This window comes from Eumetopias jubatus, unplaced genomic scaffold (assembly GCF_037043125.1).
Source record: "Eumetopias jubatus isolate StellerSeaLion01/CBP00866 unplaced genomic scaffold, mEumJub1_p1.0 scaffold_12, whole genome shotgun sequence".
Taxonomy (NCBI): Eukaryota; Metazoa; Chordata; class Mammalia; order Carnivora; family Otariidae; genus Eumetopias; species Eumetopias jubatus.
This window is the reverse complement of record NW_028274818.1, coordinates 53,523,759-53,595,847: the sequence shown is the minus strand read 5'-3', so window position 1 is coordinate 53,595,847 and position 72,089 is coordinate 53,523,759. Positions and strand designations below refer to the sequence as shown.

The 72,089-nt window shown below is 38.3% G+C and overlaps 1 protein-coding gene across 1 annotated transcript; it reads right to left on the bottom strand.

Annotated features, from left to right (window-relative positions):
* Window positions 1-36,427: 36,427 nt before the first annotated feature.
* Window positions 36,428-62,489, bottom strand: TNFSF4 (TNF superfamily member 4). Its single transcript, XM_028122938.2, has 3 exons — window positions 62,337-62,489; window positions 38,310-38,358; window positions 36,428-36,777 (listed from the first exon to the last, which is right to left on the bottom strand). The coding sequence occupies exons 1-3, from the start codon at window positions 62,487-62,489 to the stop codon at window positions 36,428-36,430; spliced, it is 552 nt and encodes a 183-aa protein (XP_027978739.1).
* Between the last annotated feature and the right edge of the window lie 9,600 nt (window positions 62,490-72,089).

Below are 72,089 nucleotides of genomic sequence, written 5' to 3'. Positions count from 1 at the left end.
TCCTGATCTGAAAACTTAATATAAAATATAGTCATCAAAACTGTGTGGTACTGGCATAAGGACAGAAATATAGACAAATGGAACAGAATAGAGAATCCAAAATAATGCTTGAATATAGTCTTTTGATTTTTAACAAGGATGGCAACATCATTCAAAAGGGAAAGGACAGTTTTTTTTTTTTTATGAATGGTGCTGGGAAAACTGGATATCCACATGCAAAACAGTGAAATTGGATGCTTCCTTATGCCATACACAAAAATTAACTCAATTAGATCAAACATTTAAACCTAAGAAATAAAACTCTTAGAAGGAAACATAGGGAGAAAATCTTTATAATACTGGATTTGGCAATGATTTTTGGGTATGACACCAAAGGCCCAGGCAAGAAAAGAAAAAATAGATAAATCAGACTTCATCAAAATTATAAACTGTTGTATATCAAAGGATGCTATCAACAGAATGAAGAGGTAACCCATGGAATAGGAGAAAATATTTGCAAAGCATATATCTAATAAGGGACTAATCTTCAGAATATATAAAGAACTCCTACTACCTAACAACAAAAAACAAACAGCCCAATGCAAACATGGGAAAAAGACTTGAACAGACATTTCTCCAAAGAAGATATACAAATGGCCAATAAGACACATGAAAAGATGTTCAACATCACTAGCCATAGGGAAATGTAAATCAAAACAAAAATGAAATACTACTCCACACCTATTAGGATAGCTATTATCAAGAAAAAAAGGAAAAAATAAAAAGTATTGGTAGAGATGTGGAGAAATTGAAACATTGTGCATTGCTGGTGGGGATGTAAAATGGCACAGCTGCTGTAGGAAACATTTTCGCATTTTCTCAAGAAGTTAAACGTAGAATTACCATATGATCCAGCAATTCCACTCCTTGATGTATACTCAAAAGATTTGAAAGCAGGTATTCAAACAGATACTTGTGTACCAGTTTTCATGGCATCAGTATTCACAACAACCAGAAAGTAGAAACAACCCAAATGTTCGTCAACAGGTGAATGGATAAACAAAATGTGGTAATGCAATGGATATTATCCAGCCTTAAAAAGGAATGAAATTCTAATATATGCTAAAATGTGAATGAACCTTGAAACATCATGCTAAGTAAGAAATAAACCAGATAAAGAAATAAACCAGATAAAGAAGGCCACATATTGTATAGTTCCACTTATATGAAACTGGGCTTTATTAGAGAAAATTATGTGGGTGTAAAGAGAATTTTTTTTCATAGAAATTAGTGGAAAAGTCATGACCTTTAATAATGTCTTTGAAGATAATTTGTATATTTTAAAACTTGCTCTAGCTTTAGTTTTATCCAGCTCAAACTACTGGTGTGCCTAAATTCCTAGTTGTTTATTGTCACTTGAATACATTTTTTAAAGAGGGGATTTATACTTCCTTTAAAATTCCCTAATAGTCAAAAGAGGGAATTTCCAATTCCTTACACTCAAATATCTAAGATGGTATCTTAATTTAGTACATATGTCCTGTATAGCACCATAATTAATTGCATTTGACTTTTGTCAACTCGTACATAATTGCAGAGATCTGGAAAACTGGGTCATCTAACATATGTTCACAAATATTTTGACTGTTCACATCATATGTTTTCTTTCCAATCCTCACTTTTAATAAAACCATCACATCCTATTCCTTAAAAGTTCAATTCCCAAAGTGCCTTTTGACAACAGCAAAGACTAAAAATACAGTTTGTGTATGATTCAGGATGTTTGCATATGCTGCTTCCCCCTCCCAAACCCCGACTGTCTTTTAGCAGTTCCATTAGAATGTGGATACATAGAAAGATATATCCTTATTGACAAAGTGTATTCTCCGAATGTTAATGGAAAAAGTTATTCTGTGATCAAATAAGTTGAGAAATAATTAATATAGTGTTATTATTATTAATATAGTGTTATTATTAATATAGTATTATTATAGTGTTCTCTGTGCAATATTAGAACGCAAGCTCCATTAAACGTAGGGCAGTGCCTGACACTAAGGAATTCACAGAATGAATATTTGCTGAGTAAGTAAATACCTTTTCAGAGCCTTTAATAGCCTCATATCCATTGTCAATTTCCAAGAAAGGAATGTTGTACACACTTTCTAAACATTTTTGACTGTGAAACTTTCTTTTTTCCTCCCAAAAACACGTTAGCAAAGTTGATGATTCTTTAGACATATTTAAGAAAATATTGTTGAAAGAACTCCTAAATCCATTTCTGCCTCTTGTTATAATTCTTATAAAATATTTTGATGGAGAAGAAATTAAAAATTTCTTGAACCATTAATAATATTTGTCTTTCTGGCCAAATAAAATGACATGTATAAAAATACTTTGACATGCGTAAGATATCACTCATAGGTCATATAATTGAGCTTAATAGTTTAACATTAGTGCTTAGAAATATGGAGATCTTGGGGTGCCTGGATGGCTCAGTCGTTAAGCGTCTGCCTTTGGCTCATGTCATGACCCCAGGGTCCTGGGATCACGCCCTGCATTGGGCTCCCTGTTCCGCAGGAAGCCTGCTTCTCCCTCTCCCTGCTTGTGTTCCCTCTCTTGCTTTGTCTCTCTCTGTCAAATAAATAAATACAACCTTAAAAAAAAAAAGAAATATAGAGATCTGGCCAAATCTGGACTTCTAAAAAGAAGTGACTTTCCAAAAGTGCAGAGCCATGCTCTCTGAGATTTCATGCCTCTCTTTATCTACCTGTCATATCTTTTTCCCTTTCACTCATTTAAAGTATGCAGCTCAGTAGTTTTTAGTATATTTAGGCTTATCATCTAGTATATTTAGGCTTATCATCTGAGTTCATTTTATATACAATGTGAAGTAGGGGTCCAATTTCATACTAATCCAAATGAAAATTCAGATGTCCCAGTACCAATTGTTTAAAAGACTATTCTTTCCCACTGAATTATCTTGACACACTTTTTTGAAAACCAGTTGACCATAAATATAAGAGCTAGTATCTGGACTCTCCATTATATATACCACTATCTATATTTTTATCCTTATGCCGGTAACACACTGTCTTGATTACTGTAACTTTGTAGTAAGTTTTGAAATAGAGAAGTATGAATTTTCCAACTTTGTTCTTGTTTTTTCCCTAAGGTTCTTTTGGAAATTCTGTATCCCTTTCATTTCCATAAAGTGTTAGGGTCAGTTTGTCAATTTCTGCAAAAGGGAATTTGGGATGTTGATAGGGATTGCAATGAATCTGTAGATCAATATGGAGAGTAATGCTTCCGATGCATGAACAAAGATTGTCTCTATTTATTTAAATCTTTATTTTATTTCAACAGTGTTTTGTAGTTTTTTGGTGTACAAGTCTTGTATTTCTTTCGTTAAATTTATTCCTAAGTATTTTATTCTTTTTGATGCTAGTATAAATGGAATTTATTTTCCTTAATTTCAGTTTTAGATTATTAATTGCCAACATATGGAAATAAATTGATTTGTGCATATTGATCTTGTATTCTGTAACTTTGTTGAACTCATTCATTAGTTCTAATAGGTGATTATGTGTGTATGTGTGTGTGTGTGTGCTGTTTAGGATTTTCTGTATTTAAGATCATTTAATCTTTGAGTAGAGATCATTTTACTTCTTCTTTTCTAATCTCATACCTTTAATTCCTTTCTCTTGCCTAACTCTCCTGGCTAGAGTCTTTAGCAGAAATTCTAGAATTGAATAGAGTTGGTGTAAGAGTCTTTTTCCTGATTTTAGGGAGAAAACATTTAGTCTTTTACCATTAAATTTGAAATTAGAAGTGGGATTTCTGTAGCTTCTCTTTGTCAGGTTGAGGAAGTTTCCTTCTGTTTCTAGTGTATGGAGTGTTTTTATCATGGAAAGGTGTTGGATTTTGTCTAATTTTTTTTTGTATTTATTGAGATGATCATGTGCTTTGTCCTTTATTCTATTAATATAGTATATTAAATTTCTTGATTTTCACATGTTAATATAACTTTGCATTCCTGGGATAAATTTATCTTGGTCATGGTGTATAATCCTTCTTGTGTGTTGCTAGATTCATTTTGCTAGTATTTTGTTGACGATTTTTACATTTACATCCATTAGGGATATTGGTCTGTCATTTCCTTTGTGATATCCTTGTCTGATTTTCAAAACAAGGTAATGCTGGCCTTATAGAATGACTGGAAAGTGTTTCTTTCTCTCCTTCCTCTCCTGCTGTTTCTACTGCTGCCACTTCAAATAGTCTAGTGAGTGAAAGATTGGTATTAATTCTTTTTTAAATGTTTGGTAGAATTCACCAATGAAGCCATCTAGACTTGGATTTTTATTTATGAAAAGTTTTTAATTATTAATTCAGTCTTTTAATATGTATGGGTCTATTCAGATTTCTTATTTCTGCTTGAGTCCATTTTGGTAGTTTGTGTCCTAGGGATTTGTCCATTTCACCTAAGTTACAAGACTTGTCATACAGTTTTCCATGTTCCATTATAATCTTCTATAAGTTTGCTAGTGATATTCCCTCTTTTATTCCTTATGTTAGTCTAGTAATCTGAGTCTTCTCTCTTTTTTTCTTGGTATATGGCTAAAGACTTATTAATTTTGTTGAACTTTTCAAAAAACCAACTTTAGGACTTTTTCCTATTATTTTCTGTTCTCTATTTCATTTATTTCTGCTCTAATCTTTATTATTTCATTCATTCTGCTTGCTTTAGGTTTGGTTTTTGGTTTTTTTCTGAATTTATTAAGATAAAAGATTAAATTATTGATTTGAGATCTTTCTCCTTTTTAAATATAAGCATTTATTTACAGCTATAAATTTCCTTTTGGGAACTACTTTAGCTGCATTCCATAAGTTTTAGTATATTTTTTTTTTATTTGAATACTTGCCATTGTATTTTCTAATTTCTCTCATGATTTCTTCTTTGGTCTATTGGTTATTAATTTCTACATATTTGTGAATTTCCCAAATTTCCTTCTCATTTTTTATATCTAATATAATTCCAGTGGTGTCAAAGAAAATAATTTGTATGGATTCAAGACACTGAAATTTATTGATGCCTATTTTATGGTTTAGCATATAATTTATCCTGGCAAATTTTTATATGCACTTAAGAATAATGTATATTTTTTTAATGTTGAGTGAAACATTTTATAGATGTCAGATTTAGTTGACTAGTTTTTTTTGGTCTTACATTTCAGGTCTTATATTTCCTTGTTGAATTTTTTGGGATTGAACCCTCCAATACTATTTAGTTTTCTAATTATCCCTTTAATTCTGTTAGTTTTTGCTTGATTAATTTGGGGACTCTGTTGTTAGGTGAGTATACATATATAATTATGTGTCTTCCTGAAGGACTGGTTATCATATAAAATGTTCTACTTTTTTTAGTATCAATTTTGTCTTAAAATTTTATTTGTCTAATATTGGATAGCCATTCCAGCTTTCTTTTTGTCACTCTGTTTTATATTTTGTTTTCCATTCTTTTACTTTCAACCTATTTGTGTCTTTGAATCTTAAGTGTGTTTCTTGTAGACAAAATATAAGTGGATCATATTTTATTTTCATATATTCTTCCAATCAATGCCTTTTGATTGGAGTGTTTGCTTCACTTATCTTTATTGTAATTGTTGAAAACGTAAGATTTATATCTGGCATTTTGCTATTTGTTTTTTATATGTAGCTTATGTCTTTTTGTTCCTCTATTTTTCTGTTACTGTATTTTTTGTGTTAAATACATATTTTCTTCTGTACCAATTTGATTTCCTTGTTGTTTCTGTTGTTATATATTTTTAGTTATTTTAATAGTGGTTGCCTTAGAGATTCAGTTAGCATTTTAACTTAAAACAATCTAATTCAGGTTAATACTAACTTTACTCAATAGTACATAAAACCTTTGCTTTGATATACTTCTGGTCCCTCCCCTTTTTGTGTTACTATTTTCATACAGATTATATAGTTATACATTCCAAGTACAACAGTTTTATACTTATTGCCTAATATAGTTGTCTTTTAAATCAGATAAAAGAATAAAAGTGAAACAAAAATGTTTATACTGTCTTATATTTATATATGTACTTACCTTTTCTAATGCTTATTTATTAATGTGGGTTTGAGTTACCATCTGGTGTCTTTTCTTTTTACCCTGAAGGGCTTCCTTTAGTATTTCTTATTGGACAACTCTGCTAATGACAAATTGTCTCAGAGTTTGTTTCTCTGGGAATATCTTAATTTCTCCTTCATTTGTGAAGGATAACTTTACTGGATATAGCATTCTTGGTTGACAGTCTCTTTCTTTTAGTACTTTGAATATGTCTTCCCACTTCCCTTTGGTCTCTGTGGTTTCTGATGAGGATCCTTTGTATGTGATGAGTTACTTCTTTTGTTGATTTCAAGATTCTGTCTTTGTCTTTCTAGTATTTGTTTATGAAGTGTCTTTGTGTAGATCTCTTTGAGTTTATCTTAGTTTATAAAGGTTTTAGGATATGTAGATTAATGCCTTTCATCAAATTTTAGCAGTTCGGGATTATTCTTTCTTCAAGTACTCTTTCTGCTCCTTTCTCTTTTCTTTCCTTCCTAGAGACTCATTTTACATATGTTTATATGCTTAATTATGTCCACAGGCTCTGAGGTGCTGTTCACTTTTTTTCCATCCTTTTTTCTTTCTATTCCTAGGACTAGACAATCTTAATTGACCTATCATCAAATTCACTGATTCTTTCTTCTGCCAGCTCAATTTTTTTAGCACCTCTAGTGAACTTTTTAACTTCAATTTTGTACTTTTCAACCCTAGAATGTCTACTGAGGTTTTTTTTTTAATATTTATTTGTTTTTATTGATATCCTTCAATTGGTAAGTTATTGTTGTTGTAATTTCCTTTAATTATATTGTTACCTTAATATATTTATAACTGACTCAAAGCCTTTGTCTACTAAGTCCATGATCGGTTTCATCTCAGGAGCATTTTCCCTTGGCTCTCCTTTTTTCCTGTGCATGTGTCATATTTTCATTTTTTTGTGTGTGTCTCATAATTTTTGTTGAAACTGGATACTTTAGATAATATATTTTATATTTTAACAACTATGGTATCAGATCTCTATGCCCTCCAAAGTTTGTTACTGTTGCTGATATTCTGTAATATGTAGCCACTGAGTTCTCTGCTAGGTTTTTTGTTTTTTTTTAAGTTCTTGTTTTTATTTTTAAGCCAGGTTCCTAAGGGTCATTGAGCCAGTATTATTTAGTGGCAACCAACAATCTTCCAGAAGATTTCCTTAAATGGTTTACCTGTATGTCACCCTTTGCCATTGAGATCTGTGTGTGAAGACATGCCTTCAAACCTCAGGCAATTTATCAAACAGTCTTAGCTTTCATTTCCTGCCTATGCAGGACCTCATTGTCAGCCAAACATGGACTGGTATGACTAGAGCCTTCTTTTTTCCAAGGTCAAGTCTTGCATACGCACTGTCTTCTAGATCTCCAGCAATGTGTCAGGGCTTTTTTAAGTTCTCCAGTTCTAGTTGTGGAAGGGATTCAGTGGAAACATCCAGATGCACATACTTGGAAATCCTGAGGGATAGTGCTCAGAAAGGATCCTGAAGCATCTTTCCTTGTTCCCCAAAGCCTGTGCTGGTACTCAAACATGTGGCCAAATGTTGAGGTGCTGATAGGAGCAGCAGACTGGTTAAGATCCAGGATCTGAATGAAGTGGTTGCCACATTTAAAATTTCATATAAATGCCATAGACTGTGGATTCTAGTCACAGATGCTTACACATCCTCCAAAAGGTCAAGTGAAGCCAGCTGCACCTGAAAGATCACCAGCTCAAGGAATATATCTGAATGGCTGTCCACTGAGAATGAGAATAAGGTTCTAGAGAATGCCACATGCATTCCAATCATTTGTCTTACCTGTTGCCATGAGGTTCACTTGGAAAAGTGAGGGAAGCAGGAGTAGAGATGGGGAGAGGAAATCTGGAAAGCATTTACCCAAAAGAGACTAAGTCATTCAAAAATACATTATTCAAACTAGAAAAGCCTGTGATGCAAGAAATAGAGAATCTCTGTGTAAGGAGAAACATGACTATGCTTTCATTAAGATAGAAGACTTTCACTGCTTCTGTTTCCTCAGTCTTGAATGCCCCCCCACCTCTACCCCTTCTCCTCCTGACTGGCTATCTGTCCTTAATGAATTAACTTGAACATCTGTCTCTCATTCCCCAGTCGGAGCTGAAGACCAGTCCTCTGGTTCCCACAGTACCTTACCCATCTCCATCTTCCTCCCACCAACAATATTGCATGTATTCATTTCTGTTTCCCCCACTGAACTGTGAACTTCTGGATGCCTTTTGTTAGTGTCTAATCTAGTAAATGGAAAAAAGAAGTTATTCATTCCAGTATTAGCTGTTCATTGTTTTTTATTCTGTTTCTTAAATTTCACTACTTTGTATTTTTTATTCACTCAAATTATTAAGCATCTATCATAGGTTTAGTACTAAATAAAACCCAATCCTTAAAGCTGAGGAACTTATAATTCTTTGGGGGCAGATAAATGCACCTTCAAAATCCAATGTATTAAATACTTTAAGAAAAAAAGTGGGATCAGAACAAACAAAGCCCCAACTTTCATGAGGGATCAAGATAGACTTCATATAGAAGTATATGTTTTATTTGAACCTCAAATAATAAGTCAAATTCCACAAAAAAGTATTAGTAAGGTGGGAAGAATCACTGAACAGTATGTGAAGAGCAAGGAAAGATTATTCAACTTTACATGTTTAACATTTGTTATTCCATCCAGGACTTGAAAAGATGGATATAGATTGACTAAAAGCCTCAACTGTATTTACTGAGTGAAATCTAGGAGATATTTGAATTATAACTTAATGTCATAGACCTGAGTTTTCAGCATCAACTTAATTTCCAAATAAAACTGCAGGCTTAATCATTATATTCAGATTGCCAATGGTTTTCATTTACCCTTGCCATCATAAAGTGGGAAAGGATTTTCAGTGTAATCTCTTCCAATTTCCCTTACAATGTAGAATTCTTCCTGAAGTATGCATGTCAGGAGTTCATCCCATAGTCTGGCCCATATTCTGGCCATGTTTTCTTTAGAGTGAAATGCTGAAGAGAGACATGTACTACTTGAGCCTAAATGCCCCCTATAATCAAAACCAGAGACATTAAAATGCATGAAGATTAAATCAGATGCAAATCTGGAATTCCTAACATTTGTTATGATGTGAAGAAGTGAATAAGGAAGGAAATTGAGATTCTCAGTGTGTGAAACTCTTGAATATTCATGTGCATTATCTCAGAACAACATCTTTCTTCTCTCTCTCCCTTTCTCTATTTGTAGATTATATTCTGCTATTTCTCTTTCTCTGGCTGAGTAAATTTCTGCCTATTACATGCTCTAATATGTTTGCCTTTCACCCAGCCACAGTTACCCAATCAATAAATATTCATTGAGCAATTAAAATGAGATTTTAAGTATAAAAGTAAAACATACACAGTAACAATATAGAGAATAGATAGCATACTACAGTGAAATTGAATCACAATGTTGCACACCAGAAACTAATATAACATTGTGTGTCAACTATACTCAAATAAAAATTTTTTTAAATGAAATAAGAAAGAATAAACATAGAAAATCAATTTAAACATGAAAATACCTACAGTGAAGGCAAAATAATATAAAAACTACAAGAAGAATATCATAAATATAAATGTATAAAACACATAATACTTTGAGATGCTGTGGCTTACTAGAAGCTAAATGAATGCTAAAGAAATAGGTGTTTAAAAGATCAGAGAATGAAACAGGGCTATATGAGGTCAGAAGAAAGATCACAGAGGTGAGGTGGAGTGTGGGGATTGTGGCTTAAACTGAGAACAGATGAAAAGATGAGGTGAGTGTTTACCTTTGAGGAGGAGACAAAAGGATATGCTTAAGGGAATGCAGAGGGCTTCTGAGGAGCCAGCAAAGTTCTAGTTTTTTAATTAGGTGATAAAAACATGAATGCTCTTTTCACAATATCTCATTAGGCCATTCATTTGTTTTATGAAATGTTCTGTATGTGTTAAATTTATAATAAAATAGTTTAAAAAAGAGATTGGTGGGTGGGAAAAGGCTGCGTTAATTAAAAATAAAGTGTCCTTAAAGCCTCTACTCTAACACTGGGAAGTCAAAGCTGAGTAAGACAAAGCTGAGAGTTTCATGGCTATCCACAGGCTCCCATTCTATAAACAGGAAGGAGGGATGGTAACTGCAGATGAGTCTGGAAAGGTGGACCTGGACAAGATCACAAACACTGTACACACAATTCTAAGGCACTTTACTTTCTTCCAATAAGTAATAGAGAACCACTAACGGGCTTTAAGCAGATTTATGTGATGAGATTTTCATTATAGAGAGAGAACTCTGGTCATAACATAGAATATGGATTGGGGAAATGAGGTAAAACTGAGAGTAGAATATCTACAAAAGACAAAGACTTACATTGTTTTAACTTTCTCAAATACATGTTTTCCTTCCCCAGTAGTTTTGTGACCCATTGTATCACAATTTTATATTGTCCAGAATAGGGTACACAATCCTTGTGAATGAACACCATAGTTGAATTTAGCTGCTTGAATCCTTTTTGTTAGAGTAGGAAAAAAGGAAACAAATTTATTAGTTGAATGAATGAATGGACTGATGAATTATCTTAATGTCTTGATACTTTTAAAACCTGTTGAGTTGTGCCCAAAATTATCAACATTATTTGGTTACTTTCTAAATTTTGATATGCTCCTGGTTGCATTTATCCCATCTCTATCTCCTTCAATCCCCTTCACCATATAAGGAAAATTTAAAGAGCTATTTATAGAACATAAGAAAGACCCCATGAGTATATATGTATATAAAAATACAAATGCAAGTTTAAAGGGGGCAATAGCTCTAGGATTTTCTTGTAGGTATCTTGGAGTGATTGCTTATAAGGTTGCATTCAAGAGTCACTGACCAGAACCCAGGCTTGAGAAAACATTGATGGGAAAGAAGAAGAGCAAAGGACCAGAAATCATGTTATTGGTGTCAGCAGTTCCTTAACTGGATAATGCTTGCATCATGTCTGTAGGAAAATATGAGAATATGAGTTATTTTTGAATTTTGTTTTCCATGTTCTGACAAGAACCCTTCCCTTTTCTCTTGTCTTAAGGGTGTTTTTATTTCTTTGTTTTCTTTTAAGTCAATAGCGTTGAGGGGAAAATGCCCTAGAGCAGTAACAGGTGGAAGGAAGCTCCAGAAAACATCAGCGATTTTTTTTTCTAATTTTTTTCCAGTTTTTACAGGAATCTTGTGGCTCTGTACATGTGTGTGCATGTGTTTTGGAGGTTGGAGTGAGAAAAAAATGGGTGGAATGCAGAGGACTTTGTCCTTTTCTGCTAATTCTCAACACACCCAGGATAGGGGGAAACTTCAGGAAGGACCTAAGAAAACACAGAACCAATACAAGCTGAGGCCCATTTTGAAAAGCTATATAGGACCCCCTTACCTTAAACCAGGAAGGTAGTAAACATCAGCCAGTGGTCAGGCTTGAAAGTCTCTGCCTACCTCAGATAGTAGACTTTAGGATGAAAACTTCACCAGGCCTTTTCCAAGAAGAGGAGAAGCATATCCTATGGGGGAAACATCCTAATATTCTCAGGTCCGGGTGTGGGAAAATAAATGAAAAGCCACGTACCAGATTCTAAATATTTGAAAGTTCTAAGTCAAACTAAGAAACTGTTAAATTAAATATGTTTTATCATCTTATACATATTATAATAGTTTGGAAGACCAAATTCAAATTCAGAATTTTTAGAATCTTCTCAGAGTTCTGTGCTTGAATGTGATAGGATGGGAGAGCTCATCCTCAGACCCCCAACACAAAGCCTGCTCCCTGTTTCCATCTCTAGCTCTGTTCCATAATATGATGAGCTACGAAGACATGCAGATACTCCAGCCTACCTATCCAAGCTCTGTCGGTATCCCCTGGGCCTACCCTCGGGTCATCTTTTGGATGAGTTTTAGAGAGAAAGAGAGTGAGTTCATGGGCCACAGCATAAGTTATTGGTGCTTGAGAAGAGAAGAGACAGGGGAGGCTGAGGGCCCAAAACAAACTGTACTTTAACTTAACTGAGGATGAGCATAATTTCTCTGATTCAGCCTTATATTTCACACTTGACTAGCAGGGTAAAACTGGAAGAAATCTAAGAGAAGCAGTTGTTTTTAGTAAGGGTGAGCTGAGCTTGTTAAAAGAGTTGAAGGAAGCGTGGCACCTGGGTGGCTCAGTCAATTCAACAACCAACTCTTGGTTTCAGCTCAGGTCATGATTTCAGGGATGTGAGACTGAGCCCCATGTCAGGCGCTGTGCTGGGCATGGAGCCTGCTTAAGATTCTCTCTCACCCTCTCCCTCTGCAGCTCCCCCCTCAAAAAGAAAAAAATAAAAGTTGAAAGAACTTTGGCACAGAAGCCCAGAGTACTGAATTTTGGTCCCAGATCTGTCACTCACCAACAGGCCCACCCCCAAAATCTGTGGAGCCATAGACAGAGCTCTGTTCTGCCCTCTTACTTTGACAAATATGCCCTCATAATGATCTGGAAATCCTGTTACAAATTTGGAATTCTTGGCCCCTTCAAAGTTCATATGGAAAATGATGGTGCCAAAAGCCTGCTTTTGTCCCTTACTCCCATCCCTGCTCTTCCAGCCCTTGGCTCCTTCTACATATCTCATATGACTGTGTGTCAACACCTTAACTTACATATCCGAGCAATATTCACAGCCCTCCCCACTCCCAATCTTTCCTATCCTTGAGGCAAACTGCTGCCCTGACCACTCTGAAGCCTACGGTTGTGCACACCACAAGTGTGGTTCACTCTCTGGATGATGGACATAGGGAAAAAACCCAAACAGGTAAGCCTAGAAGCAGGTAAATAAGGTAGTCCACATACTTCAGGTAGGCATATCCACTTGGCCCTGTAAACGCATCACCAGGGAAGAGTGCAGCCAAGGAAAGGCTAGCATGTGGCTCATATGCTACAAGTACTACCTGCACATGAACCTGGCCCCCAGGAACAACCTGTCCCTGGAGGCCATCATCAAGCATGTGGGCCCCATCTTTGACCCCAAAGAGAAGAATCATATTGAGATGTTGCTTTGAGAGCCACTCTGATTTAGGCTGCATGGCCTCCTCACCCTGAAGACGAGTCCAATGGGGACAGGAAACTGGGAGCCGAAAAGCCTGACCAGTTCAGACTACCTGCTGAGGCAGTAGCCATCAGCCACTGGGGAGACAATGTTCTTCTAGATCTCAAGGCCAGAGGTCTCTGAGGCTTGATCCTTGGGCAAGAAGTTACAGCTGTGGCATTTAATAACAAATAGTGAAGTGTTTTTTTTTTTAATTTCCCAGCTGTTGTTAATAAAAAACAAATTCTGTGTTGGTGAAAGACTAGACAAATAGATCAATGGAACAAAATAGAGAACTCAGGGATAGACCCACATAAATATGGTCAAGTAATCTTTGACAAAGGGACAAAGGCAATACAATGGAATAAAGATGGGCTTTTCAAAAAGTGGTGCTGGAACAACTGTATATCCTCATGTAAAAACCAAAAATCTAAACATAAACATTACGTGTTTCACAAAAATTAACTCAAAATGAGCCACAGACCTAAATGTAAAAGGCAAAAGTATAAAATTCCTAGAAGATAACATAGGAGAAAATCTGGATGAACTTGGATTTGGTGATGACTTTTTTTTTAATTTTATTTATTTATTTATTTATTATTTGAGAGGGAGAGAGAGAGTGGGGGGGGAGGGCAGAAAGAGAGAGGGAGAGAGAATCTCAAGCAGATGCTGTGCTGAGCATGGAGCCTGACACAGGGCTCAATCCCATGACCCTGAGATCACAACCTAAGCTGAAACCGAGAATCGGATGCTTAATCAACTGCACCACCCAGGTGTCCCTTGTTTTTTTATTTTTATTTTTATTTGAGAGAGAGAGAGAGCTCGCATGAGCGGGAAGAGGAGGGGCAGAGGGAGAAGGAGAGAGAGAATCTTAAGCAGTCTCCATGTCCAGTGCAGAGCCCGATGCGGGGCTCGATCCCACAATCCTAAGATCATGACCCACACTGCAATCGAGAGTCAGACCCTTAACTGACCCAGCCACCCAGGTGCCCCTGAATTTTATTTTTAAAAATATATTGCTGTAGATTGATTTGTGTCCCCTCAAAATCCATATGTTGAAATCCTAATCACTAATGTAATGGTAATAGGAGGTGGAGTTTTGGGGAGATTATTAGGTAATGAGAGGAGAGTCCTCCTGAATGGAATTAATGCCCTTATAAACCCCACTCCCCCCCCCCCAACACACAAAACAGAGCTTCCCTCATCCCTTTCACCATGTGAGAACACAGTGAGAATATGGCTATCTGTGAATCAGGAAGTCCTCACCAGACACAAATCTGCCAGTGCCTTGATCTTGAATTTCCCAGACTCCAAAACTGTGAGAAATTAATTTCTGTTGTTTATAAGCCACACTGTCTATGATATTCTGTTACAGCAGCCTGAACAGACTAAGACAGAAATCTAGGAAGAAAAAAAACAAAAACGCAAACACAACACAACACAGTTGGGGCCCCACCCACTCCCACCAGTTTCTGTATAATAATTAATAGTTTTTGAGCATCCGGTATGTTCTAGATACTAGTGTACTTGTTTTATATAGCTTACTTCATGTAATCTACATTATCCCCATTTCAGGGATGGGGCATAAAGAGGTTAAAGAATGTGCCAGAAAGCACACAGATAGATAGTACCTGGTGGGACCAGGACTTGAACCCTTGTGCGGTTCTCTAGAACATACTCTTAAGCACTGAGCCTCACTATCTTATGGACATGGAAAGACAAAGCTGAATCCTAGTCCCAGCCACTAGTCTTGCCATCTTGGGCTGATATATTTAAACTTTCTGTATTCTTTTGTAAAAGAGAGAAAATTAGATCGCTCTCCTAGGACTGTTCTAGGACTGGAGGATTTAAGCTGTGAAAAGTGACTGTGAAAGCAGAATGCTAGGTATTCCATAAGTGTTGGTTCCTCCCTTCCCTCTTTCCTTCCTTCTTTCTTTGGCTGGTTGGCTATTTTCTCTGACTGCTTTCTTTTGACTCCCTGAGTGTGCAATTCCCAGGAATAATATCGATGTGCCTTTGGACATATTTATTAACCAAACACTTCCCTCTACCTGTCTTAGGTCTTCCGGTTTCGACTGTGATCACGTTGCTGCTCATTTTGTTTGTTTTTGTAATAGGTCACCGCAAGTCTTTTTTTTCCTCTGGGGAGAAGACAGGGTGTAATTTACAAATTAAGTCAATGAAAGGAGGCCCTGTGGGCCCTCATAACTGTCATCACTCCTGGAAATGATCTTGTAAAGCACACACCCTTTCACTGAAGTCAGCAGTTCTATTTTGATGCAGAGGGACACAGTAACCTCCTGAGGAAGTCTGTCCTTCAGTTCCTGCACATACAATTTAGGCTGGCATTTATTCAGCTTGGGTTGCCTTCTACTTTCTGTAAGTATGAGTCTCTTGAGAAATGCAGCCTCCTGATTTTACGGGTGAGTCAAAAATACGGCATGTAAAATTAAGGTGCTGGCACAGATCTGGAGGATCAATTCCTTTCCCGAGGAGAACACACTATTTTAGTCTTTGCTTAAAGTGATCAAAAGCAAGACCCTTCCATAAAGGAAACAAAAATCGACTTAAAATCAGAGGAGCTGAGTGATCAGGAGCCCAGACTTCATCCACGCAGCTGTGTCTCCATTCATTGCGCAGATTCCAGAAAGCAAAAGCCTGAGTTGCTTGCTCCTCCCACTGTGCAGGGATGCCAATTTTTATCTTAACTGGAAGAAAATCCCCCCTGACTGTTCCACCCACCAGAGATTCCTGCTGGGCTAGCCCAAGCCGTTTGCATCACCCCTTTGCTTTGCAAAGGGCCAGTTGCGTCACTGAGAAGCGGAAGCCCTGGAGGGATCTCTCTCTGCCAGTTTCTCTAAGTTGTTATTACTTATAAAAGTGAAACCAACCATCTGCTTCCTCCGTTTAGCACATTCCTGAGGAGCTGCAGCCACATGCTAGATTAGCCAGGCAAGGGAGGGGGCCTGGGCTCAGAAGTGAAGGCCCAGCTTCTTCTTTTCATGATTTAGAGCCCGGGTACAGCTCAAACCTCTGTTAATCTGCTTTTAATTCCCCCCAACTCTCAGGTTCTTTAAGTGGTCCGAAGAGGTCCTGCCATCCTAATACCCAAATAAGGAGATCCAGGCTGGGTCCTGCTCTCAGAGAGACTGAAGGGCTTGGAGGAGACTGGGCCCAGTGTTCATTGCCATGATGACCCTGACACCTGAGAATTTGGAATAATGAAATCATGCAAATAGGCACATGAGGCACTGACTAGTGCCTAATTCAGGCAGCTTTGCAGGTACCAAGAGTTTATTCCCTTCCCTGTTTTGAGCTCCTTGTTATGTAAAGCCTAAGAAGGTTTTTTGGGGTTTGGTTTTTTGAATAAAGAAAGGCGAGGGAGGAAAACCCAGCATGTTCTCCTTCATCTTTAGTGTACCTATAGGTTGAGGGGGATTCCAGCTTGAAGTCCCAGCTATAAACATCCTATTATACTCATCAGGTGCCCCGGCTCCTTGCCTCTACCTTTACCCACTTCTCTGTCTGAATTTGCTAAACTAGTGGCACCCCTTTCAGCTGCAGTCTGTGGAGCTACATCATGCGCTTCCTCTGTTCACTGGCATCGTGCAGACTGCTCAGTCACTGCTTGCCCAGACGTGGAGAGAGCTGAGCCAGCTTCTTACGAATGAAAAGGAAGGAATCATCACAGGCACACCCCACTGCACCTTTTCCCAAGCAGCTTCCCAGGTATTAACTTGTGCTAACAATCAAAGGGAAATTTCTTAGATATAAATTTCCACACCTCAACGTCAATCAGCACAAACTTGCTCCATGTTGAAGCTTAAAAGGAATGTTTTGCAGATAATCAGTATGTTCTAACTTAATTCTTTGGATTCTTTCTTGCATTCCAAATATCGCTGGCCTGGATGTACCTAAGAGGCAGTTTGCAGAAGGAAAACTATTTAATAAGGCATATTTTTTCCATTGAAACCTCTAAACACATTACCTTTATAAAGGGTATAAAATTTTTATTTTTATACTTTTATAAAATTCAGATTATCAGATATTTTCACAAAGCTCAGGATATCATCTTAATTGTTGAGAATTAGTCCCAAAAAATGTTTTTATAAATAAAAGCCTTGGGCACTTTCTTTAAGGACAAAGCTAGAAATAACTGGATGTCACCCGTCTTTCCCAGTCATACGCTATTCCAAGCAGACAAACTAAAGGGAGTGCTCTGGATGGTAGGTATGCTCTATATGGCACTTTCACTGGAGACCAGAAACTCATTCCCTTATTTTTGTGTACTGTCTCACATGCAACTCTTAAGGATAAGGAGGAGTTAGCCAGGTTAGCAATATAATAAAGTTGGAACTGGAGACTCAATGCTGCCAAGACTCTCAGTCTTTTTCTCACTTATCTCCATGTGGGTCTCATCCTCTCTACACATTTGGACAAAACATGGTCACCAACAACTCTTGAGTTTGACCTTTTGCCACTTCTACCAGCTGAGATGGTATCTCTCCCCCTACCCTCAATTTCTCTCTCTCTTCTCAAGTCCAAAAGTCCTTTGGCAGAGAATTCATTCACTCAGTTTGGGAGACCCAGAGAATGGCTGACTCTGACCAGAGATTTGGAACAATGAGATATGTTCATAGAAAACCAAAATGTTTTGAATGGCTCAAGTGGGGAAGTCACTAGTGGCTAAGATCATGAATGGTCTTCTATCACATATTTGAGTTTTACTTTGAAGGTAATGAAGGAGTCATTGGAGGATTTTAAATAGGGTAGAGGCAGGATAAGAGTATATTTTATAAGCACACTGTAATGTGGAAGAGAAGACTAGAAGGGTATTGGGTGGGTGCAGCCATGCATCAGCGCCTGTGAACTACAAGTGTCTCCTTTCTGCACATCTATGACTCATGCGAGATTCAGTCCCAGAGTGGCAATGACCTGGGTCCCACCTTTAGCCTTTAGCCAGACTAACAGCCAAGATGCCTTGCCCCTTTTAATTGTATTGGCAGAATCTAGTAGAACACACTTAGTCCTGACCCAGGGTAAAGAGAGAATATTCGTGGGTTCTGCTCCCCAGGAAGCTTTTTTACCACACTCTCTCTGCCCCTGCTTGCTGTGAGAGAATGCATCTGAGGGATTATGGTAATAGGAAACAGCTTTCATTGCTCTTCCCAGAGTCATCATGGCCCTCAAGTAAAGGAAGAAAGTTATTTTTAATTGCATGTTTGGGAACTACATTAGAAGCATCCCTACTTAAGTGTAGGAGAGGAAAAAAATTTTCTCAACCCTCTTAGGGTTCCTGGCCTGAAAATTAAACTGACAAAGACAGTACAAAAATAGATATATAGATAAATGGAAAAGAAAAAAGAACCCAAAAACAAATTCACAATTATATGGTCAATTAATCTATGACAAAAGAGGCAAAAATATGCAATGAGAAAAAGACAGTCCTCTCTCACAAATGGTGCTGGGAAAACTGGACAACTACAAGCAAAAGAATGAAACCGGATGACTTCTTTACTCTATACACAAAAATAAACTCAAAATGGATGAAAGATCTACATGTGAGACCTGAAACCATAAAAGAGAACAGGCGAGAATCAATGGAGAGAAAGAAAATAATAATGAATCTTCAGAGGCCAAAAACCAAGAGAAAGTAGGAACCCAAAGAAGACAGGCAACATTTGAGTACATAATGGCTGAGAATTTTCCAGAATTGCTAAAAATTTACTCTCAGGTTCAAGACACCCCAAACAAGGTAAGTGAAAGGAAACTTACAACCAGTTGAATTGTGCTGAATATGCTCATCTGCACTTGACATCATTTTCCAATCCCCTTCTGTGGGTTTGGTTTGCTTTGGATCCATTCCGTTCTGTTGTTCATCGGGAATGCTACAGACTACATTTCCCAGATTCCATAGCTGAAGTCCTGGATGTGACTTAGCTTCTGCCCATGCTCTCCTGTACAACTTGGAAGACAAAAGGGAAGCAAGGCCATCTCCCTGCTACAGCTCTGTCTGGTGAGTACGGTCCTGAGATATGAGTGTTTCAAGGCAATGGTGACACCTGTACTCAGCGATCCAGCGCCTGACAGGCACAAGCATGGCAAGTCCACAGGCATTTGAGGCATTTAAGCTGCTGGGCACAGCATTTCTCTGTTGGGTCACTCACTTCATGGAGCTTCCTGACTTCTAAACTGCAGCTGCATCAGTAAGTTCTGGACCCAGGAGTGAGGACAGACTCCGCCTCCCCTCCCCCATGTTAAATCTCACGTGTTCCCTGTGTTAAATCTCACTCTCCTTACTCCTAACCCTGAGGAGGACTGTGTGGGTCTCCCATTAGCAGAGAAGAAATAAAAAGGATATAGAAAATCATCACTCCCAAATGTTCTGGGTTCACTCTGAGGAGCAGCTTCCATTCCTCTGCCTCTGTCTCCGTCTCTGTATCAGATGAAGCTCCTTATTCCAAGTGCCTGCCCAAGAAGGGTCCCTGATTGGCAAGAGAGCAAGAAGCTTTGCTTCAGCCGCTGCCATCTGATTACCTGGATCATCTGCTGCAATGTTGCACCTCTGCCATCATGCTCTCTAACAGGTTTCCGCTCTCTTGTTTCAGAGAACCCTTGCTAACAGTTTCTTCTGTGGCGTTTTTCCTCCTTTTCATTTTCATTTTTTCTTCCTTGTTAAAGCTGCAGCCCTATAAGAGTAATGATAGCTCTTGGGTTTGTTAGTTCTGCTGTAACATTTTTTGCTTACCAATTTATTTTTTTCAGGTTTTGTTTTATTTCATTTCTGCTAATATCCTTAGGACTTTTAATGTGTCTTTTCCCCCTATATAATCAAATTAAGTGCTTTATTTATTTATTTTCTCATTATTTTTAACAGTAAAAGCATTTAAGACTGAGAATTGACCTCTGAGTATTTCTGTGACTTCATCCTAAAGGCTTTCTGTATTATGAGGAGCTCTAATTTTTGTTATTTTATCTAAAGTCTGTTATTAAGTCATTGGCTTGTGTCTTTTTTAGTGATTATACTGGAGAGTTTTAAAACATTTTTCATATAATTTTTGTCATTATTGATTTGAGTTCTTGCTTTAATAATAATAATAAGATGTTACTGATAACTATTTTTCATTTTATCGCACTGTGACGAAAGAGCACAATTGGAGAATTTCTTCTGTTGCTCATTTATTTGGATCCAAGGAAAATAATTCTACTCATTAGAAATTCCTGATACTTGTCTTATTGATATTAGCTGATGTTCTCAAACAACTTATGTAGGTACCCAAAGCCAAACAAAGTATGCAGATTCTGAAGCCAGGAGCCTCCCAGATGTCACTTGAGGTGCATCCACAAGATAAGACATCAAGATCTAAAACTGCTCTGTAGCAAATTGAAAGGAAACTCCCCCCTCAATGAGCCAAATTCCTAGCCTAATCTCTCTCAGTTTCGAAATTTCTCATATTTTCCTTTCCATCTCATATATCCAGACATTTTCCATTGAGTTAGTGTGGTTTGCTTCCTCTTAAAAATATTACTCGTTTTTTAGATATCCACTCCTCTGATCACATCATTTCAGCAGACTGGTTGCATACCATCATTTCTCCCTGAGACATGCCATTCTGCAATTATTTGTTTGCAATTATAAATCTGCCACACAGGGAGCAAGTACCATTTTTTTATTTTTGCATCTCCAGAGTGACTCACTTCCCACTGCATATATGTTTGCTGAGTTCAGTTTATCAAATTTTGAAAGCATTTTGTTTAAAACAAAACAAAGCAAAACAAAACACATACCTGTCTTTTATTTCTAGAACAAAATGTTAGGAAGAGATGCTTGCCCCTTCATCTCACTCATAGGAGTGTGGCTTTCCATTGGGCTACTGAAAAAAGCTTAATTTGTGATCACTATATGTCATAAAGATTTGAGGTTTAATGTTCACCCAAAGATGGGATGCCTGGGTGCCTCAGTCAGTTAAGCTTCTGACTGTTAATTTCAGCTCAGGTCATGATCTCCCAGTTATTGGATTGAGCCCTGCTTCAGCCTCTGTGCTCAGTATGGAGGCTGCTTCAGATTCTCTCTCTCTCCCCTGCTCTCTTCCCCACCTAACTCTCACTCTCACATGCACTCTTTCTCTCTAAAATAAAATTAATTAATTAAAATAAAATAAAATAAAATAAATAATGTTCACCCAAAGAATCTCAATTCGAATATGAGCTAACTGCTCTGATGGCAAGGAAACAGAACATGATATTATATTGAGATTGACCAACACTACCAGAGGTTGTCAAGGCAAAGATGTTGATGGGAACCAGGTGTAAGGACTCACCTTGGGTGTTTGTCCTATACAGCCACGTAAAGAGGCAGTGGAGGGGCGCCTGGGTGGCTCAGTTGGTTAAGCGACTGCCTTCGGCTCAGGTCATGATCCTGGAGTCCCGGGATCGAGTCCCGCATCGGGCTCCCTGCTCAGCAGGGAGTCTGCTTCTCCCTCTGACTCTCTCCCCTCTCGTGCTCTCTATCTCTCATTCTCTCTCTCTCAAATAAATAAATAAAAAATCTTTAAAAAAAAAAAAAAGAGGCAGTGGAACCCCAGCAGAAAAAACCTGGAAATAAATGCCTACAGAAAGCACAGTAACTAAAGAAAGCTCAAGTGGCCATCTAGATTAGAGAAGTATCTGCTCAAAATAAGGGAACTGAAGTCTAAGAGACTTGATCTTAGCTTCCAAAGAGCCAACAAAGTGCTTCATGAAAGACTCTGGTTTAAACACCTGCCATGTTTAAGCTGACTTTATTTGGTCAGTTCAATTGATGCTTTTTCTAGTCCTTTGCATTCCCACACCAGCAAGGTAAGAAAGGGTAAAAAGACCGAGAGTTAGGGAAGAAGTTAACCATGACTCTTTCCCACTAGAAGCTTCCAGGCTGAAACAGGCTGATCCATAAGTAGGAGGAGATGAGCCAATAAATCACATTTTGAGATCTCTTTAATATCTTCTCCTAGATATTGTAATTATTGAACACATGACTCTGTTCTTTACTTAAGGTGACCATACATTCTGAATAGAAAAGTCCTGGGGTCTACCAGAGTTTTCAGAGTAGGGAAAGATTACTTCTTCTGAATGAACATTAAAGGGATGGAGGGAGACAATGGACTTGTACTCTTCTTATATTATGAGTTACACAAGGTCACTCCACTGCTTAGACTTCATGTGATCCAACTCCAGTGAAAGATGTAGGGCAGTCTAAAGCCAAGAGTTACAAAGGCTACCTAGAACCAATGGAATGTCAGCTAAGCCTCTTAATCCCAAAAAGAGAACTTACTCTGGCAACTTTAAGCAGAAAAGGAATTTATTATGGGATATTAAGTAGCTCAAGGGGCTGGAGAAATAAACTTATGGCTGGGTTTCCAGAAACTCCTCCCAGAAACTCACCACAGAACAGTGTTTCTACCACTGACGCCCGACACCAGAACCAAGCCACAGCCACCTACACATAGCATTTTTCCTCATATAACTCACTCTGAAGTCACATGTCTACTTGGTAGAACCTAGATGACCCGCCAGCACCACTCTACCCAACAAAGGTGGAAATCATAATAGGAGAACAATCAAAGTATAGAGTCTGTTCAAAAGACATTGGAGGGGCTCCTGGGTGGCTCAGTCGGTTAAGCATCTGCCTCTTGGTTTCCACTCAGATCATGATCTCAGGTTCCTGACATCGAGCCCTGCATTGAGCTCCACACTCAGTGCAGAGTCTGCTTGTCCCTCTCCCTCTGCTCCTCCCCCTGCCTTCTCTCTCTCTCTCTCTCTCTCATAAATAAATAAAATCTTAAAAAAGAAAAAAGATATTGGATAGCCACACATGACAGATGTCTTTAATTCATGGCATAAGTACTTAGTGCCCTTTATTCTGGTTTCTTATGCTGTTCATTGCACTGTGGAGTATTTCTTGACTTTTTCCAAAGCCTGGAGAAATATCTAGGTTTCATAGCTCTTTTTGGTAATAGGAGGTTTGTGCCTGTCTAGGATCTACAAAGATTACAAGTTACCACGCTAACTGCCTAACATTTTTACTTTTTTTGCTACCCAACCTTAACATTCAGCTATGGACCATCATGTCCATGCAAACTTCTCAGGGAGCTCCAGCTCACAAGGACTTCTTTTTTCCAGTACAATAGCAATCCATATCTGCCCCATTCATCTGCACTTGTAACATCTTTCACTGTGTTGTTGTTTAACTATTATCTTGTATCTTGTTTGTAAAGGCTGCTGGAAAGGAGTGAAGAGAACTTAGTGGTTATTTCTTATTGACATTCATACATGATACATGACAAGTGTTCAGCAAGTATTTGTATAATTGTCACATTCAGAAGTCAGGACACCAATGGATAGTAAGCTTCTGAAAAACAATCCAAAGTGATGTAATCAACATTTTGCCATTTTCTCAGTGCGTACCCACCTTTACCTATGGCTTATGGGGAGACTGCCCCCACAATGTACCTAACTCAGTGCTTGTTTTCCACCCCCATTCAGTGTCCCTGTCCACTTCAGTGTCAATCCCAAAAGCATGGCTGGCTTCCAAGTTATTCTTCACAATTCTCTGAAGAAAGTTTCTTCACCAGTGTGAGTAATGAGGACATGTTGTAAGTAAGCTGTGTGACTTGTGATGTATGGTGTAGGTCAGTGGCTCTTGAAGAGCTTCTGTGGCATAGGTGAGCTCTTGCAAACAACTTGGTCTGGACTAGCATCAATGACCCCCTCCTGTGAAAACCATTCCCTTCCTCCTCATATGAGTTTCTTCTAACACTGTTTTTTTAACCAGAGGGAATAGTTCTGTTTGTTAAGTTTGGCGCCTCGTTTTCATGGTACAGGTTTTCTATCAGTGTTTGTGCATTTTTGTACTGAGGAACCTGGTTTTGGACCAGCCTATTCTGGTTATGTGCCTTTGGTCATTGTGGGAGGGGAGAAGGGCATGAAGTTGGGCCTTAGTCTTAACTCTCTGCTTTTAGCATGCACATATACCACTGCCCACTGCATAGCACAACAGCCAAATTACTCCAGATATACTGCATCCTGATGAAGGTTCCAGGGTCCCCTCCCACTTCTTGTTATCTGTGGACTCTAGACTTGAAAGCCCCTCAATCACTTCTACCTCCACTATTATTTTCTCCTGCTTGTGATTCGGTTTTTCATTCTGGAGGATTTATTTCTCTGTAGATTGGCTCTAGTGTGATTTTATCCATTCATTATTCTCAAAATTTCACATTCACTGAGGTAGTAACTATCTAGGGTCTACCTGGCTAGTGTTTATTACAAATCAATAGTCCCTTAATAGTAGGTTTTCATAACACTTCATAATTTACAAAACTCTAATGATTATGATTATCTCATTTAATTCTTACAATTTTATCTTGAAATTTTACAAATAAAGACAGCAATTTGAGAGTTTAGTGACTTGTTCAAAGTCATACAACCATAAGTGAAGGAAATGAGATCTATGTACTCTGTGCCATATAAGTAGGTCATAGGATGCTCAGTTTTCCTACAAAGTGTTCAAAGTTTCCTCCACATCCTCCCTCCCCATTGGAATAGCTTTCTTACCTGTAGGACTCACATCCCAACTCAATCTCTTACTTATGTTGACTAGAACTCATGATTTAGGCCCATCTCCATGGTTAGTTTTTCAAGTTTTAAGTACATCCAGTACTTAAATTTTTAATACTTTAGTTACAAAGAACCCTTCTTTATCTTACTAATGCCAATTAATTTTAGCATCTACCTGGAACACCAGGTTAACAAAAATAATGAAGCTAACTTAGGCATGACAGAAGAGAATGTCTAGATTAATGAGTGATGTCTGCCATGCAGTGGAGGGGATGGTGACAGCCTCTGAGACATTTAAACCTACAATTTCCCCACTTATCCCTTAGTGGCCAAGGGAACCTGTTAAGAAGATGTTAAATAAAACCAGGCAATAGGTGATGGTATCTAAAAAGTGTCGTTTGATAAGGACAGAAGGTGAGACAGGAGGAAACCAGGAGCATAGAGGAGTAAAGACAAGAATCCTGTTGACATCAAAGACAAATCTCACCCACTTACCATTGTATCTGATTTGACTTATCCTCACTCATGTAACCTCATTCTTCTGAGCAAAGCAAGCCAACTTAGCTCTTTGGGATGTTATGCTACAACTGGTATAATCAGAGTGCTTGTCCTATTATTTTTTAAATATTAAAAATTCATTCTTTTTTTCTATTTGAAATCATTTTATGAATTTTAATCATAGCAAATGTGTTTTTAACAGTAGTCATAAAATCAACATTACCATATATACAAAGGACAAGATATCAGTTTGGCATACAAAAATACCATATATTAAAACTGGGTTCATTGGAAAACTCAGGACTTGTGGAGCACCTGGCTGGCTCAATTGGTAAAGCAGGCAACTCTTGATCTCGGGCTCATAAGTTCAAGCCCCACATTGTGTATGGAGCCTACTTAATTAAAAAAAAAAAAAGTAGGGACTCCTGGTGGCTCAGCCAGTTAAGCATCTGCCTTCAGCTCAGGTCATGATCCCAGGGTCCTGGAATTGAGTCTCGCATTGGGCTCCTTGCTCAACAAGGAGACTGCTTCTCCCTCAGCCTGCCATTCCCCCTGCTTGTGCTCTCTCTCTCTCTCTCTTTCTGAAAAATAAATAAATAAATAAAATCTTTAAAGAAAAAAAGTAAAAAAAATTAAAAGTATTGAAAAGTTGATTCTTATTACATTTTCAATCTATTTATATAATTTTCCATAAATTCATAAGTAAGACTCCACAAATCCTGTTTTTGATGAAATATTTGATGCATGTAATATAGTATAAATGTATGTGAACCTTATGGAAGACAATAATAAAATGAATACTCATTATCCACTATACCACTTAAGAATCAGAAGGTTAGCCCTACTTCCTCATGTTTAAAAGCCATCACCCCCAAAAAATAAATAAATAAATAAATAAATAAATAAATAAATAAATAAATGCCATCACCCACATGAGAGTCAAAATAGCCATGCTTTCCAGCTACCTATGACCATGCTCTTTGTAGATAAGGAAAGGTGAAAACAATATGAGGTCTCAATGGCCTCATATTTTCCCCAGTGTCTTGACTTATCCTAAAACCATAACAATAATAGCTCCTACATAATTAGTGCTTATTACGTGCCGGGCACTCTTCTAAATACTTTACACATATGAAATAACAATACCATCAGTGATTCAGTGAAATAAATATTAATATCCTCATTCCTATTTTATGGATAAATAAACTGAGGCATGGAATAGTTTAGTATCTTGCCCAAGGTCACACAACTAGTGAATGGTAAACCAGGGTTCACACAAGTCATCTGGCTCCATAGCCTGTCCCTAGCCACTGCACATACTATTGCCTGTAGAATCATGACAATGATGATGATAGCGGTACTGGTGGCAGTGTTGATGATATCTCTTCCCCTTAAATATGGCTGCTTCTCTACTAGAATGTGAGTATAGTCTCTAGAACTTCACCTGTCTCTAACATTCTCAACTGATTCCTTGATGCTCTGAGGTTTTAAACTTGGCTTTGTGAGTGGTTCTATATATAATCAATTTCTTATTTTCTCGAAGTGTTTTAGTTGAGCAATCCTGCTTACTGTAAAAGAAAACCCCCCAAATCTCAATGACATAAAATACTGGAAATTTCTTGCCATTCATCTACAAAGATGAAATAGGTGTTTTCTGATTTACCAATCAAAACAAGAGAGGGAAAACAGGCTTTATTCCATGCAGTTGGCTGCAGACACAGGTTGCAGGAGGCTTCAAAGTTGCCCTGGAGGTTAATATCCACCAACAGATAAGAGAAGAGCATGGAGGGTTGCAAGCCGGAGGGGCGATGACTCACATTTCATTGGGTAGAATTCAGTCACATGACCACTATTAACTGCAAGGGAGGCTGGGGGTCCCAGGAAGAAGAGGAAACAATTTTGTTGATTAGCTAGTAGTCTCTGCTATTGCAAACCTTACATTTCTTACCTGTAAAATGGTAAGGCTGACTTTTTAAAAAAAGTCTGTTAAGCCTGTAGAATTTTTGGTAATAAAACAAAAACCTACAGGCTTACCACTTCACACAGATCAAAAAGTCTTCACCATTTGCTAATCGTCCAAAATATTCCATTTATCTTATTCATCCTTCTTGCAAGCCCATATAAACTTTTATATTTCTCTACTTCTTTTAGAGGCTTTTGTTTCTGTGAATTATTTTCCTATAGGACAGGAGCTGTGCTTTCTACAGGTGGCAACTAAAGGTTATTAAACATCTTGAAAATGTCATGAACTGCTTCATTTAATCCTCTCAACAATCCAATGGAATAGGTTTCATTATCCTATCTGTATGATGGCGGAGCAAGGAAGGCAATAAGTAGGGGACCTACAAGTAAGTAATCAGCCAAAGAACACAGCGGACAAGTGATGGTAAAGTCTCAACTTGAACTCAAGCCTCCTTTGATTACAAGTATTGGGTTTTTACCAATCATATTATTTCTCAGAACACCTAGCACAGTGTCGGGCACCTGGTGAAAAAAAAACTGAACAAATACTTGTTCAAATAAATTGAATGAATTTTAAATATCCTCAAGTTTAATAAACCTATAGTGTAAACCTGTGCTCTTAAAGGAAACATATTGTCCCTTCCTTGAGTTCTTGTCCTCTCCATGCCTGCTTTATTTTTCTTTTTCCCTCACTTGCACTTCATCATTCCTTTTGTTGATGCTCCTAAGGTCTATCTCAGCACCTCAAAGTCCCAAGAAGGAAGCTTTTATTTAGGAAGTTATGGCACAGATAACCACAATTAGCCACTTGAGAATTTCTGGCAAAAGTCTCATGAAGAGCATAACTTTCTGTAATCTGAAAAATGTTCCTGTATTATTTAACTATATGGAAAAAACAACTAAGACCTTCTTGTGGAATGTGAATCTAGACACATCTGTCTGCATATTTGTGCTTAGCTTGGGACACTATTTTTTCTCCAGGCTCCTCAGCTAGATTTTATTCCTCTTCGAGGAAAACTCCTATTGGATGGTATCTGAGTTATGTTTTCAATTGACACTAAATTAACAGACAATCTGCCAAGCTAGAAGAAAGTCATGTGGGGTGTTTTTTGTTTTGTTTTGTTTTGGTTTGGTTTTGGTCTAAGACCAGCTGGCTAAAGCCTCCTCTTACAAACATCTTCTGCTTGTAAGCACATGGCTGGGCTAGAGACTCAGAATGAATACTACAGTATCCTTATATCTTGTACAAGGTATCTTGTTCTGTGTACAAGGAAGCTGTGAGTAGGTAATTAGTAATAGTGTAATTGCTTTTTTGTGGGTAGGTAATTATGGTTTATCATGTTTATCGAATAAATTATACCCATGGAGAGTAACTACCTTCAGAAAACAGTAAAATTATGGGTCCCTGGGGAACTATTTTCATACTACCAATCTAGACCAAGCAAAAAAAAAGCAAAAAAACATTTACCGGGGGCAGGACATGGATTTGTAGAAGGAACTTTTCACTATTTAATGAGGAGACATTATTAATGAAGATACTTTATCTTTCAGATATAGCGTCACTTTGGGAAAAAAGAAATGTGGACCCAGTATAAGAATTTTATTAGCAATATCAATGTTTTACCTCTGTACCTAATAAATTTCTTATTGGGAATCCTGACCCTGAATAACTGAATTTTAAAAATTCCTGAACTTAAAAAAAAGATAAAGAATTCAGTTATTGTCTTGGCAAAAATATTATCACCAGACTAACACTCTATTATTTTCCCATCTGCTATAACAAATTGCCACAAACTAATCAGCTTAAAACAATGAAATTTATTTTCTTATAGTTTTAGGGGCCAGAAGTCTGTAAAAAGTCTTACAGGGCTAAAATAAAAATGTATAATGGCCAACTTTATATGCTTATCATGTGCCAAGTACAGAAACTCATCATCATGAAAATAATAAGGTCATCAAAGAATTATATAATGAGAATTCAGAGAGAAGAAAAGCTTTCTTCTGCCTAGTAGAATTTAAAAAGGCCTTATGTGGGAATTTTCTTCAAGCTGAGCCTTGAGTGATTATTATACATTTACTTTACTCCACTTCATACACAACAGTTTCAGAATAGCAATCTAATATATAACTACAATTAATACAATTAGTAAGAACAACTTAAAACATATTTTTAATATATCATCCTCATTCTCCCCTTCCCATTTTGAAGTTATAATATACCTACACTATCAGAGGATATAGCCATTACACACTATAATCTCCTCCTTTTAAGCCTTATTTTTATAAAAACCAGGTGTTTCATGATCACCACAAGTCCTTAGGCCAATGTCTGTGTAGTTATTTTAGTTGTCTGGAGCTCATTTTCTAATAGATTCTTCATGAAGGGCTCATGGGAACAAGATTTTCTGAGTTCTTAAAAGTTGAAAACAATTTATCCATGCCCACTGTAGTTGAATGTCAGTTTTGCTGAATATAAAATCCTTGGCTCATATTTATTTTTCCTTTGGGTATTTTAAATATTTTTTTTTCTATTTTCTTCTGGTTAAAGTGTTTGTGGTAGGCTGCATAATGCCTCCTGCCCCAAAGATATCCATGTCCTAATACCTGGAACCTATGAATGTTACCTTATATGGCAAAAGGGATGGTGCAGATGTGATTAAGTTAAGGCTCTTCAGATAGGGACATTATCCTGGATTATCCAAATGGCCCTAAATGTAATCACAGGTATCCTTATAAGAGGGAGGCAGAGGCAGACTATAGAAAAGAAAGAAAACAATGTGAATGTTGAAGCAAGAGGAGAAAAGGTGAGGTGATATGGGGCTATTAACCAAGGAATGAAAATAACCTCTAAAAGCTGGCAAAGAAATGGATTTGCCCTTAGAGCTTCCAGAAGGATCCAGCCCTTCTTACATTTTTATTTTAGCCCTGTAAGACTCTTTACAGACTTCTGGCCTCTAAAACTACAAGGAAATTTCTGTTGTTTTAAGCTGACTAGTTTGTGGCAATTTGTTACAGCAGATGGGAAAATAATAGAGTGTTAGTCTGGTGATAATATTTTTGCCAAGACAATAACTGAATTCTTTATCTTTTTTTCAGTTCAGTAATTTTTAAAATTCAGTCATTAAGAGTCAGGATTGCCAAGGTTATGTATTATGCATTTTAATATGTGGTTTCAAATCTTTTTTATTTCAGAGGAGTTTTTTTAAAATTATAGTTTTAGCATTTCTTCTGTTTTTGTCTTAATTTTCTTCTTTGAGGACTACTGTTATCTTATTTGTTGGATCTTCTTTGCCTAATCTCAATACTGTCACTTTCTCTTGAACACTGAACCCATGAAAATAAGCTGGAACACACATCTGTCTCTAGGCACCACCAACCTTGAGGACACTGGTGACTTGCATGAGAAATTAGATCCCTTCACCACAGAGCTGCATAAATGCCTGCCTCAGGACTTGGAGAAACTTAGAAGATCTGGAAGGAGCAAGATGAGCTGTGGGTTCTGGTTTTGCTCCACAGCAACATAGTGAGTTGACAGATCCACAACAATAACTATGAGTTGCCACAGTACCTGACACTGTTTTCCAGGCTTTCGAGTATAAAAATGACTGTTCTTTTATTTCCACCTTATAAATCTCATGCAGACTTCTCCCTGTAACTCTAGGGGGAAAAGAATTCTAGGAATTATGCTTCTATCTTAGCTAACTTGTTCTAGTGCAAACCCCACCACAGTTCACCCCTTGGCCACATAGTATCCTTTAATCATAATTTACTTCCAAATAAAGATAACGTCAAAATGATACTTCCACACAACGATGCAGCTGTCCCTTGTACAACATGCTGGTTCTCCTCCAAATATGATCCAAAATTCATTCATCCATCTTCGAGTGATGTTCATTTTCTTTTCAACTAAGTCACACTCCCTCTTTGAAATTCTATTACTTAAAATATAAGATGTTGGGGCGCCTGGGTGGCTCAGTTGTTAAACGTCTGCCTTTGGCTCAGGTCATGATCCCAGGGTCTTGGGATCGAGTCCCACATTGGGCTCTCTACTTTGCGGGGAGCCTGCTTCTCCCTTTCCCTCTGCCTGCCACTCTGCTTACTTGGACTCTCTGGCTCTCTGTCAAATAAATAAATAAAATCTTTAAATATGTATATATAGATATATGATGTAACGTTAACTACTATTAACAGATGGCAAAGGAATGGAGAGTGGAAGGAAAACACTGGTTAATATATACATTAATATAGTCATATCAAAATAAGGAATAAATATAACTATTATAGTCCTCATTTCTGAAATTGGTCACATGGTCATAGATGGTATTTTTAACTTCCTTTTCCCACTATCCACCCCCATCTCACTGGCCCAGATAACATTTCTGGTTTCAAACAGCTCGTTTCTTTCAATTTTCAGATCTTGAGTTAAATGTCATCTTTTCGATCCCATGGATCATGGATTATCAGCCACTATGGCTAGTTAACTAGGGATGCTAGGAAGAGGTTCCTAGACACCCACATACTCTGTGAGTGAGGCTACTGCCAGGGAGAGAAAATTATTTATAGATAGATGATAGATGATGATGATAGATAGATATAGATAGATGATAGATAGATGATTAATAGATAGATGATAGATAGATAGATAGATAGATAGATAGATAGATAGATAGATGATAGATGATAGGTGAAAGGCAATTCCAAAGCACTGCCAAAAATTTAAATTGAGAAACAGGATATATTTAAGACATAAACAAAGAAATAAATGTGTAAGAATGACTGAAATCCTCAGGGATTATTTTTTAGTGCTCATAACATCTCAGATTGATAACTTAAAATACTACTTTTTAGAAAATATTTAATATTTTTTAAACCATCAACATAGTTTTTATTAAACATTTCATTTGAGTTTAATAAGAAGTTCTCTCTATGTTTTTTCCCAAAAGTATTTAAAAATGTGGCTTCTTATGATGTTTCTTTTTCTCATTTTCTTCTAATAAAAGTAATTTGAAGCTTTTGTTTAACTGACAGAAAGTAAGGTACTCATATGAATTGGGTCAAAATGAAAAATGATATTGATAAGAGCTTACCCTTTTTCCCAAACCACAATAAATTCTTCTTATTCAAAAACCTTCAGTGTTTCCCTTTGTAGGACATGATCCAAAATTCTTAGCTTTGTTTTTATGCCTTCAATAATTTATCCTCATCTCCAACCATGACCAAACACAAATTCCTATCTCCAACCATGACCAAACACAAATTCCTATCTTGGAAAAATAGAATATGCTCAAATAAAGAAATAAGTGAATGAGAACCATATCCACAATGGTAGCTCCTTGTCCTCAGAAAACACCATGAGAATTCCTACCCCTAGGCCTTTGCACATACTGTTCTTCTCCAGCTATGTTCTCCTTATCTCTTTTCCAGTCTCAATCCTATAAGGCTCTTCCATTATGCTTCAGCGATCTCTCCATCCTAAATCTCCATAATTCTTTTATTCCTTTGGTACTTACTTTTCGCCTTGGAGAGTAAGTGACTTTTGTAAATTAATAATTATTAGGTATTGAGAACAACCATGTTTCAGGCAATATACTAAGTACTTTCATAGTCACAATAACCCAGAATGTATGTATTAATATCCCCCACTTTACAGATAAGGAGAGTAAGGTTTAGGATGTAATTACTACTAAGGAAAGGGGACATAACACTCAAAGATATCATCCCAGGTTTAGAAATGAGGCAAGAATTCCTGAGGGAAAGAACAGTGCATAGTAGAATGGTATTTGAATTGGTTTTTTGAACCATGAGGAGGAGCTCTGAGGACTTCTAGTGAATGTCTTTTCAAAAGCAGAGATAGAGTTTGGCAGGTTGACTATCCCCTGGACATAGTTCTGATGGCTGAAAGTGAAGGCAGATAGGACACCAGAATACTTGCCCCATCCTTCCCTCATCAGGGAAGGAGCTGATCAGAGCAAGGAAAAGAAGAGGTCCTGGTGGCTCAGGTGGTTAAGTGTCCAACCCTGGATTCTGGCTCACGTCATGATTTCAGAGTCATGAGATCAAGCCCCACAATGGGCTCCGAGCTCAGTGGGGAGTCAGCTTGAGATTCTTTCCTTCTGCCCTTTCCCCCGACTCTCCCAACCCCAACTCGTTCACTCTCTTTCCCTAAAAATAAATAAATCTTTAAAAAAAAAAAAAACAACGAAAGGAAGAGGGGATAAATAAAAACTCTAGAAAAAGCAAATAAATGAAGGTTGTTTTTATTTGCTTGATAAAGTAATTGAAAGTGTATTTTTGGTATGAAGCTGGTTTTCTGTCCTAATTGTATCTGCCCAAATTTTAAAATATCTTGTAATAAAATAAAAATATATATGATGGCTAAAAAAAAAAAAAAAAAAACTCTAGCCCTTTAACCAGTGGTGAATTCTGAAATCTTCTTTTATTTGTTTCTATGTAAATATCAATATTATTATTATTAGCTTTATTATTAATATCAATATTAATACTTCCTGAGAGCCAGAAAAGCACTAACTACAAAATTATGACTTAAAATAAGGGACCTGCCCAATATGCTTAAAAACAAATTACGATTTGGATCAAGATTAGAATTCTTTATGCCATCCCCTAAATAGAAAGTTACTAAGTAACAATTGGAACTGCTTTTGAAAGAATCGTCAAGAAGGCTGAGGGAAGATGTTTGTCTAAGAAAAAAAATTCCACACAGTGTAAGAGAAGGCTCTACATCTTGACTCACAGCAATCAGTACCTAGACATTTAGTATGAACATTCACAGTTAGCACTATGAACATAAGATTCCAAAACAGTCACTTAACAAGAGAGGAAAGCAGAATCCAAAAATGGGATATCACTCGCCCAAGGTCACTTAGCTAGTTAGTGACTGAATCAAATTAGATTTTCAATCTCTTGACTTCTCATTCAGTTCTCTTTCCACAAAACTTTGTTGTGCCTGGAGAAGGTTTAATTATCTTTCTGGAGGAATGACTTAAAGGGGACACGCATATTTTCATAGGTGGAAGTGGGGGAGGGGAGTGAAGCTGGTGCATGACAAAAAAATCTCTGCGTGGCCAAAAGAAGCCAGCATGGGAAGAGCAAACTATGTGTACCCAAAGGCAGTGGGCATCTGTGAAGAAGGACCATGACAACAAAGACAGACAACCCACAGAACAACTATGCTGAGGCCAGGAATGTACAGGTTCAGGAGAAATATAGTTAGAAATTCCAAACTTTAAAAAGTAAACATATATTTTCTTAAATATTATCTATAGTCATAAACATTTACTTATTAGATATCACCCATTGAGTAGCTTCAACTTTGAAGACCATAGTCAACAACAAATAAACACACACACACACATTTAAATCCTCTGAGTTGTCAAGACAAATATCACAGAATATCTTGCTCAGAACAATACATGTAAAGCATTTAGCCCAATGCCTGGTCCACAGCAGACCCTCCATTAATGTTTACCTATGATTATGATCATGATCATGATTATGATTCTGTGCGCGCCTTGGCAACCACTCAGAGCTTGGTTACTCTTGCCTTATGTACAATTCCTCTTATTTAGCTTCTTTTCGTGATGCATCTTTGTTTACCTTCTTTCCATAACAAATTAAAATAGAGGGGCAAGAATATAGTTGGAGATAAATGAACACTTAAGAGGAGTTGGAAAACCGTGTTAAATAGAAAAAAAACCAAATGCAATTGAGACCATTTAGTGTGGGGCAAACTGCCTTCCGCCTTTCTGGAGATCCTGGAGCTATCACTGTACTGCAGCACAGTACAATCACTGTGATGACACAGAATCATCCAGAAAGATTCTATGTTACCTTATGCACTCTATTTAAACTGGGAGGAAACCATTTGCTGCCATTAAAAAAATTTATCAAAAATTTGAGAACTTACAAATCATCTGGATATTTGTCCACAGTGCCATAAGCCTGATGCATCAAGAGGGATATTTAAACTAAAAATAAAGGGATCTTTTTCCTTATTGGTACTGCTGATTATTGGTCATTCTAGTCTCTTATCAGTATTAGATCATATGCAATTTTATGGTGTTTCTAGACAGATATTATTTTTCATATAATAACTTCTCAGTGTCTTGGCCTAAAGTTGCATTCAAGAATAGAATTGTTTCATTTTTTTAAGCTAGCAATGTGGTATACATGTACAAGAAATAGGGCTGAGTGTGTATTTCAGCATAAGAGGGAGAATGCATATGCGTTGCTTTGCCTAGCAGTGGCAAAGAATGTGTTTTCCTTCCCAGACTATTTAAATTCTTACTGACTTTTACCCTGAGATGTCCAGTTTCACTGCTCTCCCATGCCATAAAGATAACCCTCACAATAAATTATCTCACTCTCCCAGGTTAGAAAAACCTCTCTGTTTTCCTGAAATTACTGTTTAGATTTTCACAGCATCACATCCCCAAGATGATTCTTTGAAGGGAAGTTTCTATTAAGAACATTGGAGGCTGGGAAAGCAAGCAAAGTGGTAAAGAAAAAAAAAAAAAAAGCCCAGAGCACAGAGTATTCCTTAGCTGGCTGTCTTCAAGTCCTGACAGCTGTTCTCAAGATGATCTTCCTTTTGAACTCCACCAAATGAGAGAGGTATTTAGACACTACACAAACAGCAACTAATTTCATCTTGGAGAGACAGTTTTGGCTGCCAAGGGTTAGTCCACACCACCTTTGGCAGATTCATAGCCCCTTCCTTGGTCCTCTTCATTTTGACAAAGCCAGATGTCAAATTTCCAGCAAACGGTAGTCAAGTGTCTTTTTCAATAAAGAAAGTTTATTATGACAATTTCCTGACCAATAGAAATAATGTGCCTTAAGGAAGAGGCACCTATTTTCTCATTCTTGTAGAGGTGCCTAGTAGGCTTGAGGCAACCATGAGGGATGAGAAGTAGGTGATTTAGAAGACATGAGGATAAATAAAGTTAATTGGTATGTAAAATAAGTTTTAAATATCCCTGAGTTGGGGGATTTGCTTCTGGTCACATCCCGTGTGGCCATTTTTAGGGGCTAAGCTAGGACAATTTCTCCACTCCCAAGGAAGAATGAGAGTCCTGTCCAACCCCGGTTCAGTGTTCATGCTGGTGCCTGACTTAGGTGCAGCCCTTGGGTCCTCAGTAGGCACAGAATCCACCAGGATTTTGATGAATGAGAATCAATTCCCCACCATTCACCTGAATGTCTTTGTAGGAGGTATTGTGAGTGGTCACATTAAAGTAGACTTTGTCCTTGAAAGCCAGATAAGCCACTCCAATGGAGTCAACAGATGTGACCTTGCTCAAGGAGAAGAGGGGTTTCCGACCCTTCCGGTAATAAAGACTGAGGCTGAGCTCCTCAGAGAAGTAGCCCTTCAGGGAGATGAGATAAAACCCATCACAGTTGATGATGATTGAGTTGTCTTGCACCTTCATGGTTTCATCTTTGTTTGGGGATGTGATGATGCAACCCTTCTCATTCTCACACCCTAAGGAGGGGAGGGCAAGAAGAAAAAAAAATGATTCCTTAGCACAGCACAGAAGGGCAACAACCTTCTAACTCATCTAAAAACAGAAAAAGTGATAGGGAGAGATTTTGGAAAGAATGAAAGAAAGAACATTGTGTTTCTACATGACGGTTGGAGTCTGCGTCACCTGTGGAATGGAAGAAGAGGCATAATACTAGTGGCCTAGAGAATTTCAGATGGGGTTGGGATTCAAAAACTGAGAGGTTATAGCAATTGGCAGTAGTCACAACAGACCAGGCGCAGGAAATGGAACTTTGAGGTTTCCCTGATTTTTCAAAACCAGGAGGGGTCAGTAACTTCAGTGCTTCCTTTCTTTTTAACTGGATAGACTTGGGTGAAGCCTAGCAGGAATGCCCTTTGCCCAGATCCTGCACACCACCTTCACACAAAGCTTGTTAATGCTTCTCAATCCTCTCTCCACCTGACCATGAAATGCAAATTTTTCATATTCCTTGGGACTGGACTTCTCAACAGCATTTATTACTGGCCTTTGCTAGCAGTCACTTAAGCGTAATAATACGGTTATACACAGAATATCTGTGGGCTCCCCAGTTCTTCTCAGTAAGATGCAGGTGGAAGAGCTTGAGAACACAGACCTGCTTCTCCATTTTTACCTTATTACTAGTTTTTCCTGGAAAATGCCTCAGGAAGAGTTGCTACCACAGGAGAAAAAAAAAATGAGGGGTGACAAAGGACACAGATTAATGGCTTTGGTAGTTTTGTATAAGGCCATTCCAAGTGTAAGGCAAAAAGACCAAATTTCTCTTATTTCTACCTCACAATATCATCCTGAATAGCCAAGCAACCATATCTCAGATTCCCCATTTTGGCCCATGTCCCTTAGTTATAGGAAAGAACAGGTCTCCACTACTGGGCATAATTCGGTTAATTCTTACTTTCACCAGGCCCAGGGGGGATAGTCTGAATTGAAAATGAGGGCCACTGATGGAAGGCAAGATATACTTCCCTTCAGGCTCAGAAGAATTTAATAAATAAATGAATATCCATATAGAAACCACTGGTGATTGTCCTAATATTAATCATGGATCCAAATAACGTTATCCTGGTAGTTAGAGGATTACCTTGTCTTCATATCCGGGACCCCCCCCCCCCCGCAACTCTCATTAAGATAATAACTTGTCCTATAATCGATTTATTGGGAAATGATGTGTCATACAGTCAGACAGCCTTGTAAGAAATAAAGCCTTAGTTTCCTTACCTAAAAAATTAGAATTCCTACTCAGAGGATTCCTGGAAGGATTAAGAGAGGTATATAAAGTGATTAATACAGTGACAATACATATTTGTAACTAATTACTCCCTTGTCTTCTTTATACACCTTCTTTGTGCCTAATGAAAACAGCATGCAGGCTCTAACAATTGCAGGATTTTGTGCTTCCCAAGGCGCAGGGAGAGATTCTGTTTTCTGGAAGAAATTAAGAGACTAGAAGGAAGATTCTTTTAAAAACATAAATCAACTGAACAATACTTACTGGTAAATTGTACTCTGATACTTTGAATTGGAGGATACTGAGGTGGCACCTGAAGGAGGAAAAAGGATATATTTTTAGGGGAAAAAAAGTGAGCAAATGAAATTGACAAGTCATATCCTATGAAGCAAAAATGCAGGACTATAGAAGGAATGAGTTGACAAGACACTTCGTATTTTCTAGGAAGATTAAACCCAGACTTTCTACTGCCCCCTTGCTTTTCCATAATATCTCCTACGATAAATTAGGAGTGTTCTACTCTGTCATGGGGGGCATCTAAGATCTGTCCCCACTTCTGCCAAACTCTTCTCTGGTACATTGTTTTGGCTCTCTGAGCCCCACTTTCCCATTTTAGATAATGGAGCATTTAATAGCCATCTTAAGAAATCCATTCAGTCATAGAGATCCCCTCATGAAGAAGGCTGGGACCAATCAATCCATCATGGCCACAGACTCCTAGAATGTACTGGGAGTGAATTCTGGAAGCTTCCTGGCTGCTTGTTCTTTCACTGCATGCAACACAGGAGTAAGATTGTACTATTTTCAGGTCACACGGGCAAGAGCAACTGTTCTAATCATTCAGAGTTCAGTAGATTTGAGTGTATAAATTTCTAATGTTGTCTCTTTCTCTTTTGTTTAATGACTTGAAAAATATAACTTGAATCAAGTGAGTGCTCAACAGCAAGAGAGAAGTAAAATAATAAAGAAAAGAAGCCAGGTAAATAAAATATCTATAGTAATTTAATGGTTAAAAGAACAAAGCAGGTCAATATGGAGCAAATTCCAAAATATATGAAGTGGGGGAAAAAAAAGGCAGAATCATATATAAAGTATATCACCATTCATGTTAAAAAATATTAATAATGCATGTATGCGCATTGACTATATCTGAAGGACTACTCAGAACACAAGTCATAGATGCTGCCTCTGGAAAATGGAATTGGAAGCCTGAGGTCAGGAGTGGGAGGACACTTACTTTTCACAGTCTACTTTTTCATATTTTTAAAATTTTTTACCACATGCTTGTGTTATTCACTAAAAAAGGAAATCAAAAACAAAACCAAAACCAAAAACACCACCTATTACTCCCGCCATGAACAACATCTCTTCTCACAGGTTATTTTTGGCAAGACATTCTGATCAAAGGTATGGGGAGGGTTTTGTTTTCATACCCTGGGAGGTGGAATCCCTGCTTCCCACTCTCCTGGCACACTAGGGGCTGCAGTCATGCAGATTCCACTGAGACTGCCCACACGGATGAGGAATCCCCTACTTCCCTTCTAAGTCAAATCACAAGACTTATACCAAGCTGAAACCAACAGGCTGCATGGGAAGAAGGGAGAGTCTTTCTGAGGCCTGCCAGTGGGTGGACCTCAGAGGCAATTTTAATTCAGTGGTGAGCACATGGACAGAGGTGTTGACTTGAGATGACTCGGAAGCTTGAGAGTCTGTTGTTCTCTCCCGTCTGTGAACTGTTTGCGACGGCTGAATTAGTGACCTTCGTGCTTAAGGCAATGTTCTGGAAGAGGGCCTTTCAAAGGGCATATTACACTATCACCATAATCCCCTGGATAAATAAATGCCCCCACTACTCTCCAGCTGGTTGGTCCCAGCATGAGTGGCCACATTATTTAAAATCAGAAGCAGCCTGTGGAGTAGCACAAAGAGCACAGGTTTCAGCACACGGCAACGTCAGTGTTAATGTCAGCCAGGCAGGTTTGGTGTCATCTCAGGCAAATCTCATAACTTCCCTAGAAGTCAAGTTTTTCATCTTTAAAAATTACCAGAAGATCACAGGCATCCCTTCCAGCATTAACTGTCCAAGATTTGGATTTTAAAAATTGCAATTCTAAGTCAATTTTAATAAAAGAGAAAAACACAAAGCCTCTTCATCCAAATTTACATCCAGCTCTCAGATCTAAAAGTCCTCATGATTTAATTTGACTGACTCTGCAAAATCTCTAAAAGGTCCCTGCAAATCAAAGAAATTGCTGAATGTTTTGAAGTACCCTGGTGAAGTAGGTTGGTAGTAACCAAGAGGACATTCTCTGAGACCGCAATGCTGAGAGGCAGCAAAGAAAGCACACACAACTTCCTCTCTAGGGTAGATCCAACAGAACTCAACTCAGGCTTTCTGTTCCTTCTCCTAAAGATTGCCCAGTATTAAACATTTACATATTCTCAGAAGTCTCTTGCTAGCATCAATACCATCAAATCCAGGCAATGTTGTGAAATAAAATAAGATGTTCCTTCCTTTCTCTTGCTCCCTGCCCTTTCACAACTTTTCCCTTCATGCTCCATATTTGATTACTTCATGCTCACTACCCCACTGCCCTGAAATCCTTCCACAGTGCCCAATTCAAGCCCCTCCATGGCCTGGCTCCTTGTCAAGCTTCATTGCCACACACATCCCGTCTGTGTCTTACATTCTAGCCAACTGTTTTCTCAAATCTTTTTGCCCTTGACTAGAGCCTGGTAAAACGAGACAGAGATCACAGACTTGGGAGTCAGACTCAGTTCAACCTGTGACTTATCTAGGTTTGTGCATTTGGAACCATTATATACTATTTCTTTTTTTGATACAAAACAGTACTACGCATGATCTTTTTTTTAATTCAAGTTACCAACCACCTCCTCTCCAGAAATCCTGTTTGTTCCCTATAGTTAACAGCCTATTATGGTTTGCCTCCCTCTCTGTTTTTATCTTATTTTATTTTTCCTTCCTTTCCCCTATGTTCAACTGTTTGGTTCCTTAAATTCCAAATATGCGTGAAGTCATGTGCTATTTGTCTTTCTCTGACTGACTTATTTCACTTAGCATAATATACTCTAGTTCTATCCACGTTGTTGCAAATGGCAAGATTTCATTTTTTGATGGCTGAGTAATATTCCAGTGTGTGTGTGTGTGTGTGTGTGTGTGTGTGTGTGTGTACACACCACATCTTCTTTATACATTCATCTGTCAATGGCCATATCAGCTCTTTCCACAGTTTGGCTATTGCAGACATTGCTGCTATGTTGGGGTGCGTGTGCCCCTTCAAATCAGCATTTTTGTATCCTTTGGGTAAATACTAGTAGTACAATTGCTGGATCATAAGGTAGTTCTATTTTTAACTTTTTGAAGAACTTCCATACTATTTTCCAGAGTGGCTGTACCAGTTTACATTTCCACCAACTGTGCAAAAGTGTTCCCTTTCCTCCACATCCTTGCCAACATCTGTTGTTTTCTGAGTTGTTAATTTTTAGCCATTCTGACAGGTGTGAGGTGGTATCTCTTTCTTGTTTTGATTTGTATTTCCCTGATGATGAGTGATGTTGAACATTTTTTCATTCGCCTGTTAGCCATCTGTATGTCTTCTTTGGAGAAATGTCTGTTCATGTCTTCTGCCCATTTCTTAACTGGATTATTTATTTGGGGGGGGTGTTGATTTTGATGGGTTCTTTATATATTTTGGATACTAACCCTTTATCAGATATGTCATTTGCAAATATCTCTTCCCATTCTGTCGTTGCCTTTTAGTTTTGTTGATTATTTCCTTCACTGTGCAGAAACTTTTTATCTTGTTGAGGTCCCAATAGTTCACTTTTGCCTTTGTTTCCCTTGCCTCTGGTGATGTGTCTAGTAAGAAGTTGCTACGGCCAAAGTCAAAGAGGTTTCTGCCTGTGTTCTCCTTTAGGATTTTGATAGTTTCCTGTCTCACATTTAGGTCTTTCCTCCATTTTGAAGTTATTTTTGTGTATGGTGTAAGAAGTGGTTCAGTTTCATTCTTTTTCATGTTGCTGTCCAGTTTTCCCAAAACCATTTGTTGAAGACACTGTCTTTTTTTCCATTGGATATTCTTTCCTGCTCTGTTGGAGATTGGCTGGCTATAGAGTTGTGGGTCCATTTCTGGGTTCTCTATTCTCTTCCACTGATCTGTGTGTCTGTTTTGTGGCAGTATCATACTGTCTTGATGATTACAGCTTTGTAATACAGCTTGAAGTTTGGGATTGTGATGCCTCCATCTTTGGTTTTCTTTTTCAACATTACTTTGGCTATTTGGGGTCTTTTCTGGTTCCATGTAAATTTTAGAATTGTTTGTTCCAGCTCTGTGAAAAATGATGGTATTTTGATAGGGATTGCATTGAACGTGTAGATTGCTTTGGGAAGGATAGACATTTTAACAATATTTGTTATTCCAATCCATGAGCATGGAATGTTTTTCCATTTCTTTGTGTCTTCCTCAATTTCTTTCATGAATGTTCTATAGTTTTCAGAGTGCAGATCTTTTCCCTCTTTAGTTGGGTTTATTCCTAGATTATTCTTACAATTTTTGGTGCAATTGTAAATGGGATTGATTTCTTGATTTCTCTTTCTGCTGTTTCATTATTGGTGTATAGAAAGACAACAGATTTCTGTACTTTGATTTTATATCCTGTGACTTTGCTGAATTCATGTATCAGTTCTAGCAATTTTTTGGTGGAGTCTTTCAGGTTTCCTATGTAGAGTATCATGTCATCTGCAAAGAGTGAAAGTTTGACTTCTTCCTTGCCAATTTGGATGAATTTCATTTGTTTTTGTTGTCTGATTGCTGAGGCAAGGACTTCCAGTACTATGTTGAACAACGATGGTGAGAATGGACATCCCTGTTGTGTTCCTGACATTAGAGGAAAAGCTCTGTTTTTGCCCATTGAGGATGATATTAGCTGTGGGTCTTTTGTATATGGCCTTTATGATGTTGAGTTATGTTCCATCTATCTCTACTTTCTTGAGGGTTTTTATCAAGAAAAGATGCTGTATTTTGTCAAATGCTTTCTCTGCATCTATTGAGAGAATCATATGGTTCTTGTCCTTTCTTTTACTAATGTGGTGTATCACATTGATTGATTTGTGGATATTGAACCACCCCTACAGCCCAAGAATAAATCCCACTTGATCGGGGTGAAGAATCCTTTTAACATGTTGTTGGATTTGATTAGATAGTATCTTGAGAATTTTTCATCCATGTTCATCAGGGATATTGGTCTGTAATTCTCCTTTTTAGTGGGGTCTTTGTCTGGTTTTGAAATCAAGGTAATGCTGGCCTTGCAGGATGAGTTTGGAAGTTTTCCTTCCCTTTTTTTTATTTTTGGAACAGCTTCGGAAGAATAGGTATTAATTCTTTAAGTGTTTGGTAGAATTCCCCTGGGAAGCCATCCGGCCCTGGACTCTTGTTTGTTGGAAGATTTTTAATTACTGATTCAATTTCTTTGCTGGTTATGGGTCTGTTGAAAATTTCTATTTCTTCCTGTTTCAATTTTAGTAGTTTATATGTTTCTAGGAATTTATGTATTCCTTCCAGATTGCCCAATTTTTTGGCATGTAATTGCTCATAATATTATATTATAATTGTTTGTATTTCTGCAGTGTTGGTTGTGATCTCTCTTCTTTCATTAATGATTTTATTTACTTGGGTCCTTTCTCTTTTCTTTTTGATAAGTCTGGCTAGGGGGTTATTAATTTTGTTAATTCCTTCAAAGAACCAGCTCCTAGTTTTGTTGATCTCTTCTACTGTTTTTTTTTTTTTTTAATTTCTGTATCATTTATTTCTTCTCTAATCTTAACTATTTTCCTTCTTCTGCTGGTTTTAGGCTTTATTTGCTGTTCTTTTTCCAGGTCCTTTTGGTGTAAGGTTAGGTTCTGTATTTGAGACTTTTCTTCCTTCTTGTGGAAGGCCTGTATTGCTATACATTGCCCTCTTCTGACCCTCTTTGCTGCATCCCAAAGGTTTTGGACTGTCGTGTTTTCATTTTCATTAGCTTCTTTGTATTTTTTTATTTCTTCTTTAATTTTTCTATTAACCCATTCATTCTTTAGTAGGATTTCTTTAACCTCCATGTATTGGCAGTCTTTCCAATTTTTTTGTTGTGGTTGTCTTCAAGTTTCATAGTGTTGTGGTCTGAAAATATTCATGGAGTGATCTCAATTTTTTTGTACTGGTTGAGACCTGATTTGTGACCCAGTATGTGATCTATTCTGGAGAATGTTCCATGTGCACTTGAAAAGAATGTGTATTCTCACAATGGAATATTATGCAGCCATCAAAAGGAATGAGATCTTGCCATTTGCAACGACGTGGATGGAACTGGAGGGTGTTATGCTGAGTGAAATAAGTCAATCAGAGAAAGACATGTATCATATGACCTCACTGATATGAGGAATTCTTAATCTCAGGAAACAAACTGAGGGTTGCTGGAGTGGTGGGGGGTGGGAGGGATTGGGTGGCTGGGTGATAGACTTTGGGGAGGGTATGTGCTATGGTGAGCACTGTGAATTGTACAAGATGGATGAATCACGGATCTGTACTTCTGAAACAAATAATGCAATATATGTTAAGCAAAAAAAAAAAAAGAAGAAGATAGCAGGAGGGGAAGAATGAAGGGGAGTAAGTCGGAGGGGGAGACAAACCATTAGAGATGATGGACTCTGAAAAACAAACTGAGGGTTCTAGAGGGGAGGGGGTGGGGGATGGGTTAGCCTGGTGATGGGTATTAAAGAGGGCACATTCTGCGTGGAGCACTGGGTGTTATGCACAAACAATGAATCATGGAACACTACATCAAAAACTAATGATGTAATGTATGGTGATTAACATAACAATACAAATTATTAAAAAAAAGAAAAGAATGTGTATTCTGCTGCTTTAGAATAAAATTCTCTGAATATATCTAATCCACTGTGTCCATCTAATCCACTATGTCATTCAAAGCCATTGTTTCCTTGTTGATCTTCTGCTTAGATGATCTGTCCATTGCTGTAAGTAGGGCATTAAAGTCCCCTGCTATTATTGTATTATTATCAATGAGTTTCTTTAAGTTTGTTATTAATTGATTTATATATTTGGGTGCTCCCAATTTGGGGTCATAAGTATTTACAATTGTTACATCTTCTTGTTGGATAAACCCCTTTATTATAATATAGCACCCTTCTTCATCTTTATTACAGTATTTTGTTTAAAATCTGGTTTGTCTGATATAAGTATGGCTACTCCAGCTTTCTCTTGATGTCCATTAGCATGATAGATGGTTCTCCACCCCCTCACTTTCAATCTGGAGGTGTCTTTGGATCTAAAATGAGTCTCTTATAAGCAGCATATCGATGGGTCTTTTTTTTTTTTTACATCCATTCTGGTACCCTATGTCTTTTGATTGTAGCATTAAGTGCATTTACATTCAGAGTAATTAGTGATATGAATTTAGTGCCATTGTGTTACTTGTAAAGTCACTATTCCTATAGATTGTCTCTGTTCCTTTCTAGTCTTTGTTGCTTTTGGTATCTCCCACTCAGTGGGTCCCCTTTAATATTTTTTGCAGAGCTGGGAATTCACAAACTCCTTTACTTCTTAATTGTCTTGGAGACTATATTTCCTTCTATTCTGAATGACAGCCTTACTAGATAAGTATTCTTGCCTGCATATTTTTTCCCATTCAGCACAATTGAATATATCAGGCCACTTTCTTCTGGCCTCTCATATTTCTGTAGACAGATCTGCTTCTAACCTTATGTTTCTACCCTTGTAGGTCAAGGACCCTGCTATCAGAATTCTCTCTTTATCTTTGTATTTTGCAAATGTCTTGGTGACCTGTTTTTGTTGATTTTGAGGGGAGTTCTCTGTTCCTATTGGACTTGAGTGCCTGTTTCCTTCTTCAGATTAGGGAAGTTCTCAGCTATAATTTGTTCAAATATAGCTTTTTCTCACTCTTCTTCTTCTTCTGGGACTCCTATGATACAGATATTATTGCACTTTGTGGAATAGCTGAGTTCCCTACGTCTATATTCATGATCTAATAGTTTTCTTTCCCTCTTGTTTTCAGCATCATTATTCTCCATAATTTAATCTTCTTTATCACCTATTGGTTCTTCTGGTTCTTCTATCTTCATGTGATTACATCCAGTCTATTTTGCATCTCAGTTATAGCATTTTTTATTTCAGTCTTACTAGTTTCTAGGTCTTTTATCTCTGTAGCCAGGGTTTCTCTGGTGTCTTCTATGCTTCTTTCAAGCCCAGGTAGTATTCTTATGACTGTCGTTCTAAATTCTTGTTCAGATATATTACTTATATCTGTTTTGAGCAAATCCCTGGCTGTGATTGATTTCTTCTTCATCTTTCTTTTGGGAAGAATTCCTCCATCTTGTCATTATGTCTAAGTTTCTGTCTTTTGTGTGTTATGAAAGCTTGTTATGTTTATTGTTCCTGAGAGTAATACTATAATACTATAATAGTAATACTATATTAAGATGTCATACACTGTCCATGGCCTGCACTTCAGAAAGTGTTTCTGGTGTATGCTGTGTGCACTCTGCTGTTGTGTTTTGGCGGCTCTTTCCCCCAGGTCAGTCTTTTGTAGAGTTCCTCCTTGCTTGCAGTGGGAAGTATTTGATATTTAGACCTTTAACTAAATGTGCTTTGATTTATTTGTTAAGATAAGCCTGATTTTAAAAAAAGACAAAAAAAAAACCCACAAAAAACCCAGATCCAAGAAAAGAGAAAAGGAAAGGGAACAAGAAAGCAAACAAACAAAAAAGTATAAGCCTGATTCCTAAGAAAAAGAAAGAAGGAAAAAAGAGAGAAAAAAAAACCGCCTGATCCAAAAAAGGAGAAAAGGAAACAAACAAACAAGCCAGCAAATGAACAAAAAACTATAAGCTCAATGCCAAAGAAAAAAAAATTAATTTCAAAAATTAAAAAAAATTAAAATAAATAATTAAAAAAAAAAACAAAACCTGTTCCTCTTTCCACTGGAAATGAAGCTGATGCTTTGGAGCACTCTATGATCAGTAGACTTAGTACATGTGGGGGACCTGTGTTGGTCTTCTGAGGGAGAGGTCCACTGTGCTGATTCACAGCCAGACCTGCCCTAATAAAGATGCCCCGGAGGTGCAAGGGGGTGTGGTTCTGTGTAAGTGACTCCAGCCTCTATTGGAGGTGCTATGTTTTGTGCTAAAGTCCAACCAGGCTGGGGGGTGTGGGTGAGTGTGGAAGATGGCATTACCCTACCCTCTTGCCCAGGGAGGGAAACTTACAGCTGCCGCTGCTCAGGAGGCCCTCACAGAAAAGTGAACAATCTCCTCTTCTGTGTCCCAAGCTTTTGTCAGATCCCGGCCCTCAACCTGTCTGTGCCCAGCCATTAGCATGCCCAGGGTCAGAGTTCTCCTGTGTTTTGTATCTGACCAGTGGCTGGGACTCAAAACAACAAATCCTAAAGTACCTGGCAGGGTGCAGACCCACTCCCTTCCTCTGGAGGAGAGCCTTGCAGTACAGCACTGGGCACCTTTCCGTCCCAGAAAAACAGTCTGGAAACATTATATATTATTTCTGAGCATTCGTTTTCAGCTTTATGAAAATAAGGCATAATATTACTATTGGACTATTCCAGATGACTATGAAGTTTAAGTAAGATAACATGTGAACGCGCCCAGCAGTTAGTCTGGCAAGCGTTTGAAAAATACTCTTTCTTTGTTCTCTCCGCCAAGAATGTCCCTCCATCTGTGTCTACTCATTAAAACATCAACACCTTCAAGGCCTAAATCAGATCCCTGATTTTTGGCTTCTGCACTCCCATAGCAAGTATTTAAAGTCACTGTATTCACATGGATGTTTATAGCAGTTCTGTTCATTATTGTCAAAACTTGGAAGCAGCTAAAATGTTCTTCAGTAAATGAATGGATAAACAAACTGTGATACATCCAGCCATTGCACTTTCAGTGCTAAAAAGAAATGAACCATCAAACCATGGAAAGAGATGGAGGAATCTTAAATACCTATTACTAAGTGAAAGAAGCCAATCTGGACAGGCTACAGACTATATGATTCTAAATATCTAACATTCTGAAAAAGACAAAACCACAGAGACAGTTAAAGATCAGTGATTGCCAGGAGTTAGGGAGGAGGGAGAGATGAATAAATCGAGTACAAAAGTTTTAGAGTAGTGAAACTATTCTTCATGATACTGTAATGGTGGGTACATGCCATTATTCAGTTGTTAAAACCCATAAAATGTACAATACCAAGAGTGGATCCTAATATTAAAATAAATAAATAAATAAAACAAAAGCACTCCATTGACTTCCATTCTATCACCATTGGATATAAGTCTCATCTGCTCTACAAGACTAAGTTTGTGACCCTGGTAAATGGTACTACCTTGCTGATTTTCAGTTTTTTCATCTATAAAATGGAAATGGTAAAATCTATATGTTAGAGGGTTATTGTGAAGATTGAATGAGCTAATGTTTTGTGAATTTTCAGCATGTGGCCTGGAACAGTGAAAAGACTTGACAAATGTCAGCTGTATTCCTGGATGCACATGGAAGACAAAATCCATATCATGTTCTTAATTTATTCTGTGCAACATTACTCAAGCCTTGTATATGACTACAGAATGAAGAAATTAATAAAATAATGAATAAAGACTACCAAAGGGCGCCTGGGTGGCTCAGTTGTTTGGGTGACTGCCTTCGGCTCAGGTCATGATCCTGGAGTCCCAGGATTGAGTCCCGCATCAGGCTCCCTGCTCGGCAGGGAGTCTGCTTCTCCCTCTTACCCTCTTCCCTCTCGTGCTCTCTATCTCTCATTCTCTCTCTCTCAAATAAATAAATAAAATCTTTAAAAAAAAATAAAGACTACCAAAGTCCCTGAAATATTAGCTCTCTGGCTCTCTGTAGCCCAAAGGAAACAGTACAAAATGACCTGGGCTTCATGAGAAAGATTACCAGAAAACAATCAGAAGATACTTATTTTACCCACATGCAAATAAACATGGTCTTTTTAATATAAAGAAAAGCAAAATCCTCAGATCCTCTCCAAATACTAAAAGAAATGGGAAAATATCAAAGGTCCCAGAGAGCTTCCATGTAAGAACAAGCTATAGAATAAAGCTTCTTCAATCTGGAAAGTCTGAAGAGCCCACATCATTCTCAAAGGTGAAATGCAAACTCCTATAAGGCAAGCACATCAGAAAAAGTATAGTCCTGATGTTTGAATGAAGCGGTCTCAGAAGCATGAGTATAAGAGAAATCATCTCCTTGATGCAAACAAAAAATGTTTTTTCTACTGAATTATTTGGTGGTTTGAAACAGCGTCAACAATTACTAAGTATCTGTTCTATGGCAGGCATTAGATTCAACTCTGAAAACCCAAAGGAATAGAACAGACAATTCTTATTTTGACAAACTCATATGCCAGTTGAGGAAATAAAACCCTCCCTTTATATAAAAACTTTGGTAAATGTCAATAGACAGTGTATGCCATAAGGTTCCAGAGAACAGAAAAATCACTGCAGGTTTTGGCAGCTCAAGGAGGAAAGAGCTGGACAGAGGCCTTGAAAGAGAGAAAGGAACCAGATAAGCAAAAGACATTCTATGGAAGAAAGGTCTAGAAATGAGAGCATTCTTGGTATTCAAGAAAAAGAGTAAAAATTCATTAAGAACTTACAACATGCCATGAACTAGGTTATTCTTTCTCAGATTCATTACCTCATTTGCTGTGCAAAACAATCCTAGTATGTATGAATAATAATTACCCATGTTTTGCAGATAGGAAAATGAGAATCAGTGCTGTTAAGAACTTGCGCACAAATAAACAGGTATTAACTTGAGTTTGGTTGAACTCCAAGTTCCTGATAATAACCCTTCTCTTATACTATCTTAAGAGAAAAAAAAAAAAGCCCTATGAAAACATTTGTCTGATGGTCCAAGATTAATTTGAATTATTTTCATCATCAATACTGATCAGGACTAATATATTAGGTTTTAGATAGTTGTTAAAATAGATATATCTCAAAATATCCAGAAATTCTTTAGGAAAAAAAAAGTTCTTCAGCCAACTCCACAATGTTGTCTGCATAGTACAGGTTGGCAAAACTTTTAGCTCAGCTCTGATTAAGTACAATTGTCCTGGCAAGGAGCAGCAGGCCAATGAATAAGTATAAAAGAGGCAGCAAGCAGGTGCTGCAAAGAAGAGCCAGAATTAGGTCCTTTCCTGGCCTCTCTTAGCATCTTGAGCACTGACTTGTCCAAGACCATGGATGGAAAATGTCTGATGTCTAGTGTTTACCTAGCAGTCTGTACCATGTTCCCAAAAATGTGATGCTTATTTAAAGAGCTCATCTCAGTTGGTTAAGTGTCTGCACTGGGCTCAGGTCACGATCCCAGGGTCCTGGGATCAAGTCCCACATTGGGCTCCCTGCTCAGCAGGGAGTCTGCTTCTCCCTCTGACTGTCCCCCCCCTCTTGTGCTGTCTCTTTCTCTGAAATAAATAAATAAAATCTTAAAAATAAATAAATAAATAAAGAGCTCATCTTTGGAGAGTGTGAGTTTCTAATTCTGATTCATTGGGATGTGGCATGAGGCTGCCAACTTTATACTCATTTGGCAATTGTCCTGGAGAAGGGCATCTTGGAAGGAGGGAATGACATTCATCAAATATGAAAGCAGGAAGCAGGCTCTGCATTCACTCTGTGGGCCTTGTCCTTCCTCACTTGATATCAGGATAGTGTCAAGATCTTACGTAGGAGTGTGCCAGGGAGTGAATCAGTGTTGGATGGTGGAGAAACAGATCTTTGTTGGGGACTCCCCAGTTCACCATGCCACCTCCACTGGGATGTGAACCACTCCTTCCCCCACCTTGGGCTTCATGTCAATAGAAGAGACCTGAGAGATCATGAAAGCACAATGTCACAAGCTGTCAGGATATGTCTCAAAGAGCCTCTGAAAAGAAAGATGGAATTTTCCAAACTTAACTCATTATAATAGGCTGGGAAAGTAGACTCTCGTCCTGGTGCATTTAATGTGTACTCAGGGGAAACAGCCTCCTTGCAAAGGGCCCACCTCTTATCAGGGAAATTCACAAGCCCACGCAGAGGGGAAAAAAAAAAAAGGGAAGAACAGGCAAAAACTGGTTCTTTGGCCAGAGAGGCTTTTCTATTCAGAAAACCTTATCCAAAAAGGTATATTTCTTAAAGATGAAAATGTGTGGCTTTGAAAACCTCTTTGAATAATCTTTTGTGATTTAATGAACACAAAGAAAATCCATTTTAATTTCATCCGAACTCTCTTTCTCCATTCCCATGGCTGCCAGCACCGTTTTTGCTATAATCTTTCTCTTAATGTTTATTCTCCTCTCTACTACACAGCCCATATGATATCCTAAATGTAGCCTGCACTCTCTAACCACTTCCACTCTTCCTGCCAAATTTACTAAGTAATGGATATCCCTCAAAGAGGCACTTACTACTGACCCTCTCCTCTCTATCTCAGAGAACAAGAACTGTGGTTTCATTGTGCTGAATGCTTAGCAATTAACAAATTCCTAAAAGGAATCTAGGTATTCAGGTAAACAGCTAAATGAAGAGGCAAAAGCATCCATATGACACGAGCACACTTTCAAAATTATATGATTGACCTAATGCAACCAATTCTTTATATCCTCAAGGGAAAGATTTTCTTATATCTGGGTTTCCCTTTCCACATTAACTGGGGAAGTCCTCAAAATACACTGACAGAGGGGTCTGCCAACTTATTTCCAAGAACTCCCTTCCTCACCTCAATGATTTAGTCTCCACCATAATATCCTTGTAGCAGGTTAGTGTCTAAGCTACTGGAAGGGTCAGTTTACAACGTACCCACTGCATTATCGTAAGTCTTACAATGCCTCAAACATAATGGCATAGTAAATAAATGTTTACTGAGCTAAGGTGGAACTTAGCCCCTTAGACTATGCCCAGACCTTAGCTAGTGACTCCATAATCACATAATATCTGACACAGGCTCTAGCCAACACTATACATAGCTCAAGGTTTTTTGAAATTGCCCTGTTCATCCTTGAGTACAAAGGGAGTTGCAAAATTATTACAATCAATATCTTTCTATTTGAAGTCACGCATTTCCCATTTCACCTGCAGCACAAAAAGGAAGGACCGTTGCTTTGGGAGGGCAACATAGTAGAGCAGATAAGGCATTGGTCTGGGAATAGGAACACCTGGGTCTGGTTGTAAGCTAGGATAAGTCCTTTCCCTCCCTCAGTTTCTAATTTCTTCATCTTGATGTCCAACCTCAGTTAAACTGGCAGAATAAGCCATATGAAGTAAGAAATACTTATTCACATTGTGGACTAAGCAATGCCTACAGACTCCTCCACGTCAGAGAGTAGGCAAATCACAACATTTAAAAGAGAAATCCCAAGAGATTGGGTGGTAAGAAGACCTTCTGAACAGAAGATCTTTACAACACAGTAAATCCTTCTACTGTAAAAAAAAAGCAGCAGGCCTCCTCCCCAAGTGGCTCCCTCTGATGGTTAGTGAACAATCAAAAATATCTCTAGTGTTGTTTGTGCAGTGAAGCTCTTAGTCTCATTTGCATGATCCTAAATAATCCTCAACCTGAATTCTGGTGCAAACTGAGATTGGTGACTGGAAAAATCATCAGTGGGATGATGATGATGGTGACAATGACAATGAAATTTTAAACTAAAGCCTTCCTAAGGTGTGGTATAAAGATGGATAGGTGGATGATAGATAGATGATAGAATCATAAGCATAGGCATAGATGTAGATAGTGGAATATTATGCAGCCATAAAAAAATCTGGGGCACCTGTGTGGCTTAGTCGGTTATGCATTTGCCTTCAGCTCAGGTCATGATCTCAAGTTCCTGGGATGGAGCCCCACCTCAGGCTCTCTGCTCAGTGGGGAGTCTGCTTCTCCCTCTCACTCTGTCTCTGTGTTTCCTCTCTCTCTCTCTCTCAAATAAATAAATAAAATCTTTTTTAAAAAGGATTAAATCTTGCCATTTGCAACAACATGGATATACCTAGAGGGTATTATGCTAAGTGAAATAAGTCAGACAGAGAAAGACAAATACCATATAATTTCATTCATATGTGGAATCTAAAGAACAAAACAAATGAATAAACAAAAGCAGAATCAGACCAATAAATACAGAGAACAAATTGATGGATGTGGGGGGATGGGAAAAATGGGTGAAGGGGAGTGAGAGGTGCAGGCTTCCAGGTACAGAATGAATAAGTCACGGGAATAAAAGGTACAGCATAGGGAATATAGTCAATGATGTTGTAATAGCATTGTTTGGGGACAAGTGGTGAGCATAGCAAATGTAGAGAAGTTGAATCACTATGTTGTACACCTGAAACGAATGTAACATTGTGTGTCAACTACACTCAAATTAAAAATTAAAAAAAAAAGAAAACTAAAGGCTTTCTGATGAGTGGAAGAGAAACAAAGCACCTAATGCAAAAGAAAAGTATGCTTGCTTTACAATCCCAGTCAAGAAACTAGATATCGAAGCAGGTAGGTCGTTTTCTGTGAAACTTCTTAGTGAAGTTTCTTACTGTACCCTACTTGGTTATCCAGTACTTCTCATACACTGCCTGATTGCTTCTTTAACTGTCTTGTTTCCCCACTGTGTTGGAAACTCTGGGAGGGCAAGGAAGACCATATGTTGCACACCGTTGCTTCCTCGGTGTCTGACGGGTAACTGTTACTCCATAGATAAATAAGTAAGTGAATAAGTAGTTTGTAATGAGTTGAATAAATGCCCCCCCATTCATGTCCACCTGGAACCTCAGAAAGTGACTTCATTTGGAAATAAGGTCTTTGTAGATGTAATTACTTAAGTTAACATGAGGTCAACTAGATCAGGGTGGGCCCTAAATCCAATACGACTGGTGTCCTTAAAGCAAAAAGAGAGAACACATTGATACACACAGAGAGATGAGCAGGCAAAGATGGAGACAGAGCATGGGGTAAAGCAACTACAAGCCAAGGAACACCAAGGACTGCCAGGAGCCCCCGGAAACCAGAACGAGGCAAGGAGGGATTCGTCCTGAGAAACTTCAGAGGGAGCATGGCCCTGCCAACACTTTGATTTTGAACTTCTACCCTCCAGAACTGTGAGAGAACAAATTTCTATTGTTTTAAGACACCCAGTTTATGGTAATTTATTATGGCCACCCTAAAAATCTAATACATCGTTGAATGGGTATTTGAAATAGTGAGCAAATCACACTATCACATTAAAGTAAATCTTTGATTCAGAGTGTGATGGAACTAGAAAGGATCAGGGAGATTATGTAGTCGAATCTCCTTATTATTTTAAAAAATAACAATAAAAGAGAGAAAATAAGGCTCAGAGAAATAATGAGTTAGTGCCCAAATTGAGGTCCCCTTTCTTGTCTATGACTGTACCACACATGCAATACTCCATCTTATAAAAATAACCTATAAGGTGTTATGTGACTGTTAAAGCTTCATTGATCATGTTATCAACATCTGCATAAGTAGATTCAATTGTCCTCTGAAAAAGAATCTTCTTCCTCGATACCAGGTAACAAATCTTTCCCTTAATTTTTCTTCAAAAACTACTGATGTCAGAAAAGGAAACAAATTTTCAAACAGCCAGACAAAATATTTAAAGCTTAGGGTCATGGAGTCATGGCCAAGTGTTATGGAAAGAGAGAGGACTAGAATTTAGACCCAGTCTTAATTTCTTTTTTTTTAAGATTTTATGTATTTATTTGTTTGAGAGAGAGAGAGAGCACAAGCAAGGTGAGAAGTAGATGGAGAGGGAGAATCAGACTTCCCGCCGAGCAGGGAGCCAGATGCGCAGGGACTCTGATGCGGGGCTCAATCCCAGGACCCTGAGATCATGGCCTGAGCCAAAGGCAGATGCTTAACTGACTGAGCCACCCAGGCACCCCACCCCACTGGTTTTAATTTTTAACCCTGACTTTTCTACATAAACCTAGGAAAGTTTCCCATGCCTCAAATTTCCTCGTTGCAAAACTGAACACAAATATCCATCTAACTTTCTCCAAAGTTGTAGTGAATTAGAGAGGACAAAGGTAGGGAAAAGATCTGCAAAAATGAGGGGGTGTTATTGCAAGTAACAGCAAGAGTGGTACCCCTCATCCCTCCAAAAAGAGCTTTGAGTTCCCAGTCTTCATCATACCAGATACAGACAGGGTCAGGTTAAGAACTTTCAGCGTGTTGGAAGCTGAAAACATTAAGCACCCAAAACACAAGTAATTCAAAATATATTTTGTATTAATGAACTGTAAAATGTGTTTTACAACTTATAACCCAACAGGTTTTTATATTTGCCCTTAATGACTGTTTTGCTGCTTGCTTATAATGTTTTGTGATATTGTTTTCATCCAGATCTTTGATGGTTTCTGTGGTTCTCTAGGACCATGACCTAGCTATAGCTACAGGAAACCCCAGCTCTGAGGGTCCAACATTTAAACTCATGGGACCCTCACTTCCCCACAGATACAGGGCAACACTTTGGGAATGATGGTTTATTATTTACTTATTACATTAGTGTTGGGAGTATTAAAGTTGAGCCTATTTGTCCATTTTTCTGTCAGAGTATATTCTTTTTTTTAAATATTTTATTTATTTGACAGAGAGAAACACAGCGAGAGAGGGAACACAAGCAGGGGGAGTGGGAGAGGAAGAAGCAGGCTTCCCGCTGAGCAGGGAGCCCGATGCGGGGCTCGATCCCAGGACCCTGGGATCATGACCTGAGCCGAAGGCAGACTTTTTTTTAATGACTGAGCCACCCAGGCACCCCTGTCAGAGTATGTTCTTAAGTGATGTTTACATGTTATCAAAGCTAGACAAATTTATACAAATTCATAACCCACCTAAGGTACATTTTAGAATGAAAGGTCTCTGAAAGGAAAAATAATTTTTAATTATGCTAGTCAGATCCCCAATGTTTCCAGTATTGTGAACAAGACGACATGCCTTTTCTAGACATAATTTTCTACCTGATTTGGCAACCAAGTCATTACAGAATTGGATGAACTATATCAAACTGGGTGGGGGGGGATGGAACAGGCCATGGTCTAAGTATGTGATTTAGGTCTCTGAACCATTTTCAGACACTAACCCTAATAACACCATATATCTTCATAAATTCTCCCCTTCACTCTTCCTTTCTTCTTTAACGCAGTCGTGAGCTCTTAGAAATCTACGTTCAAAAATGCTGTAATTATTACAAGGATTTGTTTGTCTGTTTTTAATCCTAAAAATTTCAGTAACCAAGTCAAGCATCATGAAGTTAAGGTTAACCTTAACTATGGTATGCTTTCTGAGGATTGACTTACGGGGTGTTTGTCCATGTGATAGGTGCCACAAAGTAAACATTTCAGTGGCCCTCTGCCTATGGAAGCATGTTCACGAATAATAATAATCTCAGCATTTACAAAGCTCTGTACCACAACATTCGCTCCGCACAGAAGCCAAATTCCAATTTCGGATATGATTAAATGGACACTCTAGGAATTTCACAGAATTTACCCAGGGTCACAAAGTTAGAAGGCTGGACTGAACAAGTCATCTGGTTCCTGGTCCAGGGCATTGTCATCTACGTGCCCCCAACGGCTCCTTCAGAAGTTTGAGAAGATGTTTTGTGATTTCATATAAGGAAGTGTTTTAATTCTTTTGCTTGAAAAAGTATGGATCCCCAAAGTATGGTGACTACAAACAAAATACACATGCTATAGGATGTCAGGACCATAGGTTTCACCTGTGACTGGGGAATAACCTTTCTATTCTGTATTTCTGTTGTTTCCTTTAACTCACTAAATATAACCTAAAAACAACATTGTACATGGCTCCTCTAACCTAGCTACCTCCCAATTAACATTGATTTTCCATGAATAAAGAATCCCTGAAGAGGGTGGAAAGCTGCAGTTACTCTAAGAGTAAAGGGCACAAGAGAGGTTGCTATTTAAATAAATAGAATTGGAAAGGCAGGGTGGTCAACCCTGGGCAAGGCTGGGTCTAATCCATGCTAGTAGGTACCGGCTGAGGTCAGAGAAAAGGAACCAGGAGATTATACTCCTGGGTCTATACCGAGAGCCCTTCTGCTCACTCCCCAAATCTCCTGTGTGTATGTTTTTTTCTATATCCATAATGTATATATATATGTGTATATATATATATATATATATATATATATATATATATATGGCATTTTCCAGCACGATCTCTGTCCAAATTACTCTGTCCTATTTTGAGTACATGGGTCAGAACATGTATCTAAATTTTTTATTTAGAAAATATCATTACTGTGTAAACAGTGAACAATATCAGGCCCCCTGACGGTATTCATTCTCTTAGACATGGATCATCACTTGGCTTCCTGAGGAAAGTTTTCTAATCTTAGCTATTCAGGAAAAGAGAGTAGGCTCTCTTTAAAAAAACAAACAAACAAACAAACAAACAAACAAAAAAAATCTGAGAATGGTTAGTTTTACTGTGGTGCCCCCTAGTGCTGTAAGAGATTTGACTCACTCTTTTATTTGCCAATACATAGACAACATGAGAGAAGCGAAATTTGGAGAAGCAACAATTTTAGTAATTTGCCCTGTATTCTCTTTTGCATAGAATGAAGTGTGCTCCCTTTGCATGACTCACAAGACCCTTTGTGACCTGCCCCCGCCTAGGTTTTTGGCCTCACCTTTTGCCACTTTCCCCTATGAACACTCAACTTCAACCACTCTGAACAAATTGCGGTTCTACCGAGTAAGCCTTCTGACCCTGTCCAAGGCCACCATCTCTCTTGTCCATTTAAAGAATTTCCACTCCTTCTAATCAGCTGAAGCATTACCTGTTCCCCCAGCTTCTACCATCTCTGAGTTTCTGGGAGTTTATCTGTAAATAGACTATGTCTAATGCCTGCTCAAAAATCCAAAGATTCTGTGTTTTTATCAGTACTTACCCTGAAAACCTGAAAATACTTAATGACAAGTTCAGTTCAACACTTCAGATGTTTCTTTTTCATTCTCACAGAATTGTTTATGAAATGCAAACTCAGATGTATTGGAAATCACTTATTTGCCTGTTATTTAAAAGAAGAATTTCTTAAAAATGTGTTCGATTACATGGGGGATGCATTTAAATTGAGCTAATCTCGGGGCGCCTGGGTGGCTCAGCTGTTAAGCGTCTGCCTTCGGCTCAGGTCATGATCCTAGGGTCCTGGGATAGAGCCCCACATCGGGCTCCCTGCTCAGCGGGAAGCCTGCTTCTTCCTCTCCCACTCCCCCTGCTTGTGTTCCCTCTCTCGCTGTGTCAAATAAATAAATAAAATCTTTAAAAAATAAAATAAAAAATAAATTGAGCTAATCTGAAATGAGATTTCTTCAAGCAAAAACACCTCTTTTTCTTCCTAATTGATACAAATAAAAATCCAAGTTATAGCCTGAAACTTCATCAAGAAACTGTGAGTTCTAATTCTGGGCATCATTGGTACAGAACCGATCACTCACTTTCCAAGTACCCCTATTTCTGTTCTTCCCAGCAGTAAAAGTGGTAAGAGTATAAATCTTTCACTGTGGGATTTGCTGAAGAATTATCACTAAAAGCCCTCACATATATAAAGTGCTACTGTAAAGGTGGTACAAATCTTAGAAAAGCCCTGGCTTCAAAAGCCCTGAGACACGTGGATATAATTTTTTTTTCTTTTTTGGGGGGAGAGAGAGATAGCAAGAGAGCACGAGCTGGGGGTGTGGGGGAGATAAGCGGGGGAGAAGACATAGGCTCCATGGCTGAGCAGGAAGCCCAACACGGGGCTTGATCCCAGGACCGTGGGACCATGACCTGAGCCAAAAGCAGACGCTTAACCGACTGAGCCACCCAGGCGCCCCACATGGATATAATTTACGAAAGCTTCACGCATTATAGGTCAACTCTTTTCTGCCATTGTTCCCAGCTGACACCACAGGTACAACTAGGAGCCTGATACTTTAAATGGCAGTCCCAATAAATATCCAAACAATGTGTATTGATTTTGGTGACAGAAACACTCAGTTTTATAACTTGTATCATGGATATTCTTCTAGGGCATCCACTTCTTTCCCCTTTCTAAATAAGGCATTTAGCTAACCCAGAATAGGTGATATAGATAAGTATATGATATTTTATATATGATATATATATATATGATTTATATATGATATATAAGTACACATTACAAATATATGTGCAGGGGCGCCTGGGTGGCTCAGTCGTTTAGCGTCTGCCTTCGGCTCAGGTCATGATCCCAGGGTCCTGGGATCGAGCCCCGCATGGAGCTCCCTGCTCCGCGGGCAAGCCTGCTTCTCCCTCTCCCACTCCCCCTGCTTGTGTTCCTGCTCTTGCTGTGTCTCTCTCTGTCAAATAAATAAAATCTTTAATAAAAATATATATATGTGCAAAATTTATTTCCTCCAGTCCTTTCTTAAGAAGCAGGAAATTCATAAGCTTAAACACAAAAATCTATTTACTTATATTTTGTATTTCTCAAAACCTCACACCCGTTCTACAAATATATATATAAACTACATACTCACAGGATATTGAGCTAGAAGAGATCTTTCTGATCATGTGATCCAACTGTCTTGTGTTAAAATGAGTAAATCAAGGCCCAAAGAGGGAAGTTACGGGAGTAGTGGGTAAGACCTATCTTTTTTTCTAATATCTCAAAAACTAAAACTTCTGCTTTTCACATAAGTAAATACAACTTAACAGAATTGTGAGAAAACAAAGGTTACTAAATAAATATGATTGAAGGGAAAGTCTCCTGTCAAATGAAGTTTAATAGTTCTATCTGTATTTTTTTTTTTACAGAGCTGTACATATAGGCAGTTATTTTATAAAGCTGAAAGTTAAACCTAGGAAATAAGGAAAAACCATGTTTGTTCTCCAAATATGTTTTCCTACAATAAAAGAGATCCAGTTTAACTGGACAAATGATCAGCATTTCAGCATAATTTCACCCCTAAGACACATCACTGGAATATTATGTTTTATAAAAGTAGAGGTTTGATTTATATCACCACCAACCCCATCCTTTGACCAAAATTCCAGTCTTATCAATAAGTTTAGGAAGACTACCAGTCTATGTCCCTTTTTCAACAGCTACACTACACCCTTCTCTCTCTTTCTCTCTCTCTCTCTCACACACACACACACACGGCCACCACCACCATTTGATCAAATTTCAGGGAGAACACACATGACCCATCTATGCTATCCTTCCCCCAATAGACTACATGAGATTAAATGTAAGGACACATTGTGCTGCCCTGGGTCCTACAACAGTACAAGAAATTATGTTAGTTATGACAGTCTAGCTAAGAAATAAGATAAAAATTAAAGGTGATATGAAGTGAAGAATTTCAAATATCTGTGCCAAAAAAATTCTGTACCCCAAGTACATGAGAGCACATTTCTTGAGCAAACAGCTCTAATATACCTCCTATGTCTTTGCTTCCATTTCTGTGCCAGGACCAGAGAAAGCTAATTCCCTCCCAGAGATCGGCTCACTGAATTCTAGCATCCTGGAAACCTGCACTTAGCTTTCCCTCCAGGCTCTGTCACAGAGTCACTGGGTGACTTGCCAAAAGGATCCCTCTCCTTCTCAGCATCTCCTGGGTATTAACCGTCTGGGGCAGTCCCGCCACCAGCTGGCTATATATCTGTTTCACCTTTTTGTCTCTCCTGCTCAGAGCCCCAGTGCAATTGTTGAGCCTTGACTGGGGCCATCTGTCCTATCTTTCTATCACCCCACAGTGTAAGGAAATATGTAACACTGTGGGTTGTCTGAAAAAGCACTCTCAAGGCTCCTGGACCTGGTGAATGCACTCAGCTGTTCTATTTTTGGTCATTCTCTTTGTTTTCTTCTCAGAAAAGCCTAATTCCGGTCTATGTCTTAGGCATCCTGCCATGGACACGTTACTCCTCCCCCTCCCCTCCCCCAATCGCCTACTCTAATTTCATCCAAGGGTCTCTGCACAGAGAAGGAAATGTGTGACAAGACCAAGAGAGGACTAGCACATTGTTGTGCTCATTGGTCTGCAGACTTGACATGACACCAGCTACACTTGTGGAATTTAGGAACATGAGCCCTCTCTGCGGTACACTGATCACAACCACACTCCCACCAGCCTCTGTGCACCAAAAACCCCTACTTCCTGTAGACAAAGACAAGCCCAGGCGTTGGTTAGGACTCTGCTTATCTTATCCTGGTCTAATTTGAGGTACCCAGTCTCTGACATGGTTATGAGAATAAGTTCCCTTTGTCTCACCTTTACCAGAGAAAGACTTTTCTAACCTAAAGTGACCTGCCAAGGAAACAAGAATTATCAGACTAGCCCCACCAAGGGAACAGGGGAAGACTATACATGTATATTCTTTTCAGTGGAATCTCCTGCAGCCAAGAACATCCTTAAAGACTTAGTAATGTTTGTAGATATAAACAAGTAAATAAGAAAAAATAATGTAGAAGGAAAAAGGGAAAGAATATCGTCACTAAGTGGGAGAAATACTTAGAAAAATGATCACCCACTACATAGTGCACTGGAAAAAAAGTGGAAAAAGACAAAGTGATGTCCGTAAGTTGTGATTGGCAGAGAAAGACTGAAAAATAATCTCTGATTAAGTTATCAGGGTAAATATTTGGCCATGTATGAATACACACTTGAACACACACCTCTCTGCCCTTACAGTCCATAGGTTAGCTATTTAAAGGACTTAATATTGATACCTTCAGCATTCTTCAAAAAGCAAATAGCCTATGGGGTTTATGAATACAGTAGGAAAGTGGAACTGGTCCCTTTCTTATTTCCTTTTTATATAAATTCCCTGATCAGATGCTTGCTAGCAGAATGGGTAAAGCAAGTATATCAGTGACTCCAGGTTTCAAAGTGAGAGCTCATAAAGGAATACCAAGATTCTTGCATTGCAAAAAAAAAAAAAAAGAAGAAGAATCCAGAAGCAGTGCCCTTGCCCTACCTACCTCTACTCTGCCCCACCACTGCCACTACCGAAAAGAAGGAAGGAAAGGAGAGACAAGAGGGTGTTTGACCACACTTTATACAATCGCTGGGGGGCAGATGAAGGGCAATGAGCAGTTTTGGCACCAGATATTTCCAAGTGACTGGAGCTGCTGGAGCTGCCATCAGCATGAGCTGGAGGAAACAAAGTGCCCACAGGAGCATCCATCTTACCTGGGAAGCATAGAAGTTCAGGCAGATGTAGGTGAAACACAGGAGCAGTCCCAGCCCCTGAATTACAGCTGCCACCAGCAATAGCTTGTTCTTCTGGAATCTTCGCCCTGGTGTGTTTCCCACATTCTCATCCAGGGGTTGGACCCCTTCCATCTTCACAGTTTGGATGCAAGGAAGATGAAAACTGTGGCAAAGGGGAGCCTGAGGGGGACTGACCTCTTCTCCACAAAGAAGGAGATGAAGGGAAAACAAAGCTTATCAATCAGAAAATACACAGAGGTCCCAGGACCAGAGATAAGAGGCGATTGAAAGAGCAGAACGCACTCTCTCAGTTTTAACACTGCAGCTTCTGCAGGCAGGCGGGGGAACTTCTTTGTGACTAATCTGAATTTCCCCTTTACTTTCTTTCTTTTTTTTTCCTCTGGGCTAACAGGGAGTTGTTTTTGTAGCATTCCAGTTCTGATTTGAGTGACTGTGAAATGACAGTCATAAAAGTGTGCTAATTTCTTAATTTCTCATTGCACCAGTAACCAAATTGTGGGTCATTTGATAGAGATAAAAATCATCATCCGTTGATGTAGGAGTTCCTGTATCCCTTCCCTGAGGTGTCTTAAGTAAGAGAAGAGATTGGAGGGAAATGTTGGACTTAATTTCTCATCTGCACTTTATTGAGTAACTAAGCATTGAACCGTTGTACAAATATCCGTGGATATATAAAAGCACACACAGGCCATTCTTGAAATGAAAGAGAGAAAAGAAGAAAATGGGATGGTGGTCACGTAACAGTAAAGGAGTGAGATCCTCTGGTTTTAGTACATTACATTATAATAATTACTGAGCATCTCCTATTGTCAGACACTGTACTAGATAGATAGCCTTACAATCTTTTTCTCCTTTGATCTCTTGAGGCAAATTTAGTAAGCATTTACATGATTAATTTTAAGCATAGCAGAAAAGAAGCAGAAGAGTATCCTGAACTTTTCCCCTTCCTTCCACTTTTCCTTGTCCCCTTACATAATTTTTGTGTGAATGAAGAAATGAATAGATTGAAATAGATTGTTCCTTCCTTTGAGGTCAGGGGTGGGACTCAGAACTTGGAAAGTAAGAGTATTCTACCAATAGATGGACACTACTCACACTTGAGCCCTGAAATAAATGATAAAATGAAATAAATGATGAAATGATTTATAAAATCAAGTCCAGATTGACAAATATTTACTGGATACATGGTAAACCCAGTGCTGTACGGGAGGACATGGGGATGCTGGGGAGGGGAAGTTTAAGGCAGAATTCTATTTCTTCTGTGGGCAAGTAGGTCTCTCTAAGCTTCCCATGAGCCATTCAATAGATATTTAAAGAAAGGAGGGAGGAAAGACTATTTTGATATCAACAATATGAGATGCTATATCAACTTAATTTTATAGAAAGTGAATATGAGGCATATTCCAAAGAGAAATAGTTTGTGGAAAATGGAAAATACTTTATTACAGCATAAATCGAAGAAGGTATGAATTAATATCTTCATTATAATCATTACGCCTTGCACTTGGAGAACACTTTGGTCTTCAGAAATTCAAGTTTTTGTCTGGAAGATAAAACTTTATCATAGTTTTATCTATGATAAAATAGTTATCAAAGGTAACACTTTATCATAGACTCCAAGCCAAAATTAAAAAGCAAATTCCATTGAAACTTATCTGTAGCTAGTTATTCCTATGAGCAAAGTATGTGTAACATACAGGGTGTGGAGGGGGGAAAACTGAAAAAAAAAAATCAGTGTGTAGAGCCCAATTCTTGTGTAATAGCTGATAGTCATAAATAGATGTTAAAATTGGTAACAACTTACTCATTTATTTTCAAAACCCAACTAAAAGAGTAACGCCTAAAATACTAAAAGAAACTATAAAGACTAGCTGTAAAAAATCTATGAAAACTATTAATGCTGAAATTATAGAAAATATTTTTAAATGACTGCCAAAAGGATGGAAAAAATAAACATTTAGTGTGTGTACTTGTGCCCTGAGCTGCATCTCTTCTCATTATTAACATCGTGGTTTCTATGAAGAAAAACTACAATTACTGTTTTTTGTTATAGACAATGAGAACTGTGCAACAAAATAAGCTTCCATTTTTGTGTTGTCCCAAAAGAGCGCGGGGTCGACCATTGCAATGTGTAGGTCTACACGAGTGCGGCGCACCTCTCACCTCCCTGTCTGGATCTCCAGTGCCATATTTTGCTTACTTGTGATGTTTAGGTTAAAGTTCAAGTGATGGTATACATCGAAACATTTCTCACCCGGCATAAGCTGGGTGCCGGCATACTGGTGCTAGGGAAATGACATGAACAAAACACATTCTTAGTCCTCAAGGAGGTCATAGACAGGAAGGCAGGACAGTCACAGGCGGGAAACGAAGAGCAGTAATAGCTGGGCAAGGAATGAGGGAAACGCAACATGGTGAAGCTGCTTTTGCATTGCCCATTTGGGAACTGTGACTAGAGAGGAAGACTGTGAAGGAGAGTGGCCGGGGAAGAGGCTTGAGAAGCTGTCACAAATGGACTTTTGTTCTAAGAACTTCGAACTTTATCCTGAAGGTCTTAGGGAAATAAAGAAAGGTTTGAAGCAGAATGTAATATGGTGACATTTTAGAAAAATATCTCCTTGAGTGAAATAGAAATGGCAGAGCAGGATCAAGGGCACTAGCTGGGGGACTTTTCCAGGGCGCCCTGTGGCATCTGAGGAGAAGAGTGTGGTCTGAAGCCACCTCTGCCCTGAGCTGTCCCTGTCCTCCAACCTTGAATGGAAGGCTTCGCCCTATAGGAAGGGCAGCCTTTATCTTCCCACAAAGGTGTGCATGGCTTCCCAAGCCCCAAGTGGACAAAGAGTCGCATCTACCCAAATAAAAGCCCCCTATTTAAATTCATAAATTCAGAGAGGGCACCTTGTTCTAATTCACACAAAGACAGCAGTCTGGTGTCGGGAACTTGCAATTATTAAGTGAGAAATAATAAGATCCTAAACTGAAGCAGAGAGAGAAAGATATTTACAGTGGCTATTAACTCACCAAATGTTTTGAGGGCCTATTCTATGCCAACCTCTGAGCATACAAAGGGAGTCATAACTAAGCTCTGTCCTGGGACAAGTGACGAATTAAGATAGTTGGTGATGGAAACAAATGCATTTCAAATGTCAAAAGCCTGATTTGCCATCTGCCTTCCCAACCTGCTCTTGATCCTAATGTCTTCATTCTGGTTAATGTTTCAGCATTCCAGAATCTCAAAACCCCAGAATCAGCTTTGACTCTTCCTTGGCCCCAATCGGTCAGGCTTTGTAGGACTATCCCTGCAGCGGCTCATACTTTCCTCCACTTTGCCTTTCTTACTGCTTCTGACCCAAGTCCTTATTACTCTCACTTGAACTCCCGAAGGAAACTTCCAGCTGTTCTCCCTATTTCCAATCTCTTTGCTCTCCAATCCATTCTGCTTTGGCAGGTTCTTTAAACCCAGTGATGACCAAATCCTATCAAGGGTCTACATCTCAAACAGGATGCAGCTGAAACTCATTGGCTTGATATTTGAGTCACTCCATAATGGGACCTCGGGTTCCATGTTTCCACTCCAAACATCTTCTTCTGTTTCCTCGTGATTTCTGATAGTCGCTGTGCCTCAAATATCCTTACCCTCCATCTCTGACAATCAAAGCCTACACACTACATACACATTTTCCATGAAGGGCTGGCTGTCTTGTGAGGCACTGAGCTTTCAGTGTTCCAGAAAAAACCTAAACAAAACCCCTGAAGGAATCTTGTTCCGGGAATCCATAGAGTGGGGAGGGTTGTATGAACAGTAGTTCCCGAAGCCTAGTTAATCATCAGAATCACAAGGATAGCTTTTGAAAGATTCAGATTCCTGATCCCTTCATTCTAGAAATTCTGATTTGAGAAGTTTGGAGTAGTGCCTTGTGAATCTGTATTTCTAAAACTTTCAGTAAGATTTGTGATCTCCCCAGATGACCACTTAAGGTCTCTTTCATTATTACATTTCTATGATAAGGAGCTTCCCCTGGGCCTCCCAGAAGAATGCAGTTGTTTCCACCCCTGTATCAAGAGCATTTGTCATAATCTCTCTTGTGTCATAACAATTTAAATCTGTTTCAGGCTCCTCCATAATGTTGCATGATCCTAAAGTTAAGAGTCTTGTGTAGCACTCACTCTCAGGGCCAAAATCGTCTTTCTATAAAGATTTACCAAATTAAATTGAATTTGCTTGCAGTAGACCTGAAACACGCTATTTTCAGGACCACAAAGAATGAGAGTCTAAACAAAACTGAAAATGGCACTATTAAATACAGAAGTTTCCTGATAGCTGGACTTTGGTCTTAGATGTGAAAGATTAGCAAACCTGAAATGTGTACTTTTCATTGAAACTGGTTGTACACCATTATTTCAAATGCAAATGTGAAGTCTTCTAGTGATATTTCATTTGGGTTTCCGACTCATTAGTCCCTCATCTTGTCAACCCCTTTTCTTCTGATGCTGATTTTCCCCTCCATTCTTCATATTTGCTACTTTTCTTTATCTTAAGTTGATCATTGGCAGTTATTTTAGAGCATGATGATAGATTCTAAAAGTTATGTGGCACAAAACAGCCACAGAAATTTTTCTCTTTGTGGAAATATGCCCAGGAAGTATTACAACATCATGAGAGGAAATTTCTAGACACAATATTACTTTTTAAGTTGTCTATGTACAAAACATGGCACCACCAAGAATATATAAAAATTTGTAAGTAGATCTTTTAATACATAACAATATAGGCAGTTTTCTTTTTTAAAGAATCAACTTTATTGAAATATAATTATAGACAAAAAAAACCTTTATCTCTTTAAAGTGAAAAATTAGATGAGTTTTGACTGTAGATACTCATGAAACCATCATCACATACAGAACCTTTATTCACACCCAAAAGATAATTTTTCTTTCAAAAATAATCATTCCAAAAGCAAATCCAAACAGAGTACATAAGAAATTCCCTCCTCTTTCCAAAATATGTTTAATTGGGTATAAAATGGAATTCATGCGAACCAGTGATTCCCAACAGGGGGCGATTTGTCTCCCCCAGGAGTGAGTCCTTTGGCCATGTCTGGAGACATTTTTGGTTGTCTGGATTTGGGGTGGGTGTTACAGTTTATCTGCTGGGTAGAGCACAGGGATGCTGCTAAACATCCCACAAGGCACAGAACAGCTCCCACTACAACAAAGGATTAATGTTTAAAATGTCAATAGTGCTGAGGTTGACGAACCCTGGTATAGATCCATTTCCATAATTGACCATGAATGAAGCAATACAGTACTCACTCTCTGAACATTGCATTTGCTTATTGTCCTGCCTGAAATGCCTCTCCACTGCCCAGCAACAAATCTATAAGGAGGGTACTATTTTTCTACCCATTTTATAATTGAAAGAAACTGAGGCTTAGTAAGATGAACTAACTTGGCCAAGGTCACATAGTAACCTTATGATATGGGATTTGAATCCAGATCCTTTTACTTTGAGGCCTGTTCTTAAACTCTATGTCATACTATTATTTTTTTTAAAGACTTATTTGAGAGAGAGAGAGAGAGAGAGCAGAGGGAAGGGACAGAGGGAGAGGAAGAGAGAAACTCAAGCAGACTCCACGCCGAGCACAGAGCCCAACTCTGGGCTCTATCTCACGACGTGAACCAAAACCAAGAGTCAGATATTTAACCAGCTGTGCCACCTAGGCACCCCGAAACTATTAATTTTCTAAATGAAAATACAAGCCCTGTGTCTGGCCCAGGCACTTAGTAAGCAATCAGTATATCTAAGCAGATGTTAACATTGTCAAATTCAGTAACAAAATAACTGGATCTGCTGGATCTGATTTTTTCCCAAATTGTTGGTGAATAGAATACGTGCTTATGTTTCTTGTATGCCTTCTGTGTGCCAGGAACAAATCCTCTGAGCTTCATTCAATCCTTCTGGGAACAACTGTTCATGTTTATTACTAACCATATCTTTAAGATGAGGAACCAGAATCTCAGAGTAACTTAACCACAACAGTGTTGGGATTTAAACCAAGATCATCTGGGTTTGTCTGTTTGTTTAACTGTTCCAAACCTTTAATAGCTGATGGTATAGACTGAAAGCTTGTGTCCCCCTACAATTCGCTGTTGAAGTCCTAACCCCGGATGATGGTATTTGGAGATAGAGGGTAATTAGATCATGAAGGTGGAGCCTTGCCTGATAGGGTAAGTGCCTTTATAAGAAGTGTCACTAGAGAGCTTGCTCTCTCTCTCTCTCTCTCTACCTGCCAAGTGAGGGGTACAGTGAAAAGACAGCCACAAGACAGGAAGAGAGCTCTCACCAGAACCTGACCATGTTGATTCCTTGATCATGGCCTTTTGGCCTCCAAACTGTGAAAAAAATGAATTTCCGTTGTTTAAGCACCCAGTCTAGGGTATTTGATTATGGCAGCCTGAACAGACTGAGAAAGCTAAAAATTATAAAAACTGTACCAGAGGAGCATTGTTTCTCAAACTCTCTCTTGTTTCTACCTCCAGATACATGCACTCTGTGATAACAAGAGTGTTATCCTGTCATCTTCAATGTACATCTAGGGAACCCTTTTCTGAATGTACTTCTAGTTTGGAGCTAGAGTAAAAGAATCTATAAAATACACTGAGCAATGTTTATAGACAGAGTAGGACTTCAACAGATGTTGTAGTGTGATTTTTTTTTTATCTGTAAAGGCATTTTAGTGTTTATTCTTCCAGAGACATATATGTTCATTAACCACTCTTAAAGCTTAGGTCCGATCAACAGTCTCTCTCTTTTTGAAGGTAGTTTTCCCTCATCTCCCTACCCTCAATACCACTATATGGTTTGTTCACTCATTTCCACCTCCCTAAGCTGTACTAATAAGTCTTAGGGGTATGTCCTTTCTGAAAAAATCACACACACACACACACACATACCTGCAACTTTATGCAAACCAGTTTAGGGAATTCCTCCAGGCCTCTCCTTCCTAATTTCTGCTGTGTTCCTTGGTGTTTTCTAGGGTCAGTGTGGGAAAGCTGGGTTGGGCTCTATTTTTAGCACCAATTACAGTCTAACCTGTGTCAGAGTTCTGCATAGATGTGCCTGTCAACCCATGGGGAAGAGGGTACAAGCCTTAGCCATTGTCATATGCCCCTGCTCCCCACCAGAACTAGTCCCTGGCTATGCTTAGTACAGGGACTGAATTCAATTGGATTGAGGGCTATAGTTTTATTCCTGTTCTTTGGAGCTTCTGTTGTTCTATCCTTCTACCCTTCTAGTTCCATGATACCCCACCATTCTTTGATCCCACTTTGCTTTTATTCTTGACATTCTGGGCAAAGCCAAAAGAACTGTATGCAAATAAAAGCTTTACAACTTCCTACTGATAAATTATTTAATGTCACAGCCTTTTTTAGTCATCTATGATCAATCAGTAGATGATAGATAAATAGATGATAGATAGATAGATGATAGATAATAACCTTGTAATTAGGATCCTGCAGCTGTAGAAAACACTACAGTATAAAGAGACTTACAAATGACTAAAATAAAGTTGTATCAGAATTAAGAGACAACTCGAGATGGTGATGGGTATTAAAAAGGGCATGTACTAGGGGCGCCTGGGTGCCTCAGTTGGTTAAGCAACTACCTTTGGCTCAGGTCATGATCCTGGAATCCCGGGATCTAGTCCCACATTGGGTTCCCTGCTCAGTGGGGAGTCTGCTTCTCCCTCTGAACCTTTTCCCTCTCATGCTCTCTATCTCTCATTCTCTCTCTCTCAAATAAATAAAATCTTTAAAAAAAAAAAGGGCATGTACTGAATGGAGCACTGGGTGTTATATGCAAACAATGAATCATGAACAGTACATCCAAAACTAATGATGTAATGTATGGTGATTAACATAACATAATAAAATAAAATAAAATTTAAAAAAAAGAGACAACTTGAAATCGGGTTGCTTTTTTTTCTTATAGAAATGTTATAACAAAATGCTAACAAAAAAGGACAAGTAAAGTACAGTGCTGAAAGAGAGAGAGAAACTGATACAGAGTAGCATTCAATAATTGTTAGTTGTCATTATTAGTATCATTATTTTAACTTGAAATTGAGCATAGTAAGAGTATTTACATCATGGAAATTGGTAAACACTACAAACTGGGACTTTTTTTCAGAAAGAACTGCTTTACCAGCATACCACTGGACTAGTGTCACATATTGAAATGATAATATTTTGGATCTATTAGGTGAAATACATTATTATAATTAATTTCACCTGTTTCTATTTGCTTTTTTTATGTGGCTACTAAAAATTTTTAGATTACATTGTGATATTTCCAGTGGATACTGTTGGGCTAGATAGATCCTAACCCACGTGATAACCTGACCCTGTCACATTCCACAGTGTGGTCCCAAGTATTTCTGGGCATTCCAGAGAGAGGTCGGATGCTCCACATATCAGTCCAGATTGATAGTTTTCATCTTTGTCATCAGTTCTCTCCTTGAACCATTGTTCCTCCTGAGTCTTCAGGCCCCTTGCATGATCTAATCACCTTGACATTCCATACTGAACTCTCTAGATCCCTATTCCTATTGGCTGTCAGTGAGGTCCCCTCCATAGTTACTACAAATGTGTACTGACAGCATCCAAGAACCTAATATATTTATCTCAAGGGCCCCTACATGCTTCATCTCAGTTTCCAGGTGACAAGGGAAGGGCCAACTCAATGCCCATTGATGAAAAAATTCTAAAGCTCCTTATTTACAGTAGCCCCCTCTTCTTTGACACTCTCAATCTCTCTCTTTCTAGTTACTAAAGATCTCATCTTCTGTTCCTGGCCCAGACATGGGGAACAAAATTCCCCTAACATACAAAAAACAAAACCAAACAAAACAAAAACCTTTGATGTTTCCTAGTGGCTCCCACCTCTAACCTTCACATTATATTAAATAAAGCTCCTTCCTAATGTGTAAAATGTGGGATTCTGTTATTACAAGGTTAGTAAAAAATATTTTCCATTGGTCTTTTAGTTACTACTTAAGAAAAAAGGGTGGAGGGAGTTCTATTTGTTTTCTTTTTCTGCTTGTGTGGGAGATGAATTAATACTAACAACTTCTATAAGCAGTAAGACACAGTAATCCTGGCAAGATGTGAAGCCCCTTGACTACTAGGGTTGTGCCAGTAGAGATTTTGACAAATGATCAGATTTGGGATGTATTTTGCAGGTGGAGCAAGAAGGCTTACTGGATTAAATATGACAAGTGAAGGAACTGGAGGAATCAAAGATGATTTCTGGATGACTTGACTGAGTCGCTATGTATTGGTGCCATTGACTGAGTTAAGAGGAAGACCATAGAGAAGCAGTTTAGGAGGCAGTTTGCAAATCAAGAGATCTGTTTTGGACAGCTCCTCATTTAAGCACCACAGAGGTGCTTAAGATGACTCCAAGAGTCATTTTCTTCCTCATATTTTACAGATAAGGAAACTAAAACAGACAGGTTATGTAACAAGATTAAGGTCATTTGGCTGACTCACTCCATGTGATATCTTCCTTCACACAGCAGTGTAGAGGTTAAGATGGCTGAATCCTAACCCCACGACCATCATTTGCTAGTTGTGTGACCCTTTGGCAAGGCCCTTAAATTCTTTAAGCCTTGATTTTGTCCTTGTGAAAACAGAAAGTTTCCTGCTCAG

Excerpts from the sequence above, each read along its gene's own strand:
- TNFSF4 (XM_028122938.2), bottom strand. The coding sequence starts at position 62,489 with ATGGAAGGGGTCCAACCCCTGGATGAGAATGTGGGAAACACACCAGGG. Across the intron at positions 38,359-62,336 it reads TGAACTTCTATGCTTCCCAG|GTGCCACCTCAGTATCCTCC; the intron begins GTAAGATGGATG and ends TTCCTCCTTCAG. Across the intron at positions 36,778-38,309 it reads TATCAGAGTACAATTTACCA|GGTGTGAGAATGAGAAGGGT; the intron begins GTAAGTATTGTT and ends TCCCCTCCTTAG.